The sequence below is a fragment of the Lactuca virosa genome, chromosome 1, assembly GCF_052849685.1.
Source record: "Lactuca virosa cultivar CGN04683 chromosome 1, Lactuca_virosa_CGN04683_v6, whole genome shotgun sequence".
Taxonomy (NCBI): domain Eukaryota; kingdom Viridiplantae; phylum Streptophyta; class Magnoliopsida; order Asterales; family Asteraceae; genus Lactuca; species Lactuca virosa.
This window is the reverse complement of record NC_136426.1, coordinates 317,241,696-317,313,784: the sequence shown is the minus strand read 5'-3', so window position 1 is coordinate 317,313,784 and position 72,089 is coordinate 317,241,696. Positions and strand designations below refer to the sequence as shown.

Genomic DNA, 72,089 nt, shown 5'->3' with positions numbered 1-72,089 from the left:
TTAAATTGAATATCATCACAATGAATATACATGAATCATAACATAAACATCACCATGCATCAATACATTACAACTGATATTGTTCACATCCAGTACATTGTTTTAAACATTACACATTCATAACATAAATTGTTTGAGAGTTTTTAAAACATAACATCCTAACGTACTTGATATTACCCTGCAGCTTACCTGTTACCTGAGAATACAAGTTATTTTGAAAAACGTCAACATATGAAATGTTGGTGAGTTCATAAGCAGGGTTGTGATAAAAATGATTTGTGTAGTTTGTAAAACCCAGAAAATCCGATATTTTCTGAAAAGGACAGTTGTTTATCAAAGTGTGGAGATCCATAAGTTGATGCATGAATGATTTCAAAACGTGTATAAAAAGGGAGTTTTGTATTATAGTTATAGAAGGACACAAGCGAGTGATGTTGATTTCCTCGAAAAACCCGATGTTTTCCGAATACATAAAATACAGTTACTTCTCAAATTGTTATACTGCCACAATGAATGATTTTGATTACTCTTCCTTGATTATTCGGATGGTATTGGATTAATTAATTTTTGTGAGTCGTTATAACCATGCATAATAATGACTAGTTCGTCTGTCTTGGATACCTATCGTGCACCGGGATTGATCTTAAGATTTTGTCACCCTAGACTGGCCGAGTCTAACTGTAGCGAACAGCTGAGGTGTGGGGGAGTCACCCCCGTATAGATCTATACACAAACTCTCGCTCTCCTTCCAGGAGACTTTGATTATAACTATAGACTACGAACGACCCTTGGAGGTATCGCCCGTTATTACTCACTTAACCTAAATAACATTGATTACTATTGATTAACGACCTGAATTTGTTTACTTTGATTACGCATAAGCCTAACAAACAAGGAGAAGAGGAAAACAAAGTCCTGCTACTTTCGTGAGTTATTTCAGGCTGTTGGGTATACGAAGGACACGTTGGTCCATTTTGCATTTGATTACTCGGACCTTACTAGCAGTGCTAGTGGGCCACTAAGGCCCACTAGCACTTAAAAGCCATTAAGGGTCCCTTTAATATGAAATTGGGTCATCGAAGGCCCAATAACATTTATTATTATTATCTCTTGGGCCCTAAAATCTTGTGGATGGATCACAAAGGCCCAACAAGCATGATTGGAACTTTCAAGCCCAGAGTTTTGAATATTTACTTGTTTTAGGTATTGCATAATTGTTGGAAGGTTTGATTGAACGATTGTTATTTTTGTATCGACTCGAGACTGGTCGATTTGTTTATAACGATATTTGGATTTATACGTGTATTCATCTTTTAATTTTTGTAAGTCGTAGTTTAGTATTTTTGACTCAATATTCTAGAAATAAAATAATTGACTTAAGAATATTGGTTTGACCTTTTCAGCCCTTCTTTAATAAAAATGACAATTTTAGTCCCTTATATAAAAAAGACATTTTTGCCCTTAAACTCTTTTCTTGACACTTTTGAATCATAGACTTGTTCAAATGATATTTTTAGCTCAAACTTATTCTTTGGCAGTTTCAGCCCTTCCATAAAAGTGTTTTTCGGTTAAAGCCCAAACTTTTGCAATTTTTACAATTTTGGCCCAAAATCCAAAAACTTTACATTTTTGATCCTTTTTGGAAAAGACAAGCATTTTTAACCCTTGAAATAGTTTTGTTTAACTCTTTATCCCTTGTTTTGAAGAATTTACCATTTCAGCCCTTTAAAAGTCATATTTTTGGCAACTTTGGGCTTAATGGGCCGAAAAGCCCAAAAATTGGCCCATTAAGCTAATATTTACATTTCAAGTCCCTTGAAGAGCATAATATTCATAAAAACATCTGTTGTAACTGTTTTGACTCTTTTGACCCTTAAGAAAACCGTAAATGACAGTTTTTAAACCAACTTTTGTTTATTTGACAATTTAAGCCCAAAAATGGGTTTTATGTTGCAATATGTTTATCATAATCTTAGAAGTTAATATTCTTGACTTGTTTAGTGTAATATAACTTAGATCATGTCTGTTTTCCTTCTTATGGCATAGATCTCGAGATTTCTTCCCTTTTGATTACATATTCATCACAAAAACACATAAAATCACACATACATGCATAAAATCATACATAGCATACACATACACATAGATCTACACATTTTCTTGTATTCTCCCCCATAAAACATATAAAAACAGAAAAGAGAGGGGTATGAACTCACCTTTGTTTGTTGTTTTCGATTTAGGAGGAAGAAATGAAGAAAATTTGGTCCTAGCAAGCCTTCTTGGAAGATCTCGAACTTAGAGGTTTCTAAGATGGTGATCATGAGTTTAAATGAGTTAAGGAGAGATTTTTGATAATACAAAGAATCTAGATCATGGATCCAAGCATGAACTTACCTAAGATGATGATTTTTGTGGAATAACCTCCTTGGAATGCTTCTAACTCTCGAAAATTTGATGAAGAAGAAGGAGTGTTTCTTTGAGAGTGTTTGAGTGAAATGTGTGTGTGTGTCTTTCCCTTTGTGGTTCTCGGCCGAATGAAGAAAAAGAGAGAAGGAGAAGAGAGAGTGATGATAAGATGGTTGCTTGGAAATATGAGTTATTGCATGGAGAACCAAAATATAATAAGGAGGTGGCAAGTGGAAAGTCAACTCTTCCCCCCCCCCCCCCTCATTTGTGTAGTTGGGCCGAGAAGAGGAGAAGAAGAAAAAGAAATTGGGCCTTTTTGTGCTTAAGTCCATTTTATGGCCCAATTAGATGATTTTTCGGCCCATTGGGCTCCCATGATGGTTTATGGCCCAATTTGTCAAAATAATTGTCTTCATAGTCCATTAGAGTTAATTAGGTTAGTTATTGCCCAATGAGGCCCATTAGGGTATTTTATTTCATTCTAGGCCCAATATGGCCCAAAATGTTAAAATAAGTGGAAGTGGGTCCAATTAGAGTCCACATAGGAGTTCTAAGCCCAAAATAGTCAAATTGGAAGCTTATTGGTCCATTAGGCCCAATAAGGAAATCCTAGTCCATAATGGACTTAAACCGGGATTTCTAGGTTTTCCAATTCTTAGTTGACTATTTGCAGTGCTTGTATAAGGTGTTTGATGGAAGTTTTGTTGTTATTGAATAAGCATTATACATGTTTTCTCATTTTGGTTCACAAATGTTATCATTGTTGTTGTTACAAAGCATCAAAATTTCTAGTTGTGACAGTGATATCCGCCAGTTTGTGAGACGCTCCAGCTGCAAGACGCCGGAGGATATGATTGCTAGGGCTCGAGAGAGGGAGCTAGATTTAGAGATGAAGAGGGAGAAAACCCGAGGGGGTTCATACAGGGAGTGCAGGCAAGAAGCCCAAGGTGTCAGATCACAAACTTAGGAGCCAGCAGGGCCGAGGCCATTGTGGCAAATGCGACAGGATGCACGATGGGGTGTGCAAGGCAGGGAGTTCAGACTGTTTTAAGTGCGGCCGAACTGGGCATATGAGCAGAGATTGTACAACTACTACCACCACCACAACAACATCAGATCTAATTTGATTTCAGTGCAATCAGATGGGGACACAAGCGGTCCCAGTGCCTGAGTTTAGCAGCAGCAGGGCAGGTGGCAGCACCCGCCCCTGCTACATTGAGGATTACAGACGACCGTCATGGCCGGGGTGAGGCGCCTGTGGCGAAGAGCAGGGTCTTTCAGTTGACAGCCGAGGAGTCACAAGCAGCTCCCGACGTGGTGACGGGTATGTATCTTTCCCTTATCTCTTTATTGATATTGATTATTGCTTATGTTTATGTGTTTTGTTATAGGATCGTTCTTAGTGAACAGTATATCAGCTTTAGTACTATGTGATTTGGGTGTCACCCGATCTTTTGTGTCGCTCGCGCTCAGAAAGCGATTCTCACGGGCTCCAGGGGAGCTGGATTGCCCACTTGATGTAGAGATAGCAGACGATAGGACCGTCAGGGTTGCGAGGGTTCACCGAGGATGTACACTGCAGTTGTTCAATGAGCAGTTTTCTGTAGATCTAGTCCTTATTCCCCTGCGAGGGAATAAGGTTATAGTTGGTATGGACTGGTTAAGCACCAATGGGGTAGTGATCGACTGCGAGTAGCAGCTAGTGAGGGTTCAGACTCCTAGTAGGGGAGGGTTAGTGATTCAAGGCGAGAGGCCGCAGGGTGGACCAAATTTGTGTTCAGCAACGAGAGCGAGGCGCTACCTTCAGCAGGGTTGCGCGGGTTATGTCACGTATGTTATGGATACCCGGGACAAGGGTAAGACGACAGTGGATGATGTACTGGTGGTGCGAGAGTACCCGGATGTATTTCCAGAGGATTTGCCTGGGATACCTCCAGAGAGACAAGTCGAGTTTAGGATTGACCTAGTCCCTGGTGCGGCTCCGATAGCCAAGGCACCATATTGGTTGGCTGCTCCCGAGATGCAGGAGTTGTCTACGCAGCTGCAAGAGCTACTAGACAATGGATTTATCAGGCCTGATAGTTCGCCATGGGGAGCCCCGATCCTGTTTGTGAAGAAGAAGGACGGGTCACATCGCATGTGTATAGACTACCGGGAGTTGAATAAGGTAATGGTGAAGAACTGTTACCCCCTCCCGAGGATTGATGATTTGTTTGACCAGCTACAGGGTGCATCTAGGTTCTCCAAGATTGATCTATGATCGGGTTATCACCAGATGCGATTCAGGGATGAAGATGTGCAGAAGACGGCTTTTAGGACTCGCTATGGTCACTATGAGTTCATGGAGATGCCGTTTGTGCTCACCAATGCTCCATCCACGTTTATGGACCTCATGAACCGTGTTTGCAGACCGATGCTGGATCGGTTTGTGATAGTCTTCATCGATGATATCTTGGTCTATTCCAAGACTCAGGAGCAGCGTGAGGAGCACCTGAGGGAGGTGCTGGAGACACTGAGGAGGGAGAGACTTTTTGCAAAGTTCTCCAAGTGTGAGTTCTGGTTGCATGAGGTGTAGTTTCTTGGGCACCTTGTCAACCACAAGGGTATTCTGGTCGATCCGGCCAAGATAGAGGTCGTGATGCAGTGGGAGATTCCGAGGTCTCCAACTGAGATTCGGAGTTTCCTTGGTCTAGCGGGTTATTACCAGAGATTTATTCAGGACTTCTCCATGATTGTAGTTCCTTTTACCCGACTGACCAAAAAGTCGGTGACCTTTCGCTGGGGGCCTGAGCAGCAGGCAGCCTTCGAGACTCTCAGACAACGGTTATGCGAGGCACCGATCCTGACTTTGCCAGAGGGAGTCGACGACTTCGTGGTATATTGTGACGCTTCTATCACAGGCATGGGTGTCGTGTTGATGCAACGGGGTCATGTGATAGCTTATGCTTCAAGGTAGTTGAAGCCTCATGAGGCTAACTATCCAACGCATGATTTGGAGCTGGGGGCTGTGGTTTTCGCCCTCAAGATTTGGCGGCATTACTTCTATGGGGTCCATTGTACCATTTACACGGACCACAAGAGTTTGAGGTACCTCATGGATCAGCTGAACCTAAACATGAGGCAGCGTCGGTGGTTAGATGTGGTGAAGGACTACGATTGTGAGATCCTTTACCACCCGGGCAAGGCCAACGTGGTGGCCGACGCCCTGAGCCGCCAGGCGGTAGCGGCCCCGATTCAAGACATATGTCTGAGGATAACAGTGATTACTCCATTGTTGGAGCAGATCAGAGATGCGCAAGTAGAGAGCATGAAGGAAGAGCGCCAAAAGTGCGAGCGGATCATAGGCCAGGTGGCCTCCTTTGATTACGATAGTCGGGGGTTGCTGACCCTGCATGGGAGGGACTGGGTGATGGGTTTTAGTATACTACAACATCCTATGGTGCACATACAACCCTAATAGCTTTAGATCTATGTTTTCTCTAATTATACATGCAATATTGTTTCCAAAGCATTAAGCCTACAACTAGCATGCAATTGACATAAACAACATAGAAATTAGTTATATAATTACCTCTTTATTGTAGCTTGTAGTTTTGGCCTTTAAGAACTTAGCACCAATAGTGTGAATGCCTTAAATGGAATCACAACACACCTAGGACAAAGGAAGACTCTTGAGAGAGAATATCTTGTACACAAAATGGCTCATGAACTCATAGAACATGTAGTGGCCGATTTTGGATGCTAAGCGCTCTTTTTATAGTGTGGCAAGGATTAGGGTTAGCAACATGTAATCCCTAATACCCATGACTCTTCATATTACCTAGGACCCATGGGTTAAACCTCCATGGACTATCCATGGACTACCATATTGGTTTATCCCATCCTAAATAACATAATCCCACACCATAAGAATGATTGATTTACCAAATCAATCCCCTTACATTTAATTAGTCTCTTTTGATCACTAAATTAATTCCAAATCAATTCTTGATCAATACTAATTAAATAATATGATTTCATATTAATATATTAGAACTTATAATATATTAATAAATCATAAATTACCTCTTCTCAAAAGTCTATCCTATCAAATTGTCCTGGTGATATGCAGCCCAAATGGACCATGCTACTCTGGGGTCGAGTACATACCAATTATAGTTATGGGCTTAGACACCTAATCCAACAGTCTCCCACTTGGATAAGTCTAATAACTATTATTGCAAGTACGACTCCACAACCCGACTAGCAATCGTAGCTCTTAAAAGCCGTTGTCAAACTCTGACCTAGTCAATGACGTGTCCATTAGATAAGGGATCATATATTCCTCCATTATAGATATCTTATGGACTGAGACATGGATTATAATCATTCTCTCTGTCCATCTGTTATTTCCCGATTTCCGATTTATGACGACTGACTAATTGAACAAATCAAATCAGTCCAGGCTTGGCCAAGCACTTCGGGTTTGTCATCACTAAATCATCGAGGGGCCCACATATATCGCTTTTAACCACATGGGGTAAAAGGAATGGATAAACTTCGACTCAAATGCTTGGTTGTACTTACTCATCAAATCACACACAACAATATGTTTTATAACACCAAGTTACTGGTGCGTTTACATACGTCAATATGTAACCGACTTGCAACTACAACTCACACGTATTGTTTTCAAGAATATAAGATATTATCATCTCACAATCATTCGTGATAAAATCCATGAAGTGATTCAGATGAGCGTAGGTTGAATCCAATACTCGAATCTTATTCCAGGAGTACTCATGAACACTGCAGTTATGTCTAAAACACCTAGACAAACTACAGACCCATTCACGACAGTCTTGCCTCAATACCTACTTCTAAAGTATGATCGACTGTGGATGGTTTGAATAACCTAGTTATTCAGGAAGTCAAAACATGCAAAGCGAAACACAAGAATAATACTAATCCTATATGGCCCCAAAACTTTGAGTGCCATATTGATTACTCATTATTCATTGTATAATGTTTTGATTTATCAACTTAATAATTGAATTAAAACAATAGCTATGCCATGCTCCAAGCATGCACACTATGTTTGTCTATGGTCCCGACTTTGTGAAATAGATCAATTGAAAACATTTCAATGATGCTCATTTCACAATTCCAAATCTTTATTGCAAGTGTAAGAATTTCAAATTCTTGTCACTGCTAGGAAGTGTTAGATTCAAAACTATCATGCAATGATTCTTCTGTAATGTCTAGGTACCAAAAGTCACAGAGACTTGACCAACGATATTACAAAATATTCCTTTGGAGATTGTTACAAGACAATTCCATGGAAATGAAGTCTCAGATTCAAAGTACATTCCTTTGAACATCCTTCTTGCATAAAAGTTTCTAACTTTCTCATTTATTCTTAACATCCAACTCCCAATATGGAAACATTCCATATTTGCCACACGACAACTCATTATCAATAAAATCTTGTCTATTGATAATAATGTCAATATGGTCCATCCATTACTATACTTCCAACTGTCCTTAAGCGACCAATCTTTGGCGAACCTTAGATTGTCCTTAACAGTTGTTTAACCACTTTAGTCATATCTGGTTCTATTCCTTTTTCCCTCTTAATGCCATAGGCATTTGGAAAATTAGAACACAAGAATATTATAGCATATGCAATCGATCCTATACCCGAAGCATATGAGATGCGATTCAAAATGTCTAACATAAAGACATGATACTTGACCAGACTTTTGCTATAATATTTCTATTTGCCATGTTCTCACAATTCGAATTATAAAGAAGGATGTCGTATCATAATCGAGTTTTGAGGACGCAATTAACATTTCCATATAGAATTTCCTTATGCCGAATCTTTTCAACATAACATTCATATATGTCCTTGACTAAATTTGATTAAAAACTCAATCTAAGCTTTTAGATTTGAAATGAAGTATAATATCCTCTCCCTTAATTATAGCAAAACAACTTTTCAAACCCTGCAACTTTGCGAATTGAAACCTTTGTTTTCTATAGTTAACATTGCTAACTTGCAACACTTACCATAATAATTATGCTCCCACTAGCATCATAATTATTATCTTACTTGCATAACACTTATGCTCCCACTAGAATTGACATGTATTCAGAAATCAGTTGGACTTCTAGAAATCAATACTTGTTAACTTTCTTACCAAAGTTCAGATTTCTGATACGAGATGCTTCGATAAGACTTTATCTAGGCTTCTCAAAATTATACACATTTCCTTAGATAGCTCACATGTGTGTCTAAACAATTTTAGAACTTACATCAATAAGTCTCAAATATTTAGACCTTTTTCATTTCTCACAATTCGAACTATGAAGGGGATGTCGTAATCATAATCGAATTTGAGAATGCAAATATCACAACTGCTATCTCCTTAAAATCTACTTAGTGAAAGCGTTTCCTTACAATCATTTTCATGAATTGGAGAGAAACCTTATGACACTTAGATTTTATGGTGTATGTGTTCCTATCCATGTGAATTTGTCATAACCATAATCACAAGACATGGTTAGTGACAAATCCAAAACCATATGGACTGAACTTGTTCAATCTTAATTCATTGCCACTTGGCAGCACAAGGGTCTACCATTGCTTCCTAGGTTGTTATGCAAACAATTGAGAACTCATAGAACTCACATGCATAGTCAACTTTAACTAGAATGGGCACAGAAACAAGAATATGTCAACACGATAGGTTACAAACCTCAAGTTGTGTGCTAGTGATGAACAATAAGTTTTATTCTTGATTAGTTCTTGAAACTTGTCAAGATCCTTAAGACTCCCACTTACCTCTTGACCAAGGTTGTAAAAATCGCTCGACGTAGGCTAATCGGTGGACTGGGGTCAAGGGATTAATCGGTTAGGCGGGGATTAATCGGGTACCATTAATTATTAAAAAAATTATTGTAAATTAATAAATATAACATTAATCCTAAGAATATAACATTAAATATAACAGTAATAAATATATCATTGTAAATGATAAATCGTTTTGAATCCTTTTTTCTTTGACTTTGAAGACTCTTGTGATGTTGACGGTGACCTCACTTTCACAGCCCTTCTACACATGATTGCTCTCCTGTTAACAATTAATTAAGCCAACAATCTTGATGAATGAATGAATCAACAATGTAAGAAATGTAATTTGTATAATATATATTAATATATGAGAAAGGGGGTTTGATTACCTAATGCCTCTAATGACAGCTAAATAAGCATCACAGATAACTCCAACTAGTTTTATCCTGTATGGTGTTCTTCTCTTTCCATCTACTGGTTTAGTCTCTTGTTCAAGCTGTTGCTAATAGTTTTCTATAACACTTCCATCAGCATTCACCTTGTATCCAACCCCCATTCGGTACCTTGTATCATAGGCTGCAACTAAAAAAGCAAATCCAAGCATTATATGACCAAAATCACTAAAAATTCTGCTCATATGAATGTTGTTGGACCATCACAGCATTGTATGACCAAAATCATTGATATTTCTCTTAGGCATTTACACAAACACTTGGTATGCTAGTTATCAAACAACCATATCAAACATATCACTAAAATTTCTCTTAAGCATTGTATGACCAATTTGAGTCAAGAGAGAATCGATTTTAACAATAAAACACACCCTAGAAACTAATCTGAGTAAAGATTGAAGAACAAACCTTCATAGACCAAAAACGAATTCAGACCAGTTTTGTGTCAACGAGATTTCCACCACCTGCTCTAACCGCCACCTGCAACCTCGTCAATCTGAGTCGCCGAGGTTCGTTTACATGACGTCGGATTTAGCGAGGTTTGTTTATATATCGTCGGAGGTAGTGTCTCCCCGACCAGCTTTACACCTCATTAAAATCAACTGAATCAGAATCCTTTAACGATCGATCAAAGAAAGAAAAGGGAAATTGAAGATGGTGGTAGCGTCTCCTTTGCTAGTATCCTTTAACTCCTTTGTACAGTCGAGTCGTGATACCTTCCAACTTCGAGAAGAAGGGTGGTTCGGTGATGGAACTCAAATTCTCCTTCCGAAGAACGAGATACAAAGTGGAGATAAGAAACAATTATAAGTTTATCCCACATCGCTGGTGGGAGCATTCTTTAGAGGCAAACTTATTCTATAAAAGGAGCTTTTATCTCTGAGAAAACTAAACTAAGTTGTGTTAGCGAGCTGGCTCCTTTGAGCTGGCGGGTTTCATAAATTTATTTGGCCCGATTTGGTCCGATTTAGTCCGAATTGGACTGGTTTTGACCGATATTGACCGGGGCCGATTAATTAACCCTCTAACACCTATTCGTAGGCGGTTGGAGACCGCCAAGCGCCTAGGCGCCGATTAATCGGCCGCCTAGACCGATTTTTACAACACTGCTCTTGACATATAAGATTCTCTGTCAAGAACCATTCCTTGACAAACAAATATTCAAGAGTTAGTGCGGATTCTCATCAAGAAAGACACTTCACACAATTGGTCTTAGTTGGTTTATGTTTTATCCAAAACATCACAACTTACCAATTTCAAATGTACAAGAGTAGAAAACATTTTACTCTACATTTGATAAGTGTTATAAACCTTCTTAATTTAGTGTCACTCAAGGCACAAGTTTGGAGTATGATTCTAAGACTTGGTTTTGGAACGAAGTATGACTCATCTTTTAGATTTAACCATTTCAACAATTCACGATTCCTCTTCTTAGCCATACAAATGCACTAAGATATCCTTAGAGGATCAATTGTGACATGGTTTTCATAATCATTAAGATGATCATAAAACACGATACTCAAGTACTCTCCCATCTTTTTAGATTGGAGAAACTTCTATCTTTCTGTCTAATTTGATTCTTCTCATTCATTCCGCCATACATTGAACTTTTCCAATGATTCAGAATTATAATTAAACTTGTAAGCATAACCATAGTTACTAAACTTTAGTAAATCATGACGAATAGTCTTATTGTTCTTTGTGGTGGACCTGACCAACGCACACCCAGTGTACCCGATCTCCTAGTCCTTCACTTGACTCACATATACATGTGAACAAGGAATTGATCTTAATTTCCCAAAGACGAAAATTCTCATCATACAATACAAGTTGCATGATTCCAAGTTTCTATCCAACTGAAACTTAGGTGATGAGAATCTTCCCTTATTTGGCAAATTCTCAACACTACACCAAACGAAGGAATCAAATTCATATTGCTAACATAGAAACATACAAACATCAATTTTCACAAATGCCATTGCAAGGAGATATAATAAAATAAAACAAAATTTTTATTTATTTATTAAATTGCGGAAAAACTTTTCCTTACAATGAAATTACAAATGAAAACTATGTTACTACATATTTCTAAGCAATCTATCATAACTCTTCAAGCAGCAGCTCAAAAATCCGATCATCGAACCATGCGATTGAAATCCATCTTCGTGACCAGATTCAACATACTCTTCCTTTAATCTTCCTTCCTTTTGCATGATCCTACAAAACATCAAAATGTAACCTTGTCACATCATGTATTAAGAATCAACAATTAGGAACTTAATAGAGTTAGATAGTGGACTTACCTGAAGCAGAACCATACAATCTGACTAAAGTTCTCAGGTAGTCAGGGCAGCTTCGACTCCAATGTCCCTTTCCTTGGAAATAGAAACAAATAGGCTCATTGGGAATGTCACATGGAACAATCTCAGATTTGGCCTTTCCCTTATGATCAAAACTTTTGACCATGGCCAATTCCTTTCCTTCAGGAGAAGGAATCCTTTATGGGATATCCATGTCATTGCCCATGTCAGCTTGAGAGGTAGATCTTCCAGTCAAATTTGCTTGACCATTGCGCCAAATCATTATTGATTCAGCAACAATTAGCAAATAGGTAAGATCAATAAGGGTCATGTCCTGATCTGTCACATAGTAGTCTCTAACAAACTCACTATATGACTCGGGAAGTGATTGAAGAACCCAGTCAATAGCCAATTTCCTTGGGAACACGACACCCATCATTCTCAGCCTGTCAATGTGTGACTTCATATCCAAGACATGTGCACACACAGACTTTCCATCCTTGTGTTTGCTATCCAATAGGGCTTGAGTGATTATGAACTTTTCAAGCCTTCGAACTTGTGGGTCAGGGAGAATAATTGGAGGAGGTGGAGGAAATGAAGTATGATTTTCACGATCCAACCGTGGAACATCATCTTCAAGAGGAGAGTTTGTTCCAAAAGATTTGGGAAGACCATAGTTGTCTGAACTAGACATCTACATGGGAGAAATTAAAGTTTAGTTGATTTAAGTCCTTAATATAACACCCAAATGAAATATTAAGGCTAGGACCCAACACAATATTCTACAATTAGGAAAAGGGATGTCATAATCCAATTGCAGAATATTTGAAGGTAGGTAAATGACGATTTAACAATTTCCACCATGAAAAACAAAATTGATAATTAAGTTTTAAATTGATTGAAATTCCTAGATCCTTTGAGATTCATTGAACTTTTCAATGGCATGTTTAAATCTCGATTGTGCCCTTCAAGTTTGTGATTGGGATGCTAAGGATCACAAACAAGGTGTGAATAACCATGAAAATTAGCTTGGTACTCCTAATGTTACATCACCTAATCAATGTGCCGGTTAACCACACGCGCTCCATTGATCTATGATTAACATCAAGCTACCCTTTTCCACGCACTGTCAGTCCCAGATTAGTGTGCCGGTTAACCACACGTGCTCCACTAACGACTTAACAAGGTGCAAAGTGCAATTTCATGGGTTAGCACCAAATTCACATTTTCCTAAAGTAACTAAGATTGGGAATTTAATAAAAGTTTAGTTACTTTATAATTATCATTATACTTTTAATGAAAATTAATGTCCTGTCAAAACCGTTCGGCTAACGACCCTCTACCAGTCAAGGAAGTGGTGGGTGAGAGTGGACACCCATTAAACTGCCATTTTATAGGCAATAACCTTATACCCCCCTTATAGACTAGCTTCGTGAATGAGGCTTACTAACGGTAAGACTGACTTGTCTTATACATTTATAAATATTGAATCTACAATATTATAATAGTATAAGGGTAGAATTTTAACTTTTAAAACTCTAGGGTCTGGAACTAAAGTATTTAAAAAGTGAAACTTTACAAATTCCAAAACTTGAGGGCAAATTTTGAACTATTCAAAAAACTTTTGGTATCCATAACTTATGAGTTTAATAAAGGTTTTATGAAAATACTTTTGATATTCCATAACTTGAGGACAAGTTATGGAGTTCATAAAAATATTTATGTAAAAGACTCTTCAAGTTCCATAACTTGAGGACAAGTTATGAAGACTTAAAACCATTTTATGATGACATTTAAAAATGAGACTTTTCACTTTCCATAACTTGAGGACAAGTTATGGATTTCACCAAAACAATTAGATCAAAAATTTCAACTAACAAAATCAAACAATTTGCCTATGATCTAATTAACCTCATAAGTTAAGATAATTCATATCAAACAAATTTCATGAAATTAGCCTAATCATATAAACTAATACAAAACATGAAACTTTGACAATTATCTTTAATTTGGATGAGAATTATCATTACCATATCAACAAAATCAGATTTTATGAACTAAAACATTTTGTGGTAATGATTCTAATCCAAATCAGGCCAAAAAAAACTCGAAAATCTGCATTCTAGAGCACCAACTCATCGAGTGCATGAACTGACTCGGCGAGTTGGTCAGTTTTTAGGGTGGACTCGACGAGTCTGTCAGGGGACTCGGCGAGTTCAATGTCCAGAAAGCAGAATATCGATTTTCCAAGCTTTGAAAACAAGTAGCATCAAGTATAATGGAAAACAATCATAGGCTTTGATACCACTGATGGGTTTTAGTATACTACAACATCCTATGGTGCACATACAACCCTAAATGATTTGGATCTATGTTTTCTCTAATTATACATGCAATATTGTTTCCAAAGCATTAAGCCTACAACTAGCATGCAATTGACATAAACAACATAGAAATGAGTTATAAAATTACCTCTTTGTTGTAGCTTGTAGTTTTGGCCTTTAAGAACTTAGCACCAATAGTGTGAATGCCTCAAATGGAATCACAACACACCTAGGACAAACGATGACTCTTGAGAGAGAATATCTTGTACACAAAATGGCTCATGAACTCATAAAACATGTAGTGGCCGATTTTGGATGCTAAGGGCTCCTTTTATAGTGTGGCAAGGATTAGGGTTAGCACCATGTAAACCCTAATACCCATGACTCTTCATATTACCTAGGATCCATGGGTTAAACCTCCATGGACTATCCATCGACTACCATATTGGTTTAGCTCATCCTAAATAACATAAGCCCACACCATAAGAATGATTGATTTACCAAATCAATCCCCTTACATTTAATTAGTCTCTTTTGATCACTAAATTAATTCTAAATTAATTCTTCATCAATACTAATTAAATAATATGATTTCATATTAATATATTAGAACTTATAATATATTAATAAATCATAAATTACCTCTTCTCAAAAGTCCATCCTATCAAATTGTCCTTGTGATATGCAACCCAAATGGACCATGCTACTCTCGAGTCGAGTATATACCAATTATAGTTATGGGCTTAGACACCTAATCCAACACTGGGTACCGTACAGGGGCGGAGTACGGCAGATTCTGATGGATGAGGCCCACAAGTCCAGGTTCTCCATCCATCCCGGGACGACGAAGATGTATAGAGACCTTCGTCCTGATTACTGGTGGCCCTGCATGAAACGGGATGTAGCCTGGTACGTGGAGAGATGCTTGACCTGCAGGAAGGTCAAGGCAGAGCACCAGAGGCCCCACGGCAAGATGCAGCCGCTAGACATTCCCGTATGGAAGTGGGAAGATATCACCATGGGTTTCATCACTAAGCTTTCCAGGATCGCACGTGGAGTTGATTCGATATGGGTCATCGTGGATCAATTGACCAAGAGTGCTCACTTTATCCCGATCCAGGAGAGCATATCGGCCGAGAAGTTGGCAGAGATTTATGTGCGAGAGGTAGTGGCACGTCATGGAGTGCCTGTCTCAGTGGTGTCAGACCGAGATGTTCGTTTCACTTCCAGATTTTGGAAGCTGATTCACGACGAGATGGGTACTCGTCTTCACTTCAGCACCGCTTTCCACCCCCAGACGGACGGACAGAGCGAGAGGATGATTCAGACTCTCGAGGACATGCTACGCTCATGTGTCTTGGATTTCGGTGGCAGTTGGGATACGTATCTTCCGTTAGCGGAATTTCGTTTAACAACAGTTACCACGCCAACATAGACCGGCCTCCCTTCGATATGCTCTACGGTAGGAAGTGTAGGACCCCAATCTGTTGGGGCGAGGTCGGTTAGAGAGTCATGGGGAGTACTGAGGTAGTACTCAAGACTATAGAGCGGATTCAGCAGGTCCAGAGCAGGCTCTAGACTGCTCAGAGTCGGCAGAAGAGCTACGCCGACAAGCGGCGTTCAGACTTGGAGTTTCAGGTGAGCGATATGGTCCTCCTGAAGTTGTCACCTTGGAAAGGTGTCATCCGGTTCTGGAAGCGGGGTAAGCTGGGCCCCAGATACATTGGTCCTTTCAGGGTTATAGCCCGGGTGGGCGAAGTGGTGTATCGATTGGATCTTCCAGCAGAGCTCAGCCAGATCCACAACACTTTCCATGCTTCTCAGTTACAGAAGTGCCTAGTGGATGATTCGGCGATTGTACCTTTAGAAGATATTCAGGTTGATGACAGCATGAACTATATTGAGAGACTGGTGGCGATTCTGGATCGCAAGATGAAAACCTTGAGGAACAAGGTTGTTCAGCTTGTGAAGGTGCAGTGGCAGCACCGCAAGGGTTCTGAGTGGACTTGGGAGCCGAAGAGGAGACGAGGGAGCACTACCCAGATTTGTTTCCAGATGCAGCAGACTTCGAGGACTAATTCTAAGTCGAGTGGGGGAGAATTGTAATGACTCATTCCTGGTACGCATTTAAATTGTATTTTGTTTATTTTGTAGAGCTACTCGACGAGTTGGGAACCCCAGACTCGTCGAGTAGAAGCGGGATTGGACGCGGGTTTAAAGCCATCTACTCGACGAGTTGAGAGCCCTCAACTCGGCGAGTAGGCCTGCCAGAATGAAACCCTAATTTCGGGGTTTTGCACCATATTTAAGCACTTTAATCCCCACCTTATGGCCTCATTTCCAGCCACCAAGTCCCAAACCCTAATCCACGAAACCCTAGAGCATTTTGTGAGTGTGTGAGCCATTTGTAAGCAATCTTGTGTGTTCTTGAAGCTTGAAGAAGAAGAAAGAGTTAGAAGGCTCAAGAGGAAGAGAGTAGATCCAAAAACTACACTTATTTGGCTACATTTTCTGGTAATCAAGTTTCTATCTTGACCTCTAGTTCATTAGATCTCTTCCTTCCTCTTTTATGAAGTTTTTGGCCCAAGAATGATAACCTTTGGAGAAAGGACGACTCAAGTGGGTAATCTTCCAGATCTAAGACCTTGAAGGGCTGGTATGGCATAAAGGTGCAAACTTTATGCCATTAGAGCCCCCATGCAAGCCAAAGAGTGTCATCTTGGCCTTTTTAGCCCAAAAAGGCCATGCATGAAGAGAAAGATGGGAGCTTTACGTGTCCAAGTAGTGTTAGGGGTTTAGATATGTGGTTGTAAGTCTTAGTTTGGTGTATGGATGGCTTAAGGACCAAGTTTTGGGTCCCAAGGAGCCAGGGTTTGAGCTAAACCCATTAAGAAGAGGTAGTAATGGGTAAAGTTGGAAAATTTACCCTTAAAATGACATTTTCGGGGTGTATGTGACGTATGAAGCTTGGATCTGAAGTGTAGGGGCTTAATCCATCAAGATAGCCCAAACAGACAAAGGAGTCCAGAGGAGGACTCGACGAGTTGAGTCAATTTGTCTCGATTCCGTACCAGGTGGAACTCGACGAGTCTGTGAAGGGACTTGACGAGTTGACTCAGTTTATCACGAGTCTGAATAGCATAGGAACTCGATAAGTTAGGAGGTAACTCGACGAGTTAAGTCAACTGGAAGTTGACCTTGACTTTGACTTTGACCAGAGCGTTGACTTTGATCAGGGGTAACATGTTCATTTTACCCTTAGAAGGATTTTCAGTTTTTGACTAAGTGTTCCTTGTGAATTTATAGTCGGGGAGTCGTTGCAGCAGCCATCGGAGATTCCTCACTTGAGATATCAACAGCCAACTTGAGAGGTGAGTCCTCTTCCAGTAGGAACGGGTCTAAGGCACCAAGGCCGACCCATTTATGTATGTTAGCGTATGTCAGACTTAGGTCTAATGTCGGGGTTAGCCCAATGTAGTTTATATCTTTATGTGCTCCGGACTTCGGTCCGATGCCGGGCGAGGCCCGATGAAGGTCTCTATGCTTGATGTCTTTGTGATTCTTGCATGTATTGTTATGTGTTCCGGAATTCCGTCCGATGCCGGGGCAAGCCCGATGAATGTTTAGTTATATGTTATGTGTTATATGTTCCGGATCTCGGTCCGATGTCGGGGCAAGCCCAAGGAAGGTTTAGTTTATATGTTTATGTTATGTGTTATATTACATGTTTATTGATATGTTATATGTATACCGGACTTCGGTCCGATGCCAGGCGGGGCCTGATTCCGGGCGGGGCCTGATGCCGAACTTCGGTCCGATGCCGGGCGGGGCCCGATGCTAGATTCGTCTGATGCCGGGTGGGGCCCGATGTAGTGGGCAAGGCCCAATGTATATTATTATGTGTATGGTATGTGGTAGTTTGGGGAGACTCACTAAGCTTCGTGCTTACAATTTTCAGTTCTGGTTTCAGGTACTTCCGGTAGCAAGGGGAAGAGCTCGGGATGACTGCATGGCACACACCACAGTTTTCAGCCTGGGATATTTTAGACTCTGATATTTTGATACATGGTTCTGATACAGTATTTTGATAGTATGCTTGAGATACACGATTTGGGATTTTATTATGTTGTTTTATGAATGATGGGTTTTCTTAAATGGTTTAAAACGAAAATTTTTGACTATATTTTTGGGATGTTACACAACAAAATAGGTAATTATACATATCTACCGACTATCCAGTCTCTATAGAATACCATATTATATATACCAAGATACATACAAAGTCCAGAGGGGCGACATTGGTGCCTTCGACCCCCGAGTATAGTGAGGAAGAACTCACATCAATCAGTTGTCAAAGAAACATGAACTAGAGTTGCTGACACCCGAAATCCTCACACTCCTGGAGAATGTTTATGAGATGCAAGTTCCTGATCCACAAGTCTTGAAGTTTCCCAAGTGCTCTCCAATGGGATCCTTCATTCAAGGATGAACACAAAACATTCAAAAAGCGCAAAACTCACAAATTGAGATTAAGATTTGCAAGGGGGTTGTTTGGGAGGATGGAGGTTGAGGATGGAAGGGTCTCAAGAGAGTTAGATCCCGAGCTCAATACACCGAAATTAGGGTTTGGGCTCTGGGCCAGTACGCGCTGCGTACACAGACCTACGTCCTGCGTAGGTCATTAAAACCCTGTCTCCAAGTTATCCTTTTACGCAACGCGTAGAAGGCTATCTAAGCCCTGCGTAGATCAAAATCCAATACTTAGACTTAACAAATAAATAAAGGAATTTACCTACAAGGGCCGGGTGTTACATCACTTTTCTCATTTTTTCTTGTTTCAAGGTTGAAATTACCACCACCACCATCACCATTAGGGTAGTGATAGCCATCGTCGACCACCATTTCCTTGATGGCAGTGGGTGGTGATGTTTCCAAACATATTTTTAGGTCTTTAGTATTGGTTGTGTGTCGTACGACTGAAAGCTAAAACCCTAAGTCCATGAATTCACTTATAGCATTGTACTTTGGATTCTCCACTTTTGACAATGTACTTTGGGTTGTGTCTTGCAACTCCAATTGTCATTTTTTGATTCCACATATATATCCACTATAATGTACTCTTTTCCAGGAAAGAAAGTCTTTTTCATAAGTGCTTAATGGGTTAAGATGTCATTAACCCTTAAAAGACAAATTTGTGATTTTATGAAATTTCCCATTCTATCCCTGCAGTGTAAAAATTCTAGAAAAATCATGGATGCTTGGATTTAGGATCCGTAAGTGCCCAAAGTTCAAGATTTGAGTCTAGTGTGTCCATGATTTTTTCCTTGTAGATGTTGGCTCTAATTAGGGTGAAAATCATCATTTTTCACTGACTATTCCAAAATTAGTTGCATTGATATCTCATCTTGTAAAATCCATAGTAAATTGTAGAAAAATCGTATGGACTTGTACAAGTAGTCCCCAAAAAGGTATTGAGCTCAACTTTATGAATATGACTTTAAAATTTGTATTGAATGGGTTTAGGGGGGGGGGGGCAAAACAGGTCCTGAACAGACTGTTGTTTTGGTTAAAAAGCTGAAAATAACCTTAGGGATTTATGAGTGGAATCAAGGGTTAAGGATCGTGCATTAATACTTTAAAAAACTTATATAGGGAAAAAAAATAAGTAATCTTATTTCCTTGGATCTCAGGTGCTTGCTCGTTGTGATTCATGTTGATTTGAGGTGAGTTCCTCACTACATGATATTGATACTATATATCATTTGTTTTAGCTTGTGTGTGATTATAGGATATATGTGTATAGTACTAGGTTGTGTGGCATATGTTGATAGTATGTGGTATATTGAGCTGAAGGAAATAATGTCGAGCCGATTTACTAAAGGCAGAAATGTGGAGTAAATGGAATAAAGGCATAAATGTCAAGTTAATAGACTGTATGATATATTGGGCTGAAGGCAACAATGTCGAGCTGATTGACTGAAGGCATATATGCCAAGTCAATGGACTGAAGGCATATACGTCGAGTTAATGGACTAAAGGCAGATATGTTGAGTCAACAGACTGAAGGCATATATTCCGAGTCAATGGACTAACAACATATATGTCGAGTCAAGGGAGTGAAGGCAAATATGTTGAGTCAATAAACTGAAGGCAGTAATGACAAGTCAATAGATTGAAGGCAGAAATGTCGAGTCTTTAGTAGATGCTCGTCTAGTGATGTGTTCATAGACTTGCATGTGTAATATTGTACTGGATGTTTACTTGTGTGGCATGTTTGAATTACAAATCGTTGGCATGTACATTTTATCTGTGTTATAGGTGTAAAGTATGTATACTGATGTATGATTTTTATAAATGATGAACTCATAGTTTCTTTTATTTCTGCTGCTTGATTGTTAGTTTGTGAACATAACATATTTATTAATATGATAATTTGAGGTTAAAATTAACGGAATTGGTTAAGTAACAAATGATTGGGGTTTTATATTAAATAAATGAGTTTGTTAAAAGTTAAAATTTATTGAAATTTTTGGGACGTTACATTTCTGCTTTTGCCATGCATTAGTATATGTAGTATGATTTGATGGCTTGATGATGATGGAGACTTTTGGGTAGTTACATTTAGTGTTACTTAGTGATGATACCACTTTCGACTTGTCGTTGGGATTTCATTTACATTTGGTTTTGAAAACTTGATTTGGTGCTGGTTTTGCGAACTTCAGTTTTGAAGGAGGTTATTTTTGATAATGAAGTAAGTTTGGTAATGTTTTGTAATAATTAAAATAAGACTTCCACTAACGTATTTTGGTTAAAAATGTCTTAAATAAAAAAAAATTTGGGTGAAAAATTACGATGTTACAACAAAGGTCCACGTAGTGGCAAGACAAAACCCTAAGCCCCAAATTAAATTAAATGAAATTAACGAAGAAAGACTTATACCTGAATGATGGATGTTACATGTGAATCATGAATTTTTTTATATATGCTACAATGCTTAGACTGTTGCAATCATCTTTGAAATCAAGAAAACAGGCAAGCTAACTATCACGAAGACTCAATTTGCCATATTACTAAAGCTTTCCTGTTGAAGGTGACTTTCAATCTCCATCTTCTGATGATCTGATTACTATGTTCAATATTGTGGGAAAGAATTTTGAAACGGGGGGTATTCATAAGACTTGGTGTATGAAAACAATTCAAGAAATTGCCTTTGGAGAAATCGAGTCCTTTTTGAAAAAGTTCAATAAGTCAGTTTTTATGTTGAAGCCTCGATTGAGAATTAGATGTGAATGACTCCGAAGACATTCATATATAAACAATTTCTCATAAAAGAAGACAAAGCAAGTCCTAAGAATTTTAAAGATATGAATATAAGAATTCCTGGTGTTTTAGGTAAACCTGATGGTGAAGTGTGGAGTTTAAAGAAATTTACAAAAGTTTTGAATGTGTCTAGAAATGTGTTTTTTTGAAGACACTTTTAAAAACTTTAGATATAGAGTTATGAAAGTGAAAAGTAAAGAATTAGATTCCAAAATTACTGACTTGCCTTGCATAAATCCAAATGATTTTGTAACTCTGCTTAAACTAATCAACCACATGGATATGAAGTCTGTTTCTGTCGTGAATAATAACATTTATAAAGTTCCATACAAACATTTGAGATCCTTCATACAATTCTATTATTCTCAAGTTGCTTTGTCGGATATTGATATAGACAAAGAATTCAAGAAGACACTTGCAACCCCCAAATACTAAATTGGAGAATATCTCAAAATACAAAGATGGTGAAATAATTCTTAAACCTTAGGGGATTTTGTACTTGGTTGAAAAGAACAACGGACCAACAAAAAGGTATTTTTTAGAGGTATGCCAAAGAAGGACTTTCACAAGCAACTATCTAGATTCTTATTCTTGGTGTTACACCATGTGACATAAATTCAAAAAAAAATGGAAAAGGAGATAATCAAGCATTTGGCATGGTGGGTGGCTATCAGAAAATCATTGTTGAGTAGAGTTTAATATTAGTAATGAATGATATGAAAAACGTTTGTATTTATACAATATATAAGCTGATAGATTATGCTATGGGGGTGTTTGGGATTGCTTTTCAAAACAACTTATTGGCTTATTGGATTTTTAAAAAGCTAATAAGTCAAAAAAAGTGTTTGACAAACTCAAAAGTACTTTTCAGAATAGCTTTTCTATAAGCTTCAAAAAAACACTTTTTAAAAAGCATGTAAAACTTGGCCTTTTGAAATTGTTTTCGGCTTTTTGTAACACCCCGAATCCTGGATGAGAATTTAAGAGTTATAATGCACTTTTGGGAACCTACTCGACGAGTTTGTTGGTCCCGACTAGTCGTGTAGGGGCTGAGCTGGCCACACATGTTTTGAAGCCTACTCGTCGAGTCGGGGGGCTGGACTCGACGAGTTGAGTCTGTATTGAGAAAACTCTAATTTTAGGGTTTTCACCCTATTTAAAGGCCCTTAAGCCCTCATTTATGCCTCCCTGGCCATTTAGACACACTGAGAGAAACCCTAGACGAGGTGTAGTCGTTTTGAAAGAGAAAAAGGCTAAAAATCTTGTGTTCAAGTGCATTTTTAGAAGAGGAATGAAGAGCAATAAGGTTTGGAATGAGAATAAGCTTTGGGTCCAGTGTCCTTTCGGTGCTAGCTGTCAATTGGAGGTAAAAAGCTATCTCCTTGATCATTCCTTTTGTTAGATCTCTTTCTAGAGAGTTTTAGGGCTTTATTCCATCCATCTTTTGGTTTGGAGTTGTTGAGCTGGTCATGGGAGTTGAGATTACAGATCTGAGCTATATGAGTCCCTATGAGCCCAAAGATTCGAGCTTTATTAAGCTTTGGGCAAGTCTTCAAGCATAAAGACCTTTATGGAGCATGTTTTGGCATTTTGAGCCCTATATGCCTTGTATTAACGTAAAGCTTGCAGCTTTACGTGATGATTCATCCTTGGGAGGCTAGATCCAGAGTATGAGACCTTATTTCTGTCTAAAATCATCTGAATGAGAAATTAGACTTAAGGGACTCGACGAGTTGATGAGACAACTCAACGAGTCGGTTAGGGTTTACCCCGATGGTTTGGACGCGTTGCAGACTCAGCGAGTTGATGAGACAACTTGACGAGTTGAAAGGGTTTTACTCGTCTTTGGATTCAGAGTAAACTCGACGAGTTGATGGGACAACTTGACGAGTAGGTGGGGTTTTCCTGGTCTTCTGGACACTGCATGGACTCGACGAGTTAGCTAGCAACTCGGCGAGTTGACTAGGGTTTTCGTGATGTACTGAGTTATGGGATACACGACGAGTTCATGAGCTGTACTCGGCGAGTCGGGTCAACATGGGCTGTTGACTCGAGTGTTGACTTTTGTTGACTTTAGGGTTTGGTCAAGACAGGGATTATGAGGACCATGGAGGGGTAAAATGGTCTTTTACCCATCCCAAGAGTTATAGAGAGGAAATAGCTCAGTTTATTTAGAGTTGTGATTTAAGTGCTAATTGGAGATAATCATCGTATGTGTTAGGCGGAGGCTAGATTGGTGATTCGTGTATGAGGTTTATTGGCTTGCTTACGAGGTGAATCTTCTCACCATACTTACCTAGAGTGGTAACCTTTGTGTGACCGGAGGGTCTTATGTGCTTATATTGTGTATTGTGAAATCCTGCATTATATCTTTGTGATTTATGCTGAGTATTATACTGAGTTACTGAGTTAGGACCGAAGGGTCCACCCGAGTTGTGGGACCGGAGGGTCCTACTGAGACACATTGACCGGAGGGTCTTATTCAAGCATAGCCATGAGAGGCTAATGAGTTATGTGTGGTATTTTGGGGAACTCACTAAGCTTCGTGCTTACCGTGTTATGTGATGTGTTTCAGGTATTTCTTAGGATCGCGGGAAGGCGCCGACTTGATTGTACACACGAGATGGAATTATATTTTCGGAGGATCCTGGATTTTATTCAACAATTATGAAAATGTGTTTTCGATAATTTGACAATTGGGGATTTTTGTGAAATGTGTTGATGAGATTTATGTGATTTAAAAATGAAAATTTTGTCTGAAAATTTACGGTGTTACACTTTTTAACCAAAATAACTTCAAAAAACACTTTTTAAGCCAAACACTTTTTAACTTATTGACTTATTGACTTTTTCACCATAAAAGCTAATCCAAACACTGTTAAAAAAACTCCTTTTACTACCGCTATAAGTCAATAAACACTTTTATCTAAAAGTACTCCCAAACACCCCCTATATAAGTATATATATTAAACGCAAGGTATTTTGAACAAAATCTCGCATTAGCTTAGTGGAAAAGGCACCGGACAGATAAGCCAAAAGTCTACATTTCGATCATTCATAATTATGCTCCCTTGCTTTCAATTTATTGATGAAGATAACATGCTAACATGACCTGCCATGCCAAGAAAAGTCCCACTCAACGTCTACATGACCATCGGTTTTACATACAAAATGTCACAAATGAAAAGAATCTAAAAATTTCAAACTTTAATGAACCAAAAACTCGTTTTAAAGTAAACTGAAAATTATTGCCAAATTTAAAGCCTTTTATGACATTATCTTTTATTTTTAAAACTCGACATATGGTGCAAATTCTGTTGTTTACATAAAAAAATATGATTTAATGCGTGAATGTGTTAACTGTTTATTAAAAAAAAGACAAAACTGCAAAAAATGGTCCATGTGGTATGCATTTTTTTATGAGGTTTAGTCGACTTTTTTGGTTTCGTGGTCATTTTGAGATAGTTTCGTTGCGGATTTGGTCCCTCAGTAAACTGAAATGACTGTAATACCCTTGAGGTATTTATTTTCTATTTTTCTTTCATTTTTAATATCTAACAATTATTTATGTATTTAACCAATTAAAAAAATAAGTAGGGTTATCTCTCTCTCTCTCTCTCTCTCTCTCTCTCTCTCAAGAAAGCCTGACTTTCTCTCTCTACATTCCCCAACTTAAATGATGGAAACTAATCAGTTATTGATAATCTTCTAAATGGCTAAGTCAACATCATCTTCCATTTCCTATACAATCAAGAAACCTTGTAGTTATAACCGATTTATTGTATTTCTTGCCTTGCTTTGTTGTCTTGCCTATGTTAATGGTGATGTGGGTGAAACTGAAAAGATATTGTTCTTCCAATCTTCTATTCAAAACTAAATTGTTTACCTAACTAACTCAAAGAAAACAACCCATGTAGTTTCACCGATGTAATGTTTCTTGTAAAAACTCGACTATTTCATCTATAGATCTGAGCAATATTGATTTAAGCGCTAATTATTGTCTGGTTTCTTCCAGCTTTTGACTCGTCCGAGTCTTGAGTCATTTGTAGCTAAGAACTATGTAACCTCACTGGTACACTTTTATGGGGGTCGAGATCTCATTGTAGTAAACTTCGTAGTTCTAAAGATCTGGGTGTAAAGCGAATCGCCTGTTCTGTTTCAGATGTTTAATCGTTGTTGGGTTATCCGAACACAAAATTCATTGCTCTGTTGGATAAGCGACTCACAATTCCGACTCTCCTATCCCAGCCAATTCCGGAGAAGCATTTCATTTGTTGCTATTTAAAGGAGACCAGAGACGATTTTTGGGGGTTTATGAGATTCTTTTGGTTTTGAGTAACCATTTTGTGAACCAGAGGGATAAGAGGAAGAGAAGATTTGGAGGATGAATCGGAAGCCTACTTATGGAGAGAGAGAGAGAGAGAGAGAGAGAGAGAGGCCCACTTATTTTTTGATTGTTTAAATTCATAAATAATCGTTAGATTTTAAAAAATGAAAGAAATGAAAATAAATATCCCAAGGGTATTACAACCATTTCAGTTTACTGAGGGACCAAATCCGCAACGAAACTAGCTTAAAAGGACCACGAAACCTAAAATGTCAAGGTTTAAACTAAACCTCAGAAAAAAGTACATACCACAAACACCATTTTTGCAGTTTTTTCTATAATAATAATAATAATAATAATAATAATAATAATAATAATAATAATAATAATAATGCAGGCCAGTGGGAAGGAGAAAAAATGCTAGTAATATGGGCTGGAAAGTAGGGATGAGCATTTGGACCGGCGAACCGGCCGGAACCGGTATCGAAACCGGAATCGGACAGAACCGATGAGCCCGAGACTGAGACGATATTCTTGTGGATTTTTGGAACTGGGAACCGATCATTGGAACCGGCCTAAAACCGGGAACCGAACCAGACCGACTTAAATATAACCCATGTCTGTTGAACTTCCAATAGTTCTTGGAGACCTCAAAAAAACGATCGGGCCATAATACAAGACAGAAAAAAAACATGGACTGCATAAACTAAACATATCTCACAAATGTGTTCTTCAAGCATTGATTGAAAAAGATACATACTAAAGATGTTAGGATGTTAGAAGACAAATAAAGAGACTTGAGTAACATTTTGCTTTATTTTATGTAGCAATCTTAACAATTGTTAAATAAGAAACTATAATAAATTGCTAAATTGTACAATCAACCAAAAACATATTGTTTCCTAATGATGGTACAAAAATGAAACACACTAAATAACTAAAAATCAAATGACCACTAAGTGGCATTGGTAACATAAAGAAGTTATTTTTTATTTATTTTACTTAATCGCCAATTTGTCACATAAAGATTAATATGTAATACTGCAGACCTTGAATTTCTCTTCTGCAATGGCCTGTTCATGCACACCATTTTATTAAAAAAAAACTAATTAAAGCGGATGTTATAATTATATATGTAATAAAAGCAACTATGTAAAATTGTAAATGTATTAAACTAATAATTTCAGAAATGATGAATGTAATGATATGTTGCTATTTCTCGAGGACCGGTTTCAACATTGAAGACCCGATAAGAACCGAAACCGGTAGAACCGGCAGTCTGGTTCGGTTCCTCCTATCCCAGCCGATTTCGGAGAAGCATTTCATTTGCTTCCATTTAAAGGAGATCGTGGACGATTTTTTGGGGGTTTATTGAGATTCTTTTGGTTTTGAGTAACCATTTTGTGAACCAGAGGGAGGGATAGGAGGAAGAGAAGATTTGGAGGATGAATAGGAAGCCTCCTTATGTGTGTGTGTGTGTGAGAGATAGAGAGAGCCACTTATTTTTTGATTGTTTAAATACATAAATAATTGTTAGATTTTAAAAAATGAAAGAAAAATAGAAAATAAATACCCCAAAGATATTACAGTCATTTCAGTTTACTGAGGGACCAAATCCGCAACGAAACTAACCGGAAAAGGACTACAAAACCAAAAATATGGACTAAACCTCAGAAAAAATACATATCACAATCAACAATTTTACGGTTTTTTCTTAAAAAATAAAAAATAAAAATAATAATAATGGTGCAGGCCGGTCAGGGGGAAGGAGAAAAAATGCTAGTAATATGGGTTGGAAAGGGCGGACTCTACCATCATCAATATGGATTTCCCCTCTATGTATATATATCTCTCTCAATAAATACAAAGATTACGACGAGAGAATTGGTTCTCTCTCTCTCTCTCCATGTGAGTTTCGTTTTTCATTTTTGACCTAACGCCTACCCCTTTTCCCAACAATCCCCTCTTCCAGACATCCGATCGCACAATTGTTTCTTCTATTGATGATTTTCCTTTTTTCGTGATTTCGATCGCTCAATACTACTGGATTTTACGAATTCGGTGAGTGAATTTCATGGTTATTGTTTTAAGATTCGTCTAGCTAGAATTTGGTTTTCCTTTTTGTTATGTTTTCCAGATTATACTTAAATAAACGCGAGGAATTTTGTTCACGCATTCGGTTAGACAACACGTATAGGTGAAGAATCTGGAATTAATTGGACGGAGAAGGTGAGTGCAGGCTGAATTAGTATTGAAATTTTAGTGATTGAACGTACGAGTTGGGAGATCGTGTGTGAATTTATGTACATTGGAGCTAATGGATTTGTTGACTCGGGAAGTTGACTCGGGTCAACCATCATATTTTTAGGTTTAAAGCTCCTTCTCTGCGATTGCGTTTTCTATCATTCTTTGGAATGTGCTCTTTTTGTTCTTCTTTAGTTTGTAGTTGACCATTTTTTCTTGAGGCATTTCTTTCTGAAAGAAATCAAGAATCGAGAAACCACACCTAGAGTGATAATTTTGCTGGGCTTTCTCTTGAGAAGTTCATGATCCAGCTGACATTGATCAGAAACTAACTCGAAGACAATATTACCCGAAGCTTACACAAATTCATTACTGTTCATTCATAAACACACACACACACACATTGACTTTTGTATCCATATCAAATGAGATCACGAATCATGGCTCTTAGTCTTATGTGCTAAAGTAGTATTATACATCACATTGTTAATGAAGTTTTCTATAAAATATCAATTCATGGCTCTAGCAGAGCTCAAAACAGCCACAAGGTGTCTGTCCCTGCTCAGATTTAGCGTGAAGGGTCAGTCAATATATTGTATCTCTAGGCCCAAAGATATATTTTCTTGTTTTCTTATTCCCATGGGGTCCCTTTGTCTGATGATGCATGCGTTCAAAATTGATAGGGTTTTTCATTCATATGTTGGGTTAACCAGTGCTAAAGGTCCTGTTTTTCTAAATGGATCTCTATTATTTATTTGTTGGCAGTGAAGATGGAGACACAGACACTGATTCAAAAGGAAAATCAAGCAAGTAGATTTTCTGGTAAAGAAATGAATACAGGACAAAAAGCCTCAACCAGTGTTCTTAGGCGTGGAACAAAGAGAAAGGATCCACAGTTTGCGAGTTATAAGAGAAGGGGTGACCGGAAATTATTTTTAAAGAAAATGGCAGAAAATCCTAACCAGAAAGAAATGTTCACTACAGAAACTAACTACTCTAGTTATGAGATGATCAGGGCAAAGCACAACAGTTGTGGCAACATACGTTTTTCTAGTGATCCTGAAGAGAAAGACCCAAATTTGCAAACCAAGGAGGTCTTAACACCAAAAAGTAATAATCCAGTCAAGACAATGGAAATTCCTGGAGTTGAAGGCTTGTATGAGATACCAAAACGCTCAATAAGCAAGAAAATGGAGGTGGATGTTGAAAATGATGTCAGTGACTCTGATGAGGATTATAATGAGGAAGAAGAAGAAGATGATGACGATGATGACTCCACTCTGATTTCATCACTAAGGAGATCAAACCCTTCAAAATGTAAAAGAAATCAGACTAAAGATTGCAGAGCTTCAAATGAGAAACCAACCTTCAAGAAAATCAAAGATGATTCAAACTATCTGATTTCATCACTAAGGAGATCAAACCCTTCAAAATGTAAAAGAAATCAGGCTAACGATTGCAGAGCTTCAACTGAAAAACCAACCTCCAAGAAAATCAAAGATGATTCAAACAAGAAAGAAAGGTCCAATGAAAAGCAGGAGGAAAAGGAAGAGGAAATCATGGACACCAAACAAAATGATGTTAACAATACCCCACATCATGAACGAGTAATGAGAAATCGTCGTGCTGCTTCTTCTAGAAACAAAATTTTTGAAAATGGTTTTTTCTTTGGGGTGTGGGAAGATGAAGAAGATGATATAGTAGTAAAAGAAGAAGAAGAAGATGATGATTTTGGTGATGACGATGATGATGATTATGTTGTTGATGATGAGGGTAATGAAGATGAAAATGTAATGTTGACACCAACACAGCATCATGAACTGAAAGATGTCAAGACAAAAGAAACTTTAAAAAAAGTGAAATTAGAAAATGATATTGATTTCATTGAAGACAAAAAACAGATGTCTTTTGTGAAATCTACTCCTAGTAAAAGCAGTAGTTCTAGTGATACAATAACAAAAAGAAGAATGAGGGACACTGAAGATTGTAGTTCTGCTTCATCAGATCGCATTACAACCACTGCTGACAACATCAAGGTATAAATACTCTCTTTGATTCTTGCTATAAACACATTTGGTATGTTTTTTTTTCCTTATATTCATCTATAATCTACCAAACAGGAGCAGAGAAAAGGAAAGGAACAGTTGAAATGTCATCAATGTAAGAGAAATGATAGAAAGTATGTTGTTCCATGCACCAAATGTTGTGAAACATTATACTGTATTCAGTGCATCAAACAATGGTAACTCCCCTTTTTTAAGTGTTAATCATTATTTTTGTGGTCCTAATGTTGAATAGAGTTTTTCAATGGGTTTATTTTTCTTGACAGGTATCCTGATTTGTCAGAAGAAGAGGTTGCAGAATTATGCCCTTTTTGTCGTGGAAACTGCAACTGCAACTTGTGCTTACACTCAAATATTAAGGTTTGATCTGTCTTCTGCAAATGGAAAAATGTCATTAGAAGATCATCTTTTAACCATCTTTTTTATTACACTTCCCAAAACAACAGATGCCAAACATGGATCTCACAGATGATGAGAAGATTGAGCATCTTCACTATCTAATTAACTCACTCCTCCCATTTCTGAAACAAATTCGTGAAGAGCAAATGGAGGAGATAACCATGGAAGCTTTTGTTCAAGGTTTTTTATTTGAAAGCAAATGGAGGAAATAACCTGTGCTCATTTCCATTTCACTAAAAGCTTATATAATTAAGTTAAGATGATTCTTTTGATTTGCAGGGGTATCAGAGTCTTCAATTTCAGTAGAGCAGACAAGCTGTCTAAATGAAGAACGTGTCTATTGGTAATCATCTGTTAAATATTCTTTTTATGATGGAATAGGATGACTATGAAATGGATTTTATTATATATATGACATGTGAATATAATATACTTTATGCATTGTTAACTCATATAACTAATTAAACTTTTATTTCAATGGAACAGCAACCACTGTTCAACATCAATCACTGATTTTCATCGAAGCTGTCCAAAATGCTTATACGAGCTATGTCTTAACTGCTGTCACGAGATACGAAACAACAATCTTGTTGGTCAAAGAAAAGTTGACTTTGGGTACACTGATAAGGGTTTTGATTATATTCACGGGGGTGAACCTCTACAGGTTTCCTTCCATGAAAATTTACCAACTACCGAATCTAATTCCATGATTAAATGGGCAGCAGAAGATAATGGGAATATAATTTGTCCTCCAAAAGAATTGGGTGGATGCAATGAGAGTATGTTACAGCTCAAACGGATCTTACCAAAGGATTGGATTTCAAATTTAGAAGCAAAAGCAAAGCTTATATTGAACAAATTCAGAAACAACCAACAAAATATCGTATCAAATACAAATTCTCTTATGTTTCGTGCTGATTTATATATGAAAGCAGCCAACAGAAGAGAATCAGATGATAACTACTTATATTGTCCTGCTTTTCAACAAGGCCTTAAGGGTGAAGAGCTGATTCGATTTCGTTACCATTGGGGTAAAGGTGAACCAATAATTGTGAAGAAAGTGTTGGAACAGACACCTGGTTTAAGCTGGGAGCCATTGGTGATGTGGCGTGCATTATGTGAACATGTGGATCCAAATGTCAGTTCCAAGATGTCACAAGTGAAGGCTATAGATTGCTTAGCTGGTTGTGAGGTAATTTTGGCTTATTATAATGTTTGAAGAAAATTGCATGATGAGAGTCCTAAGTTGTTGTAATTTAAATTAACATAACAGGTTGAAATCAGTACTAGGAGATTTTTCAAGGGTTATACAGAAGGAAGGCAATATGTGAATTCATGGCCAGAAATGCTAAAGCTGAAGGATTGGCCCCCATCTGATAAGTTTGAAGACCTTTTGCCACGTCATTGTGATGAATTCATAAGCATGTTGCCTTTCCAAGTATATACTGATCCAAGAGCAGGTTTTCTGAATCTTGCTGTGAAATTACCACCAGGGGTATTAAAACCTGATTTGGGTCCAAAGACATATATTGCATATGGAATGCTTCAAGAACTTGGAAGAGGGGATTCTGTTACTAAGCTTCATTGTGATATGTCAGATGCTGTATGTATCATCCATCTCTTTTCTTACTTCTTACTTCTTACTTCTTACTTTCTCTTTCATTTTTTATTTATTTTTATAACTAAAGAATTCTTTATTCTATTCCTACATTGTATGGCAAGCAAAGTGTAATAAATGATTCCGTTATTACATTGTAGGTGAATATTTTGACACACACAGCTGAAGTATCAATAAGTGATGCTCAAAAGCTTGCAATTAAAGAGTTAAAGAAAAGACACTGGTACCAGAATATAAGAGAGAACACCATGACAGTTTCTGAACATTCTTCAAATGAGGAAGAAGACTCTAATGAAATTCTCATAAGCACAAATGAAGTGAATCAACCTAGTGGAGTTCCACTGGATAAAACCTCTCCAAAAGAAGATGATGAGAAAGAAGAAGAAGAAGAAGAAGAAACAGGTAGTGCTCTCTGGGACATCTTTCGAAGACAAGACGTCCCAAAGTTACATGAATATTTATTGAAGTACTCAAAAGAATTTCGGCATACATATTGTTGTCCTGTTGATCAGGTACATCTACTTTCAATTTTCTATTTGTTATTTATTATTTTTTTTTTTCTGTAATTCTTCAATTGTTTGACAACTAACATTTGTAGGTTTATCACCCGATTCATGATCAAACATTTTACTTGACAATGGAGCATAAAAGGAGGCTAAAACAGGAATATGGTTGGTATTTTGCCTATTTTAATTCTCATATATACATGCCCATAAACTGCAACTCATAAATGAAATGATTGTCACTTTTTAGGCATAGAGCCCTGGACGTTTGAACAAAGGCTAGGAGAGGCAGTTTTTATTCCTGCCGGGTGTCCACACCAAGTGCGAAATCTCAAGGTAAATCCACTCCCTTCCCCTCTCTCTCTCTCTCACACACACACACACACATTAGAATCTTTTGTCATTGTTTGTGCCGAATGTGAATGCTTTTTAGCATAAGGGATGTAGTGCCGCTATGAAAGTATGTGTAAAACCCTAAGCCCATTAGTTATAGGCTAGCCCAATAACCTTTTGATCAACCTAAAACCACGGTGAAAGGTGTTTCTAGCCCACAACATAGGGCCTATTAAGGAGTTCATAATTCTTAAGGTCGGACGGTGGATTGTTACAAACTTAAGGCTAGTAACCTCTTTATGGTTCAACTTGAAACTAATGTGAAAGTTATTAGGAGCCCACAACTTATTAAGACTTATAAGGGCTTACAAGTCTTACTTATGGTTCATGTGAGACGAGTAATGACAAACTCCTCTACTTAAACTATGTCAAGCCCATACTTATAATCAACACTTACAAGTCTTACTTATGGTTCATGTGATACCATTTTCTAATACGATACCATTTTGTAAGGCTTTGTGCTTTGATACCATTTTCTAACACACACAACATGTAAAGATTTTCTAACACACACAACATGTAAAGTAGCAGATGACCCAATAGCCTTTGGATCAACTTTAAACCATGGTGAAAGTTATAGATAGCCCACAACTTAAAGCTTATAAGGGACTTATAGTTCTTACTTTCTACCCATGTGGGACAAGTTATTACAATTAATACATCATGATCCACAAAAACTATAGACATGTCGAAACAACAAATTCAATGCCAAGAGTATGTAGGTAAGTAGACATAACGCTATTAAGTCCTCAGAATACGACATACAATTAGGCATTTAGTTGGTTGTTTTTGCAAGTATCCAAAGTCCTCCTTAATGTACATTTAGTGTACAAGTTCATGAAAAAACAAAATCTCTATCCTCTTACAAAGTACTTGATTTTCTCTTGCGAGTTTGCATCGACAATAGAACATTTGCCATTAATGACAAAGTTTAGGTTTGAAAATTGCCATTAATGACAAGGTTTAGGTTTGACACATATCTTGGATATGAAATTACAATGGGTGGAGCATCCACATGAAAGTATTATTTGGTTATCATGAAATTGTAAATGCTATGGAAAGGTAATACTTAATGGGAGGAACCGACTTTCTCTATTAAGTTTTTCTTTCTATTTTAAGGTCGTATTTGGCACGAAAAAGCTAACTTGTTTATTGAGCTTATTGCATTGAAGTGTTTAGTGAAACAACTAAAATAGCTTATAAGCTAGTTTTAGAAAAATAATATTTGAGATAGTTTATTTATAAACTTATGGGTCTTTTCCATAACTTTTCTACCCTTAATTAAATAAATTTAACATTTGTAACATTGTGCTAGTTTTTAATTCAAAAAAAAAAAAATCATAAACGACTTTGAACAATATTTTTGAGAATTCAAATTCAATACCATTAAAAAATGCAGAAACAAAAGACAATTCTGTCATTTTTATCATTTACTAAAAGTGTATATTGAATACATATCGATATAAACTACTCTTAATGGCGTTTATTTTTTACTTTTACGACTATCTTTTTCAAAAAGTTAATTAAAAGTGCCAAACTTTATCATATTTTATGCTCTTCAAGTTTTTTTGAAAAACATTATGTGTTTGCACAATATGCATTCATGTATGATGTTGATTTTTTTCGGGCTTTATTTAAAAAAGAACAAAAAATGTCAAAGTTTATCATTATTTTATGCTCTAAAGTGTGGTATATTGATATATAAAAAAATATATAAAAAATAAGTAAAATTTTTCTTTGAAAATATTGTCTTTTTAACTTTGATTACTAATGAAATAGTGCTTTATTTTTTTTAAACCTCTCTCTCTCTCTCTCTCTATATATATATATATATATATATATATATATATATATATATATATATATATATACACACACACAAACCAATAATGTACTAATTTTTATACACCAAACATAAAAACCATTGTTTAAAAAACTTAAATCTACACATCAAAGTGATGTAATTTAGCTTAATTTTTTTGCCCTATTCTTGATATTGTTTCATAAAGTATAACATTAGTTTTTAATTGTATATTTAAATGTCTTTTTGTCATTTTATGTTTGCGATATATATATATATATATATATATATATATATATATATATATATATATATATATATATATATATCCGTTAGTGTTTACCAAAATGTGTCTCCGGTAAAAATTTGTTTTTCAGCTAGTCTGCCAAATATAGCCAAAGTCAAAGAAAACATCTATATAACTTGTTTGATTAAGTCTTGTTCTCATTAAGTCCATTAAGTAAAAAAGAAACATTGCCTTAGACATCATGAATGTCATTCAAAGAAACAAAGGTGATAAAGAAAGCAAGAGTTTGAATGTTATGACATCCATATAGACTATTTTATGGACTCTTTTGAAACTCCTCACTAGTTAACTTCTTGCTCCCACAAATCAAATGAAAATGTATGGAGATTAACGTAGAAAATGGAAACATATAGAGAAGAATATACAAAGAAAAAGCCATGTTTGTTTATGATATTGATAACACATCCTAAGTGTATATGGAGAAGAATATACAAAGAAAAAGCCATGTTTGTTTATGATATTGATAACACATCCCAAGTGTATCATGGTGACATAAAAGAAGCTCATGAGTGCTATCATGAGTAATGAGTTATCCAAGATAAGGTTTGACATAAGCTCATGAAGAGCGAGTGTACGATGAAACCGCCATTAATGGTGAACAAGGTGGTGTACCGACCGAAGAGTGGTTATTATAATAAAGGATGAGGACGAGGGCATCGATGGGTTCCATGGCAATATGTTGTGGTTATAACATTTAACATCGAAGAAGAAGCAATATGATGTAGAACAAGTTAACAAGTTCATGGACCATGCACACTTTAAATGGGCCTAACTATCAACCCATTAGTTATAGATCCCCCGAGTTTTTCATGGAAACGTGTTGATGGGATGAACATCATGTCATCATCATAGGCAACTAGTTGCCTACATTTAGGGCTTCATAATTTAGCATTTTTGGTTTTTATTAAGGTTTATGATTTTTATTTGTTTTTTTACGGAACACATAATTTCTTCGATTATTGTCGATCACATGATATTTTAAATAATAATATGAATTTTTTCTTTGAATTTTCAAATTTTGCTTATTATCATGTGATAACGCGTGCACACAAAGTGTGCTTTGACTTCCATGTCATGTTCAAAATGATTACTTTGAGACATCATATTCAAATCGCCAAATAACAAGATTGTGGATGCGGCGGAGGAAGTTTGATGAATCTCTAACAACATTACCTCAATCCCATCCATAAAATGGGCTAAATGGAAGGCAACGAAGCCCCTATCCCCTCTTCGAGGGTACTACTTTTGTAAATGACCTCCGACATAGAAAAACTAAAATAAATAAATAAATGAAAAATAGTATTTTGAGCACCGAATGATCTTCGACATATGAAACGTCAAACAATGAAAGCAGATACTAGAAGTTAAATAGGAAGCAAAATCTAGAGACATGCTGATAATAAGAAGAGGTCGAGTAAAATTATAAAACTACGGTGCTGTTTGTTTTTTTGAAGCAAAAATTCATGAAGTCTGCGGACCACCTCTGCAACTCTCTGCAGGAGAACATGTGGACTAAACGGCTGCAGACTATAATAAGAAGCGTGTTTGTTTTTTTAACATCTGCATGCAGTATGCATGCTGATGCAGACGTTAAAAAATTAAAATAAACTGATTTTATTAACCTAAAATAGTTTTTTAATATCGAAAATTTAATAATGTATGACATTTCAACAAGAACTTATGATATTACAGCAAAAAAAATTATATTTAAGCAAAAAATAAAGATATTTTAGCAAAAAATAATGATATTTCATCAAGAAATTATCATTATTCAATATAAAAAAACAAAAAAAAAAATTCAACAAGAATAAACAAAAAAAAAAACAAAAAAAAAATGAAATAAGATTTCTGCAAAATATAATCAAAATTTCAGCAATAAAAAAAAGAAGAGGTTGGAAGAGACAATACAAGTGTTGCGCCAAACAGAACACGCGCAGAAGTTTTTTACTCCGAAGACTTCTAAAAAAACAAATAGTTTGAGCTGTGAGATGAAAAATGTTGCGTGTGTGCTGCGCCGCACAACAATAAAAGGTCTGAAGATGTTTTTTTTACAAAAAACCAAACAACACCTAAGTGATACACGCAACATAAGAAAGCTAATCTCTAAACAAGGAGCCACCTTGATAAATTCCACTCATATGGATCTTATGATAGCAAGAATAGAAATAAGGAGTATGTATATCGTGTATAGCGGTGCAAAATAAGGAGATGGAAAAGGGACTTGTGTATAAGAAGTGAATATGCCACCTTGATAAATTCCACTCATATGGATCTTATGATAGCAAGAATAGAAACAAGGAGTATGTATATCGTGTATAGCGGTGCAAAATAAGGAGATGGAAAAGGGACTTGTGTATAAGAAGTGAATATGGAGACCATACACCTTAATACACTGACATTCGTATGTTAACCACTCCATATTATTATGAGAGATGTAAATCGAAGAAAATCAATGGTAAATGGATGTATGCTTGAGGAGGATATCTGCTTATGAAGCCGATCCACTGCTCTTTTTTTTTTTTTTTTTGAGAATTGTAAAATCTATTTATCACAATTAGACCCGACACTTTGATACATAACATGAACACGACATACGTTTTTTGTGTACGAGTTTTAGAAATTCATGTTTTGTGTCTTCGTGTCGACACAAATTTTGAATTTGTGTTTAGTGTCTTACGAGCGTCAAGGATGAATTTACCTGTTTAAAACGTAGACGCGAATTAAATTCGTGTTGACACGCGACACGTATAGACACAAATTTAATTCGTGTAAATCCGTGTTTGCATGTAACATAGTTAAAACATGTCTATTCGTGTCATGTCACGTGTCATGTGACATAATACAGATTAATTACATACCATGTTCGTATTCGTATTTGCCAAATTTATGTTGTGTAAATTCGTGTCTAACACATGTGTTACACGATTGCAAGTTTAATCACCAATATAACCACTAAATTAAAATAATTTCAACATTTATCACAAAATAATTAACTATTTAATTTCGTGAATTCGAGAAATTGTTTTTTTTTTTCAAAAGAAAATTTATTTTTTCCGCAATAAAAAGTTTCATAAAGTTTTATTTTTTTTAGAAATTGTTCTCTTTATTGATTTTCGTGTCATGTAACATCACGTGAGCTAACTATAGCTACCTAGATCTACATTAGTAAAACTTATTTTTTCTATGTGAAATTAATAAAAATAGAGTAAATTGCAAAATTAGTCCTTGTGGTTTACCAAAAAGTGCGTTTTTTTACACATGGTTAGTCCAAAAATGAAAATATCGTGCAGATCTGGTCTTTCGGAAATTTGAGTGCATTGAAAAGACTATTTTGTCCTAATTTTCTTTTTCATTTTCTTTTATTTATTTAAATATTTTTATAATTAAAAAAAGAAAATAAAACCCCTAATAACCTACCCCGCCCACCTATTTATGTTTTAAAATATAAACCTCTCTCTCTCTCTCTCTCGACCACGTCCGCCGTCGGTCACCTGCTAACCACCGTCAACCATCGCCTCTGTTCAGATCCACCTCAGTCTATATCTATTTTCGTCCACCTCCCTCCAGTTTCATCACCACCTACCTCCATATAAATCCGTCAAGATCCATCGTCGTCTACCACTTCCTTCAAACAAATCTACAAAATCGGTGAACAAACTCTCTTTAGTAAATGACGACGTTAAGTTAGCCCTTCGATCTAAGATCTCGAATAGAGGTGGAGAGGTTCAGATCATAGCGTGTTTCTTTTCCGACAAAGTCGGCGCCAAATAATGCTAGGGTTCTGACATTCGTCAAGTTATAATGCCACTGTCTTCCTCATGTTACAGCCTCAGAGTTCCATATCCAGATCTGGCGACGAATTGGAGTTCTAGATCCGGCGAAGAATCGCTAACGTTCCAGCGGTGGCGGTATTTGTAGATTCGCCGACACCCATCCTTGATGGCGCCGGTGAAGGTGGTTGGAGTAGGTGACGTCTTCGGTAGTTTCCGTCGTTGAGAGTGGTTCCCGACGAGTATGGAGGTAGTTTCCGACAAGAGAGTGTTGGCTGTCGATAGTTGATGACGGTGATACTCTAGCAGGGAAGAGAAGATATAGAGAGAAGGAGTTGGTATCTTAAAAGAGAAAGGGTTGGTGGGGGTTATCAGGAGATTTATTTTTATTTTATTTTAATTATAAAAATATTTAGAGTAAATAAAAGAAAATGAAAAAGGAAATTAGAATGACAAAATAATCTTTTCAAGTGCATTCAAATTTTCGAGGGACCAAATCTGCACGATCTTTTATCTTTTTATTTTTGGAATAATCATGCATAAAAAAATGGTCTCGAACTGTATTTTTTGGTAAAATGTAGTGACTAATTTTGCCATTTACTCATAAAAATATCTTTAAAACTCTTTTCATATGCATAAGTTATTTTTTAGTTAAATAATTAAACATTTATCATCTATTTGAAATGCTTATTAAAAAATTTATGTATGTTTTTTCAAAGTACACATCATATTTCTTCTTTGTGTTTATTTATAAACTATGTAGTTAAACAAATGAAAAGCAATAAGAATGTTATCATTTTAATTTGCATATTTAATAAATTGTGTTAATTACTTAATTCTAAGAAAGAAAATTATGGGTAATTAATTGGAGTCTATTTTCATAATAGTTTTTTTTAATAAAACTTATATAATAACATTTAAAAGATAATGTAAATATAATATTTAATTAAATTTTTTTTCGTATATAGTTATGTTTTTTCTGCATGAATACGTATAATATTAAAAAGAGAATTTTAAATGTAAAAAACTTGTAAATTTAAGTGTTTTGTGTGTGTGAATTTAATTTCATGATAACTTGGAAAACCTGTTATCATAGCTAAAAATATATAATCGAATATTTTTGGCAAATATCGTCGTATTAATTTACTTAAAAGCAGATTTAAGGTAAAACCAAACATTTTTACAAAATATAAGGGCTTTTATGAATAATATTACAAATACGTCTAATCCTTTTGATTCTTCTCTTTTTGGTTCCTATTAAAAAGATGAGTTGCACCTAGAAAATTCTCCAATCTCATAGCGCCAAACAATCAAATTCAATAAAATGGCAAAGATCATATTAGGGGGTAAATAGTACAAAAGACATTAAGTTTATACTAGAATTCTAATTTGATATTTGTGTTTTGTTTGTCTCAAATTTGAAACTGTGTTTTTTTATTTTTTACAATTCTGACATCTTGATCGGTCAACCCGGTTACCTGCTGATGTGGCATGATGACGTGTCAGTTTTGATGACATGGCGTGTTGACGTGTCAAAATTGAATTTTTTCCCCACAAAAGACATTAAGTTTTCACTTTTTTCGATTTTGACACTAAGTTTAATTTTTTCTTTCAGTTTTGACACTGTTTTTTTTTGTTCCAAATCGAACATCATTTTTTCCAATTTTGTTCAATGTTGATCATTTTTCATTTGAAAATGCATAAATATTTTTTTAATACATTTTAAACCGTATAAATATATTTGTTTAATTTAAAAACCATATTTTTGTATAAATACAAGGTTTTTTTTACATTCAAACCATAATTTTATGTATAAATATGTATTAGTTATATAAAAACTGTATTTTATATTAAATACACAACTTTAAAATGAGTTTGGAGGTTTGGATGTGTGTAGTCGATTAAGGCCCAGATATCAAACTTACAACCTGTGAAATTTTTACATCTTATTCGAAGCTTATGGTTAGCTTGGTCCTCATGATATAACTAAAGCATATTTATGCACAACATTATGCTTTGGATGTAAAACAAAAAAAAATAATAAATAAAAAATAAAACCTTGTATTTAAATAAAAATCTGGTTTAAAACAAAAAAGATGTTTTATTTGGAACAAAAAAACAAAGTGTCGAAATTGAAAGATAAAATTAAACTTAGTGTCAAAATGGAAAAAATTGAAAACTTAGTGTCTTTTGTAAAAACAAATTCAATTTTGACATGTTAGCATGTCATATCATCAAAACTGACACGTCATTATGCACGTCAGCAAGGTTGACCGGTCAAGTGGTCAGAATTGTAAAAAATTGGAAAACGCAGTGTCAAATTTAAGACAAAAAAATACAGTATCAAATTAGAATTTTGGTGTAAACTTAGTGTCTTTTGTGCTATTACCCATCATATTATTTCACCCTTAATAATTGGTCTAATAACAACTATATATTTTGTCTGGTAATACATGGTTAAATGACACATGTAATGGGTAACCTCGTACAATAATTATGTTGAAGTAATTTATCCCTATCTAAAACGTTATAGATACCATGATTATTAAAATTGCGATCTTGATCGTAGGATCCTACGATCCTAAGTATGAAAAACGAGTCAGATCGTATTTGGGGTAGGATCGCAGGCAGGATCGTAAGATCGTAGGTAGGATCATAGGATCGAGATCCGATCCTACATTTTCTTGTTTTTTTATTATTTTTATTTTTGCAATGAATTTTTTTACCACTTTTTTCTTTCACCCTTACCAATTTTACCGTTTATCATTTTGTGTTGTGATTTATCACTAATATTTTGAAGTTTTTAAAACTTTTGAACGATGTTTTAAAAGTATAAATTAAAGTTATCTTTTATTTTGTGCAATCTTAGGATCTCGATCCCAATTTTACGATCTCGATCTTGACAACTTTGCTATATACGATATTAGTAAATAAAAATAGGCATTTTCGGTGATATTAAGTATTTCAAAATGAACATGAACAATAGTTCGTTAATTTGAGTCAAAATGAAATAATCGGGACTTTTATGTTAAAAAAAACTTGGGACTAAAGTGTAACTTTTCCGAAAATATTGAAAATATCCTGACAATTTCCCTTATTTATATCCATAATTTTTTTTTAATTTTTATTATTAACTTTACAAAAATATTGGGAATTTAATTTCTAAATTTTTATCTAAATATTTTGTATGATCAAAAATAAAAATCGGTTTTTTAGTTCATGGTTTATTTGCTTCAACCGTCAGTTCAATTGTCGGTCTACATCTACATCTAGTAGTTATGTGCATCGGCTTGCGGGTTGTGTACAATCCAGATAAGTGAAATCCAACTATCAAAGTTCAATAAACTGGTTCAAATAGTTTTTTTTTTTTATCATTTTTATCATATTAGTTCGACCTGATTTTTGAATAAATTGACTGGTTCAATTCGGTTTAGAACTTAGCATAAAACCGATTGTTGTTTAACCGTTCTCGTCCCCACCGGTTCAACCAGACAGTTCAAACCAGTTTTTAAAACATTGCTTCCATCATCGTCTCACACCGCCACCTGCGTTGCAAAATAATCAACCAATTTTGATTTGTTATAAATCATCCAAACAAACAAATATTTATATAAAAAAAAAGAATAAATATAGCCAACCCAAAAAAAATAAACAAAACTGCAAAAATGGTCCCCGTGGTATATCGAAAATTGCCACTTTGGTCCAAAAAAAGTTTGGACTAGCACCAGTGGTCCAAAAGTTTGATTTTGTTGTCACTTTGGTCTAATTTGATTTGAATTTTTTTATAATGACCATTTTGCCCTTTGTATATTCTTTTTTCATTTTTTTCTTACAGAAATAAAAAAACAAAATGAGAACTACCCTCTCTCTCTCTCTACATTTCCGTTTCACAATAATATAATTGCCGAAAATCAAATCGTAATATATCACATCGCCGGAGCTACCATTTTCTTGCTGGAAAATCAAATCATACAACGCCATTCAGACGTCTTTACCCCTTTTCCACTTCAGTTCATTATTCACTACCCACAACAGCCCCAAGCAACCCTCCAACATACTGCCTTACCTCTTCCCTCTTCCCCTCCGATGACCACTGCCGACATAAGCAAAAAGGAAGCAACCGCTAGGCTGCCGGGCAGGGCAGCCTCCTGCCACCGTATACACAAGCACTCTCCTTCCATCGAGTCACCTCCTTCAATATTTTCACCCTCCATTAATCACCTAATCAACAACATCATCACACCCAACAGCCTCAATCGGAAAACTCACATATGAGCTCTTTAAACACCGACTACAGGACCTCGAACCACCACCATTACCACCCATTTATACCTCCACCCTCTAAAAACAAAAAAACAAAGTACAACCCAATTTGGGAAATGGATCATTTGGAAAGAAAACACACTCGAAAATGGAGCACTACGCCTACGTTAATCTGGAGAACATTTCCGAATTCAGTTAGTGTTGAAGAACCCGATCCGACTATGGTTTATAGAGGAAAAGTGGTGGAGCGGAAATAAGGAAGACCATTGGAGTTGAGAATACACTGAATTTGTCTTCTCTCGGTTTTTAATAGTTGCATTCTAGAAACAGACCTCAGACTATCATCGTCGTCGGTGCTAGGGTTAGGTTGTGCGAATGCCACCTCTTCGACATCATCGTCTGTAGCAATCTCTCTCTGTAGTGAATAAACACTCGACAGATCCAAATCGATCTCTGCCTCTATCGACCATTGACACCACCATTGAGATGTTAAAGACAGTGACTTGTGAGCTAATTCGATCTGACTTCGTTTCCAGGGTGGACAGAAGGAAAATGGGAAGGGGAAGGAGGAAGCCGGAGGTGTCTTGGAGTGGTTGAAGTTGTCTTGGAGTCGTCGGAGTAATAGATCCGCCGGTGATACTAGTGGAGATGAGGGAGGCGGCGGTAATACTAGTAGAGAGGAGTTGTGCTGAAGAAGAAATAAGGGTTAGAGAGATATTCTTTTTTATTTTTCTTTTAATCATAAAAAACATTTAAATAAATAAAAAAAATAGAAAAACAAAGTACCAAGGGTAAATCCATCATTTTAAATATTTTTAAAACAAATTGGACCAAAATCGCAACAAAATGAAAACTTTGGACCTGTGGTGCTAGTCAAAACTTTTTTGGACCAAAGTGACAATTTTGAGCAAACCACAGGGACCATTTGTACAGTTTAGTCAAAAAAATATATTATAATCCGATTTCAAATTTCAATTTAAATCATCTAAAAGATAACGTATAGAATCCCTAAAAACCCGTTAGGTGGCGTCCTACCAGTTTCTCAAGATTGACACCTACAATAACTGTACTAGTAGCTTCACACAAACGACAGGTTGTAAACAGAGGCCAGGCACACAAAACTAGGCACCAATTTAGTTTTTCTTTTTTTTATATTTTATAATCCTTCAATTAATTTTTTGTGTGGGTAAAATATTTTATTGTTTTTAAATCGTAATATAACATTTTTGTTACAGTCATGTACGAAAGTCGCCGTGGACTTCGTTTCTCCGGAGAACATACAAGAGTGCATCCGACTAACACAGGAGTTCCGTAAGCTGCCCATTAATCACAAAGCTAGAGAAGACAAACTAGAGGTATACAATATTATTATTATTACTTATGTTATATAAAAGTTTTAATTCTTTTTTATGTGACGTGAAGTCGTGAAACTTTGACAAAGTTTTATTTTTAGTTATAGCATTTTAAAGTATATTTGTTTGTGTTAAAGGTAAAGAAAATGATCCTGCACGCTATGCGTCAAGCCATTGCTGATTTTGAGGAATTAATGACTAGCCAGAAGTCGGAAGTCTTAGTAGGGTAATAAGCCTTTTTAGTAGTAGAAGTAGAACAAATACAGTAAATGTTCTAACAACATACATACTTGGCTTTCTAGACTTTATGCTTCTGATTGTGGTGTTATTGATATCTCGAAATGGCTAGAGCTCGAGGTTATGAATAGAAACTGTAGTTAATAGTAATACAAGTAAATAATAAAGGGTTGCTTTGGATGTATTCAAAATTAATTGCTTTGTGTTTTTTCGAAGTAACATGTTTGTTATCAGACCAAAGAAAATGAAAACAACTCTCCAACTCTAAAAAACACTCACATAGCTACAATTTCATTGTCCAAATGCCATTTTCAATTCCTAACTGTTAATAAACTCGACTTTCGCTTCTAGCAAATCAACTTTCACTTCGTGTTGGACCATTCAATATATTTATTATTTAAACGGGTTGGCTATGTTATAAATAACAATAACTAATATATTTAATTAGACGTATTGAAAATCTCAACGTAATCCATAAATTTCGAGTTGGATTCATGTGCCATCAATTTTTGCTAGCGATAATCCCTATTGCTTCCAAATAACAACAATTTATTTGATAATCTTGTCAAAAATTCTAAATACGTGCGAATACTAACTCTGGCGTATGGCTACAACTTTTTGTTATGCTATTCATAATTTGTTTGAACCCGTTTGTATTAAGCATTGATCATAATTTTAATTAATTAAAAAAAATGATAAAGTGCATCAAATAAATGGTCCACACAAATCTGGTCCATAGCCCATTACGTGGAAGGTTAAATAAAAAAGTACTATCAATATTTTTTACTACGTCCAAGAGAAAATTACAAAAATGGTCCATGTGGTATAGTGTAATAGTGTAATAGGTACATAAAGTCTGACTTCAACAAAATGGTCAAAGTTGGTGCTTGTGTTATTTTGATATTTACATGGATCGTTCCTAAGTTGCTAAATCTAACCACAGAGCTGGTTAAACACAGTGAAATTATATTTTTACCCTTACCTTTTTATTTTTCATATATTTGTTTTTTATTAAAATATCTTATAATTACATAAATGACCCCTCTCGCCCACATCCACCCCACCATCACTTCCGGCTAACATAAAAACATATACACTCTAAATCATACTCTTAAACTATATCTTTGTCTATTACGAAACTTAAACCTTAATCATTCAGAAGAAATGACACATTTGTAAACACTTGATATCTTTTATGATCACATCATCTAGTTATATCTTCAAATCTTCTACTCTAATAAATGAAGGTTTTTATGTCACATGTCACATTCTAATTCAATTTGCCAAATGCCATTTTTTGATTATTTTGAATTAATTTTTTTACATCATTTTAGAAGATTTTTTATTTTATTAAATTACACATAATATTTTAATGTAATAATTACAATAAATATACTAATAATTAGATATCGGTTTCATTAATGGACTTACCTTCTAATTTCAAAATTCATAAATTAAAGCATATTAATTTCTTTTGTTTATTTATTTAAATTTATAATATAAAAAAACATTTCAATTTTAATAATTCATTATTTTTCTTATTTTCTTATAAATTTAAAGTTCTCAAATATTTACATTTTTATATCTAACTTTTTTTTTTAAATTAACTCATGTAATACATGAGTCTTACAACTAGTAAATTAAATATAGTTTAAGATTTCATATTATTTTTAACTACTGTTATAATTAATTTATATAAACTAAATTATTTGAAATTTTTTTAAATTTGATCATAACTATTAATTATCAATAATTATTTTAAAGTTAACCTAGTATATTTTTTAAGTTTATAATTTTTTTTAACTATCATTATTTTTAATTAATTAAAAGCCATTTGTTTTTAAAAACTTATTGTTATAAAAAATAATGTTTGGTCAACGCTTTGCTAATTTGACATTATAATTTAGGTTTTACATTTAACATTATGACGGTTAAATCTCAATATCTAATTTTAATAAATCATTATTTCAAATACCAGTTATTATATTTCAATTATTATATTTCAAGGTAATGAAATATATTTTTTAGTTTTATGTTATTTACAACTATTATTTTTTTATGGTTAATTAAAAACACAAAACTTTTAAAGTTCATTGACATTTTGATTTGTATTTTAAATTTAGTATCATATTTAAATTACAAATTACGTCTTGTATTAATGGTTTCAAATGGATATGATTGAAGTATATATTGATCTCTATTATAGAAGATAGATAAATATTTAATTGATGTTCGAAGTTCACGATCTTTTATTTTTGTTGAAAAAATTAACAAAACAAATAGGTTTACAATTATTGAACATAAACGATGTTCACTTACTCATTGGAACCTAAAACCCAAAATAAAACCTTAAAGAAAATCAAACATGTAAAACAAAAAAAAGCTTGGAACAAACGTTTTTAGTTTGATTTTTGTTTTAAACAAAAAGCAAACCGATCAAACCTTATTCAAGTCTACAACACAACAATGAAAACTTTTACAGAAAAACCTATTTTCAGGTAATCAAACCATTGAATAGGTCAATCTCCCCAAGTGGTGTAGCACGAGTACCATTAAACGAGCCATATCACCTAGGTGGTGTAGAACGAGTTGTGTGATTTAAATCAAGTAAACAACGGTTTGCAAAGTGGCCTAGTATCCTCACAGATTAATGGCCTAAGAGGTTAAACCATACCAGTAAAAACATGTGTCATGTGAGAATTTAGGATGCCAATCGATGGAACAACAAGACCACGAAATGAAATTGAGAAGAAACTGAATTTTGAATTCATGTTCATGTTTGTGTCTAGTAAAAAAAAAACAATGTCATGTCGTGTTTAAAATTCATCACGAAATTTACACAATATAGCATGTCTTTGTTGTGTTTTTGGTATTATGTATGATTAAATATGAATTATATAAATAATGGTTATTTTGTTGCGTTTTTTGTGTTTTAATTGATGCGTTTTCATGTTACTGAAAAAATTGTCATGTTCGTGTTACATAAAACTTTGTCATGTGGTACCGTATCAGACAAAAACACATCACAATTACCTGATTTGACAGACCACACGTTGATGTAAATCAAGTTATAATCATCTTGCGAGAATGCCCAAAAAGCTTAACAAGCTAAAAGGATAAATCATACCTATGACAACCGACATCACACCAAGGCCTAAGCTTGTTCAAATATAGGTAAATTCCAAAACACTAACAATTTAGTGATTATGCCAAAGTCACATCCCCTTAAGTATTCTAGTTTCTACCGGACAAATGATCTTAGACTTGTTAATAATAATAATAAATTATGCAACAAACATTATATGTATTAAAAACTATATAAAGTACATCTTTTAGACCATTTCTAACATGTAACATCATTTTTTGCACAAGGATGGTGCATTGCAAACTTAATTATCTCCAACCTATTTTATATATATATATATATATATATATATATATATATATATATATATATATATATATTAACTTTAACAAAACTTGTGATATATCTTTTTATTACTATAATTCATAAATAATATCATAAGTTTGAAATATAATTAAACTTAAGATACTAATTAGTTTTAGATTAATATACAATGTATTATTATTAAGCAAAAAAAATTACTATTAAAATATAAATATTTAAAATACTAATATATATAAAATATAAATATATGTATATAAACACAATATCAAAATACAAATAATACACATTAAAACATTAAATATGTAAATGAATTATATACTATAAATTTGTATCATTTGGGTAGACAAATAGTGTTAGGGTTCATTTTAAGTGATTAAGATGTAAAATTTTATAATGAATTCAATGATGTTAGGGTTAGTTTTAAGTGGTCGAGATGCGAAATTTCATAACTGCATAACTTGACTTTTTAGGGTTATTTATAATTTTATAATGAATTCAATAGTGTTAAGGTTAGTTTTAAGTGGTTGAGATGCGAAATTTCATAGCGGCTCAACTTGACATTTTTAGGGTTATCTATAATTCTGTAATGAATTCAATAGTGTTAGGGTTAGTTTTAATTGGTTGAGATGCAAAATTTCATAGCCACTTAACTTGACTTTTTTAGGGTTATTTATTATGATGAATATAACAAATAACCCAAAACAAAGATAGAATGAATATGAAAAATTCATATTATTCATGATCTAACTTATTTAAAAATTAAATTCATATTATTCATGATCTAATTTATTTAAAAATTACAACAAGCTAAATCTATTAGATCCAACTATTTCATAGATCTAGTTTTCAAAACCAATACTAACCCAATAACTTTCAATATTAATCTTATAATTCAATATTATCAAAAAGACAATAACTAAACCTCAATAGAAATCAATTGGTCATCAAAAATATAATAACTAACCTTTTTATAGACCCCAAAATAAGAATATTTGGTGCTAATTCTTCCTCCTTTGTTTCAAACGTCAATCCTCAAAAATTCTTGATGACAAACTTCTAGATCTCACGCAGCTCTTCTTTTTCTTCGTTTCCTCTCTCATCTTTTTGGCTATTTTCAAACGTCGACGGTGGTGGGATTGGGATTATTTATAAAGGGAATAGGGGATGAATTTAGGGCTTCCATGATGGATGTTAAGTTTACAGAAATACCCTTTGTTGATTGTGGGCCACGTATCAATGTAGTTCCAGGAAAAGGTGATTCGGTGAAATCCTTTGATTTCGGATTGGATAAGACAACATATTATATAAATTACTATAGTTACATATCTTTGTATTTTAAAAAAAATTTAAAATTTTAATATATATATATATATATATATATATATATATATATATATATATATATAGTAGCTGTCTACCCGCACAATGCGACGGACGACAATAACTTTGTTTTAGTAATTAGTGTTATTTCAATGAATAATTTCTAGACGAAAGTTAAAATTTTCAATAAATAGATTTCTTGCGGTGATTTGTTTCATGAGTAAATTACACGAATGGTCCTTATGGTTTGGGGTAATTTGCACGTTTGATCCATAACTTATTTTTTTAACTCGGAAGGTCCCTACTGTTTGTTTTTGTTACGCGTTTGGTCCCTACTATTTGTTTTGTTACACATTTGGTCACTATCTTACCTAAAAATACTAGTATTTAAATAAGAAAAAATTATACGGTAGGTAACGTAAGGTGAGAGGGGTGAGATTGGGGTGTGTTTATTTAAATAAATCAACAAATCAATGATAAAATAGTATTTTTAGGTAAGACAATGACCAAACGCGTAACAAAAATAAATAGTAGAGACCTTCCGAGTTAAAAAAATAAGTTAGGGACCAAACACGTAAATTATCCTAAACATAGGGACTATTCGTGTAATTTACTCTTGTTTCATTGTGGAAACATGTAAAAATCAACAAGTAACACAATGAAGTGGACGATATTGTGCATGGTTGGATTAAAAATAAAAGTTTATTGTTATCTTTTGTAAAAAATAAAGGTACGTTTTTTGTTTCAAAATATTTTGTATGTTCTTTTCGTTTAACATAGAAGTTGTATTATAATTTTGTGTTAAAAATAAAATTATATTATTGTTTTGAGTAAAAAGTATGTTGGTACTTTCTTATTAAAAATCAAAATATGTCCTTATTTTCGAGTTTTATAAAAAAAGTAGAGCAAATTACACATCTAGTCCTTTTATAGGATTTTTGATATTATCTATATTTTTCTATTTTCTTTTTATAACCGTATACATATTAAGTTATAATATGTAGCCTTTGTATTTAATAATTTATTGGGTATCAATCAATATATTAAAATAGTTGGTTTCCGGTCAATTTGAATTAGACATGTTTGATTTTTATTGTCAAGAACTATTAATCATTTAGTTTGTTTTTATTTAAGACTTTTTTTCTTGTTTTGTCAAATATTTTCACATATAAAAATAATAATAAATTTCATGTAAAATGCATAGTCTTATTTTCTTCATATTGAAATTATTTTTGATAATTCTTATTTTCAGATTTGATATAAATGACGTGTAACATTCGAAAAATTCTTGAAAAATATTTAAACTTTTAAAACAAACCACAAACCATCATTGTTTACAAATTGTTTTCAAAATAAGTTCTACATTAGAGAAATCACAAAATCGTAAAACAAAATATGAGGAGGTGCACGATCACACTTTCGCCTTCCCGCGATCCTCTGAAGTACCTAAACATAATCCAAAACTGTAAGCCCAAAGCTTAGTGAGTTTCCCCCAAAACACTAATACATAACAAATAGCATAAATATATAATAACAGCATGCTATGAGTCCAATCAACCGTTAGGTTGGAATACCCCAGGCCCTCAACCATCGGGTTGGAATGTCAACATACTATGGGTCCAATCATCCTCAGGATGGAATACCCTAGACCCTCAACCATCAGGTTGGAATGCCTCGACCTGTTGGCTTATGCACAAAGCAGTGAAGCCTCAGCCACCAACCAATCATGTGCACATAATACATATAACCATACTATTAACCAGTTAGCAAACACAGATCTTACAGATCACAAAGCATAACATCATCCTAACTACCACGATACTGATCTACCAGATCACAATAGCATAACATGCACAACAGGATATCAATCCAAGGGTCAGCATTGGTGCCTTCGACCCGCACGTACAGTGAGAAAAACTCACCTCACAAGTAGTGTTGAACTGATAAGATCCAACTCCAAATCTCAACTCCGGAATCAAATGCCTACAACCACTATATCAAAACTCTGGATTACCCAAAATGCCCTCAATAGTCAAACTTGGTCAACCATGGTCAAAGTCAAAGTCAACGGTCAATGTCAACAGTCCATGTTGACCTAACTCGTCGAGTGCACCCACAGACTCGTCGAGCTCCCACAGTACTTAGAAGATCGGGAAAACCCTAGCCAACTCGTCAAGTTGGCAGGACAACTTGCCGAGTTTTTCCCAGTCTTAACACATTTAGCTCTTTTTATCGAATCTAATGCTTCAAGATACAAATCTGGTTCTATGGGGCTGGAATACCACATAAAGTTGCCAACTTTACGTTCATGCATGCCAAAAGAAGCTCTAAAACTCATACAAGGCTTAATAGAGAACTTAATGCATGGATGAGACCTTAAACCTAATAAAGTTTGCAACTTTAAGCCAAAAGAGGCCACAAAATGGCCAGATCTAAGGTGACAATCCATGAAAAGCTCAACCCCATGAACAATCCATAAATGATCCAAAAATCCCAATAATCTATCCAAGGAAGAGTTCTAAGAAGTAAGGAAGCAAGGTGTCGACTTTATACCTCAAAATGACTGCAACAATGTAACACCGTAAATTTTCAAACAAAATTTTTTCATTTTAAAATCACATAAATCTCATCAACACATTTCACAAAATCCCCAATTGTCAAATTATCGAAAACACATATTCATAATTGTTTGAATAAAATCCAGGATCCTCAAAAACATAACTCCATCTCGTGTGTACAATCAAGCCGACGCCTTCCCGCGATCCTGAGAAGTACGTGAAACACATATCACACAACACGGTAAGCACAAAGCTTAGTGAGTTTCCCAAAATATCACGCACAACAATTAGCCTCTCATAGCTATATCTCGGTAAGGACCCTCTGGTCATGTGTCTTAGTGAGGCCCTCCGGCCTCACAGCTCGGTTCGGACCCTCCGGTCCTAACTCAGTAAAGCATAACATAATCACAAAGGCAGAATGCATAGCATATCACATAGCTCAGTATAAGCACATATAATCAACATATACACTGAATAGTATAGCAGCATAAGTCACAAAGACAGTATGCACGATAACGCATATCACAATATAGCAAATAAGACCCTCCGGTCAATAATGTAATAAGACACTCTGGTCAATAGTGAAGACCCTCCAGTCTCACAGCTCAGGTTGGACCCTCCGGTCCTGTATCTCAATGAAGACCCTTCGGTTACACAATAATTACCACTCAGGTAAGTATAGTGGGAAGATTCACCTCGCAGAGTAAAGCAATGCATCCCTCACTCGAGCCGCCGGCCAAATCTCCGCCCCTCCATGGCCTCCAAGAATCCACAGTTGACCACAACCCTAAAGTCAACGGAAGTCAACAGTCAACATTGCCCCAACTCTAAAAGTCAACAAAGGTTAACACTCAAGTCATCAGTCCATGTTGATTCAACTCACCGAGTACAGCTCATGAACTCGTCAAGTCCCTCAGAACTTAGTAAATCGCAAAAGCCCGAGTCTACTCGCCGAGTTGCTAGCCAACTCATCGAGTTCATGCAGCGTCCAAAGGATCATGAAAACCCTACCTACTCGTCGAGTTGTCTCATCAACTCGCCGAGTCCACTCTAAGTACAAAGACGGATAAAACCCTCTCAACTCGTCGAGTTTTCTCACCAACTCGCCAAGTCTGCACGTGTCAAAAACCCTCGGGGTAAACCCTAACTGACTCATCGAGTCAGCTCACCGACTCGTCGAGTCCCTTCAGTCCCTTTTCTCATTCAGACGATTTTGGGCATAAATAAGGTCTCATACTCTGGATCTAGCCTCCTAAGGCTGAATCAACACGTAAAGCTGCAAGCTTTACGTTCATGCATGGCATATAGGCTCAAAATGCCAAGATAAGCTCCATAAAGGGTCCAATGCATAAAAGCTTTCCTCTATCTTGATAAAGCTTGGATCTTTGGGATCATAGGGACTCATATAGCTCAGATCTGGAGTCTCAACCTCCATTATCAGCTTAATAACTCAAAAACCAAAAGATGGATGGAAATAAGCCCTAAAACTCACTAGGAAGAGATCTATCACAAGAAATGCTCAAGATAGAAGCTTTTTACCTCCAACTGACAGCTACCACCGAAAGAACACTGGATCCAAAGCTTCTTCTCGTTCCAAACCTCCTTGCTCTTCAATCCTCTTCTAAAAATGCACTTGAACACAAGATCTTTAGCCTTTCTCTCTCTCACAACGACTACAACTCATCTAGGGCTTCTCTCAGTTTGTCTAAATGGTCAGGGAGGTGGAAATGAGGCCTTAAGGGCCTTTAATTAGGGTGGAAGACCTAAAATTAGGGTTTTCTCAATACAGACTCAACTCGTCGAGTCCAGCCCCTCGACTCGACGAGTAGGCTTCAAAATACGCATGACTAGCTCAGCCCCTACACGACGAGTCGGGACCAACCAACTCGTCGAGTAGGTTCCCCAAAGTGAATTATAACTCTTAAATTTCTCATCCGAGATTCGGGGTGTTACAATTAACCCCCACTTGAATTAGATTTCACCCTCGAAATCGCTTCTTGACAACACATAGATCAAACCCATTAACCCAAGAAGCACCAAAAATCTCATATCATACAACAACCTCCCTTCCAAGACACCCGAACCTAATCAGGAACTCCCAATCCCGAAGCAGGACGGACCCCTCTGCCACTGCGGTACCAGTTCTGACTCTTTAGAACCTGGAAATTCTAGTGGTCTGTCTCCCTGCTAGACCGCCCATGCAGGATATCATCATGTTACTCACTCATCGAATAACAGACCACGATAACACACTGTTACTCTGATTTCTTGTTGCGACTGATGGAAACAGGTCGTTGACCAATAATTGGCTACCGATCACTCATGTCAGATATACCAACCAATCCAGATCGTAGCTCAAAAGGAACGGAAGGGTCACATCTAACTAGGGACCCACCACCTATACTGCTATCAGAACCCATCTGAAAAATGTGCCTCAATACTCTGTCCTCAGACACAATAAAATGATCATACCCGCTCAGAACTATCCTCTGAAATCTATACTCATAAGCCCATCTTCCTCTCAAATACCCCCTCCAACACTAAGCACAAGGTCAGCTCCCGACCCAACAGTGGAACCTCCAAAGGCTACCCATTGCACACCCAATAGATCGACTTTACAGACTTCCTTCTCACAATACCTATCTCTGCCCATCATTTGACACACTAGTCACAAAGTTCACCTTACCTCGAGCGAATACTATAACCCCATCTGAAGTCGCTTTACCTCTGAACTCTGTCGTCTATCACTCACTAGTTCCATGCGTTTCGTGGTCCTTCTCCAACCAACGAACTGACCCATATAGGTCTAAAACATCAAATGGAAACCATTACCTCTCAAAATGGAACCCATCCGAAAATCCGGAATCTCATCCTGCCTACTCATTACACCAATATGGCCAAACTCAAGCTCGGGAGTCTGATTCAATAGAAAAATTAGAACTACTCATCTCCAATCCGATACTTAACTCACACCCCGTGATCCACAGATCTATACGTACACCATTTCTCCAATCGGGATGTAACGATTCCCGACCCTCACGAAGACCCCAGTCTCGCCCCTGGTCCAATCTCCAGTTTCCCAAAGACTCAATTGGTAAGGCTACCCAAGCCTAAGAAATCCTATGCGTCATGCTCTGACTAGTGAATACTACGGCGCCCCGTAGTTACAACATCCTTTCTTATTGACTAATGAGTGCTACGACTCCCCGTAGTCTTAAGACACTACCTCGCTGACTCGTGAATGCTACGGCCCCCCGCAGGCTTACGACACTCTCTCACTGACTCATGGAAGCTATGATTCCCCGCAGGCTTACGACACACTCTCTCACTGACTCGTGAATGCTACGGCTTCCCGCAGGCTTACAACACACTCTCTCACTTACTCGTGAATCCTACAGCTCCCCGCATGATTACGACACACTCTCTCACTGACTCGTGAATGCTACGGCTCCCCACAGGCTTACGACACACTCTCACACTGACTCGTGAATGCTACGGCTCCCCGCAGGCTTACGACACACTCTCTCACTGACTCGTGAATGCTACGGCTCCCCACAGGTTTACGACACACTCTCTTACTCGGATCCACTCGCTCTCTTATCACCCCACAATCTCATCCACGAGTCATCACCCCAATGAATTCACTAACTCATGCTCTGCGGTCCAATCATAGATAGGTACACACACCCATCCAGATTAAGCATCATTACTCTTGACGACAATGGCCGCAACAAAACACTTTCTCCTGTTACAATTCACATTCTTGGATAATCCCGTCCGATGACAATTAGCTGAAGGGCTCCTACTCGTACAATGGTTACTCGGTACTCCACTTGCCATCTCCCAAACTCAAGTCTCAAAATAATCCAAAAAATTACGACGTCATACTCGGATACCCCGGTACACCATCACAGAACTTCACGATGTCTCGCCTCCACCACTGATCTTCCACTCATGGTATCGTACTCGGTTACCTCAATACACCCTCTCAGAATCTCATAGTGTCTTGTCTCGACCACTGATCTTCCACTTACACAACTCGTAACCTCGAAATACTCCAACTTACAACTTGAAACACGGAATCTCACAGGTGTCTTGTCAAGGACTAAGAACACATTGACGACAATCCGAAACCCCATACTCTACTGCTCAAAACCCATGAAAGAATACTCATACCGACTCTGAAGTTGGTTACCAAATCAACTGCTGCCCTTCCCGAAGTGCATATAACAACCCATACATTGAACTAGAAATTCTCAACAGTCGAACCTGGACCTCAACGAGCCAATCACCTCGAACTCAACCACTACCAATATGCATCATCTCTGACCAACCTCGAACTCGAGGAGTTCCTAACCATAATAAGGTCTCTGACCAACGACTACTTATTATGTATACACTCATCCTTTCCTGAATACGTACAACATGCATCATCTCGCTCTGCACCTCGCCTCATCCACCAATAACCCAAGTATCATGTGTCCGCACCGCAGATCTCCATGACCAGTTCTCTAACCGCCCTTGAACAGATCGCTGATCCTCCCAATAGAATACCCAGTTCTCCCCTACTCAGGGTTCGAACCATCATTAATTGGCATACCAACAGTCTACTCCATAGACTGTTTCACGAGGTACATCACACTTAACTATTGGAATCGTATAACGTAACACTCGATGATCTTCCCGATAGAGACCAAGCAACTCCAAATATCCCGAATCTCAGATGAAATCCTCGGAACCCTCCCAACGTGAATGCCTCTAGTCATCCCGAAATCTCATATCGACACACCATCGGATATCCTAACTGTCCTGAACTAGTCATGACTCTCAATCTGGAAGTAATGTACTATCATACACCTTGTTTCCGATCCCTCAACCAACATTCCATCGCGTAGATCATCATAGAAGTAAGGGATCTCACTCTCACAGTCAGTATACAATGTAGGCATCGAGGGCCGCCGCCCCGACATACTCCTCTTGATCACCTGGAACTGCTGTTAAAAAGTATGCCTTACTCAACTAAGGCATCTCCTTGTCCTCATCCATCTCACTCCCATCTGATGACTTTCTCACGATATAAGAATACCTCGGAGCAGACATACCACACATACTCTAGTGAAAATATCTCAACTATATGTTACCCCACAGGTTTTACCTCCAACTCTAAAACCGGAAGCTCGTCATCTCCTTCGCTCCACACGGGAAATGGAAATAGTGTAATTCTCGTCACAAAAAATGACATCTCAACCATCGGTCCATCACTCAACCGGAACCGCAATCCTCCATAGCGTATCATCTCTACTTTTCCTCAAGTCTTGCGACTCCAACTGGCAGCTCACCAGTCAAACTCCTAAGGATCTAAACTCAATTTCCCTCATAAAGTACACTCTATCGAAGCTCAACCAACATGGCCCTCTGGCCCCACAGTTTACCATATCCATTCTCCATTCTGAACACCTATCGTCGGATAACTGGTAAAGACAGAAACACACTATGCTACAAATCATGGCACCCGAACCATGTTATCTCCTTCTCAACCTGCTATTTAGAACCTTCAGAATTCTCCATGTTTCGAGTATGGGTCCTCTGCTTTCAGTAGTACAAGCCCATACTACCTGCCACATCTACCCATACTTTCCACACGGATCGTCCCAGATTTCCTAAGTACCTGCTCCACCTTCTCGATCACCCATCCTGTTACACATGACGCTACCCCAGTGATTTTTGGGACGGTCAAGGAGGGTATGATGGAGATCATGGAGGAGAGGCTCAAGGCATTCAGAGCCGGGATTGCTACAGGCTAGCTCGGGGCCCGAACTCCCTCATTCCGGGAGTTCAAGGCGTGCGGGGCGCCGAAGTTTTTCGGGGTCAGGGACCCCATTGTTAGACGATGCTGGGTGGCGGACATAGAGAACGCCCAACACACGAGTTCTTGCCCTGATGCGGCAAATATGGGTTTTGCTTCATGTATGCTGAGAGATAGAGCCTAAGAATGGTGGGGAAAGGTGACTAGCCAAGTGGGAGCAGCCGGTGTGGCTGAGATTGCTATCAGTGAGAGCTCTTCTGCGGAGAGGCTGGCAGAGTTGTATGTGAGGGCGGTGGTATCACGACATGGGGTGCCGCTCTCGATTATGTCAGATCGAGATGTACGTTTCACTTCCAGGTTCTGGAAGAAGTTTCACGAGGAGTTGGGCACGAGGTTGCATTTCAGTACCGCTTACCACCCCCAGACCGACGGACAGAGTGAGCGGACGATTCAGACGCTCGAGGACATGCTTCGAGCATGTGTGTTGGACTTCGGAGGAAGTTGGGACACGTACTTGCCGTTGGCTGAATTTTCCTACAACAACAGCCACCATTCTAGCATTGGTATGCCTCCCTTCGAGTTGTTGTACGGAAGGAGGTGTCGGACTCCCATCTGCTGGGGAGAGGTAGGACAGCGTATGATGGGTAGTACTGAGATAGTATTGCAGACGACAGAGCAGATACAACAGGTTAGACAGAGGTTACTGACGGCTCGGAGTCGTCAGAAGAGTTATGCGGATAGACGACGATCCGAGCTTGAGTTCCAGGTGGGAGATTTCGTACTCCTGAAGGTATCTCCTTGGAAAGGAGTGATCCAGTTCAGGAAGAGGGGCAAGTTGGGGCCCCGGTACATCGGTCCGTTCAGGGTGACCGCAAGGGTGGGCAAGGTAGCATATTGGTTAGAGCTACCTGCGGAGTTGAGTCAGATTCATGATACCTTCCACGTGTCTCAGTTAAGGAAGTGTATAGCCGACGAGTCGGTGGTGGTACCACTGGAGGATATTCAGGTGGATGCGAGCCTGAATTATGCTGAGAGGCCAATCGCGATTGTGGATCGAAAGATCAAGGTTTTGAGGAATAAGGAGGTGCCCCTGGTTCAGGTTTAGTGGCAACATCGGAGGGGGTCTGAGCTGACTTGGGAGACAGAGTCAGAGATGCGGGAGCAGCATCCGGAGATGTTTACAGCATGAGACTTCGAGGGCGAAGTCTGGTTCTAGTGGGGGAGAATTGTAACATCCCGAAATTCAGGTACATCTATTTAACCCTTCTCTTTTGTCAAATTGGCAAAGTTAGCCCTTGAGTGAAAAGTTGTAGCAAATGAGTACGTTGGGCGTACTCAAGAGTGCGCTGCGCATACTCATGCGCTTGAAATGGATGCGGACCCTTAGAGGTACGCTGGGCGTAACCGGCCCAGATACAAAACCCTAATTTAGACTTGAGCCCTATATAAAGAAGGTTATGGCCTTATCCTCAGCCACCATTTGAGTGGGTGAAACCCTAAAAGAGAGCCAACCTTCGTTCTAAGCTTGTGTGAGTGTTTTTGGAACTAAAGTGCCTTTGTGTGTTAGTAAGGAAGAAGAGGAGATTCTTGTGAAGGCTAGAAGTTGGAGTACAAGCCTTGGATCTGAGTTCTTCAGAGGGAAGAGCTTCACTTGGAGGTATAAAGCTCAAAGCTTTCCTTGTTATTTTGATTTGTGCTTCATGGACCATTTCTAGGGTTAAAGTCCCAAAGGTGGAGACTTTATGAGCATAAAGGACTCCATAGACCTAGATCTATCCCTTTTCAGTGAAATATGAGTTATAGATCCATAAAGGTTCCATCTTGGTCGTTGTTATGAAGTCATGCTTGAGTTATGAGCTTTCTAGAGTTGGGAAATGGAATGTTTGATGGGATTTGAGCATTCTAACACTCCTATGGTGTACATGCAACCCTAGAAACCTTGGATCTATGTTTGACTAAGATACATGCAAATAATTATTTTTCCAAGGTTCTTATCCTAACTAGCATGACATGGGATACTTGAATCAAATAAAACTAGTAGAATTACTTACCTTGTAGTAGTAGTTGATTGCTTGGAGTTTGAGAGCCTAGCACCAATAATGTGGATGCCTCAAATGGAAGTCACAAATCACCACAAACTTTGAAACTTGAGAGAATAGTCACAAACTTCTTGAAATCGGCCCTCTTGGTTTACACACATCAACTAGTGCAATTTCAAGAACCAAAGCCTCCTTTATATAGTGTGGTGGATTAGGGTTACATTCATGTAAACCCTAATACCCATGTCTTTTCATTTCCATGAGATCCATAGGTTAAAGCTCCATGGAGTATCCATGGACTTTCCATGTAAGCCTAGCCCATTCCAAATAAGCATTAGCCCACACTATATAAATACAAGAGCCCATATTTAATTAGTCATACTTTTGATCTCTAAATTAATTCTAGATTAATTATAGATCAATACTAATTAAATAATATGATTTTATATTAATATATTAGGACTTATAATATATTAATAAATCATAACTTATACTATTCTCAAACGATTATCCATAAATTGTTCGGGTGAAGTGCAACCCAAATGGACCATGCCGGGTCGGGTCAAGTACATACCAAATATAGTTATGGACTTAGACACTATATCCAATAGTCTCCCACTTGGATAAGTCTAATAACTATACTTGCAAGTATGACTTCAGGAACCGATCAGCAATCGTAGCTCTTTAAACTCTGTTGAACTATGAAGCTCCAGTTTAGATAAGTGATCATATAATCCTCTGTTCTAGATATCAGCCGGACAAATACATGGAACATGGTCTTGCTTATTGTCCAGCATTTGTTTCCCGATTTCCGATTTGTTTGACATAGAACTTAACTGAACACATCAATTTAGTTCTGACCGGGCCCGGTACATAGGTCAAAACAAAATCATCGAGGGGCCCAGATATCGCTTCTAATCCTAGAAGGAACAGATAAACTTCGACTCATATGTTTGCTCTACTACTTGTTGAACTACACACAAAGGCACGATTTATAGCATCGAGTTACCAATGCGTTTTCGTGCAATCAATGCATAACCAACTCATAGGCAACATATCATATCTCTAGGTTTGAAGACTTATATGATATTACCGTCTCACGATCACTCGAGATAAATTCCATGAAGTGATACAAGTGAGCGTGGTTTGAATCCAATACTCAGAACTTATGAGCACTCATGAGTGTTGTAGCCCCGCTTTGTCTAACATCTTTGACCTCTACAAGCCAACCCATGACAGTCTTGATTCATATCTACTTCCAACATATGATCGACTGTGGAGAGTTTGAATAATATGATATAAACCATAACATAATTATTCTGGAAGTCAAAACATGCAAAAAGAAATAATAGTAAACGATTGACAAGAGATAGCAACACTTTACTCATAAATAACAGCTTTTATTTATCATCAAATGTCAATTACATTTTACAAATTTCAAGATTATCTAACTACTAAAACTAATATCATCCTTCAGCTCTATGCTCCGAGCATGCTGGAGATGCTTATCCCGAGTCAGTCCCTTCGTGAGGGGATCTGCTGGGTTCTCATCCGATGATACCCTCTTTGCCACGAGGATTCCTTCTTCTATTCGATGTCTGATGAAGTGATATTTTCTGTCAATGTGTCTGGATCTCCCATGATCTCTTGGTTCCTTAGCTAAGGCAACCGCACTATTGCTGTCACAGAAAATCTCCATTGGCTCCTTTATAGCTGGTACAACTCCAAGGTCTCCGATGAAGTTCTTTAGCCATATAGCCTCCTTTGCTGCCTCGCTTGCTGCTATATACTCTGATTCACAAGTGGAATCAGCCACTGTCTCCTGCTTGGAACTTTTCCAAGTAATTGCCCCTCCGTTTAGAGTTAAGACCCAGCCCGACTGAGAGCGGAAATTATCCCTGTCAGTCTGAAAGCTAGCATCACTGTACCCTACAACTCTCAAGTCCTCACTGCCACCGAGGGTAAGGACCCAGTCCTTACTCCTTCGTAGGTACTTGAGGATATTCTTTACCGCAGTCCAGTGTGCCTTGCCAGGGTTCCCCTGATACCTGCTAACCATGCTCAATGCAAAGGCTACATCAGGTCGAGTACACGTCATAGCATACATGATCGATCCTACAGCTGAAGCATAAGGTATTCGACTCATTTATGCTATCTCAGCCTCAGTACTAGGGCTTTGTGTCTTACTCAATCTGGCGTTACTCTGGATGGGTAACTCTCCTTTCTTGGAGTTATGCATGTTGAACCTTTTCAACACTTTGTCCACATAGGTGCTTTGACTAAGTCCAATTAGTCTTTTACTCCTGTTTCTCAAAATCCTTATCCCTAGGATATAGGCAGCTTCTCCAAGGTCCTTCATAGTGAAACACTTCCCAAGCCAGGACTTTTGTAACATCCCAAAAATACCAACTAAAAATTTCATTTTTAAATTAGGTTAATACATAAAACATCGTTATAAAACGTTCATAACAAAATATTCAGAGTACATCCCAGAAAATCCACAGTGCGGAAAACATGAGAGTGTGTGATATGCCGCTACCGCGCCGGCTCCTTTCCCCTAGCTGAAGAGGTACGTGAAAACAAAACTATAAAACGTAAGCACGAAGCTTAGTGAGTTCCCCCATAATGCCACATACCATGCAATCGTATAATGAACAGCTAAGAGATACGGGCCTCGCCCACACCCATTAGAGATACGGGCCTCGCCCACACTCTACTATCTAGGAGATACGGGCCTCGCCCACACTCTGCTATCCATGGAGATACGGGCCTCGCCCACACTCCGCTACTAAACCATAACATACAAGTATCACACAGACAACAAGTATAAGCAATTCTATCATTCTGGCATATATCACAATCAAACTCAGCTATGAGATACGGGCTCCGCCCACACTCCGATACTAACATATCGTCTATACGGGCCGGCCTTGGTGCCTTAGACCCGTCCCTACTGGAAGGAAACTCACCTCGAGAGTAGCTGCCGAAAACCTGCTCAGACTACGCCTGGCTGCCGCACCGGTAATCCCTCCGGCTATAAATCCGTAAACATGGATTAGGTACTCATAAATACCCCTAAGGTCAAATGACCGGTCAAAGTCAACCTTCTGATTGACTGGACTCGCCGAGTCCATATGGCGACTCGCCGAGTCCTTCTATGTCTAGCCCGACTCTGACTCATCGGGTCCTTGTTCCCACTCAATGAATCAGCCTAACTCGCTAGACGGGGACAACTAACAAACCCGCGACTGGACTCGCCGAGTCCAAGGGGGTGACTCGCCGAGTCCGATGAACAGATCTCACAAATCGCTCCAATCAGAACATAAACCTTGGAGATTTGGAGATTCTGGGACCATAGCTACACGTTAAATTGCTAATTCCACGTGCGACTACGGAGGGTTGGACCTCCTACACTTAAACCCTTCTTATCCTAGTGACTGATCATATGACTCGCCGAGTTGGAAGAACAACTCGTCGAGTTTAAGGCTATATTCAAGGGACTCGCCGAGTTTGAAGGACGACACGCCGAGTACCAGGGAATCTTCATAGGACTCGCCGAGTTGTTTATCCAACTCGCCGAGTCTAAGGCCATCTTCTTGGAACTCGCCGAGTGCACTTTGGCACTCGCCGAGTACCCTTCGACTCTTCACACATTCTGGCCAAAACTGAGACATGCAATGGTTCCAAACCATAAATCTAAGCTCCTAGGGTATAAACACACGGAGTTTGGGAGGTTTAAGGTCTTGAAATCCACATATAAGGGACAACAAGGGAATCTATTATACTAAAGATTAAGAAGGAGCTTTCTTACCAGGTTAGGAGCTTCTCCCAGGGTAGATTTCGGATCTACCACACTTCCTTGCACCCTCCAACTTCCTCCTTCTTCTTCTAAGCTTCAAACTTCCTTCACCAAGCCAAAATCACTCACAAGGATCAAAATGGGCTAGGGTTTCGCTCTACAGTTCTTCTGGAAGAGAATGAGACGAAATGGGTGTTTTAGAATAGGTAAAATAGGGTGCAATGTCTGAAATAGAGTTTCATTAGACAGGTGGACTCGCCGAGTCCATGCATCGACTCGCCGAGTTCACCGCTAAATCCCGTGTCCACCCTGCTGCTACTCGGCGAGTCGGGACGCAGACTCGCCGAGTTTGTGGCAAAATTAGGATAAAAACTTAAATAAAATCATACCATGAACCCGGTGTTACAAATCTCCCCCACTTATTTTAGACTTCGTCCTCGAAGTCTACCGCTCCCTTCCGGAACAGCTCCGGATAATGCTCCATCATCTCATCCGCGGGCTCCCAAGTCCATTCCGAGCGCTTCCGATGCTGCCATTGCACCTTCACCAGCTCCACCCTTTTGTTCCTCAGTTCCTTCGACTTCCGGTCTAGGATAGCCACAGGCCTCTCGATATAATTCAGGCTGTCATCAACCTGGATGTCCTCCAAAGGTACCACTGCTGAATCGTCCACCAGGCACTTCCGCAGCTGGGAGACGTGGAAAGTGCTGTGGATCTGACTGAGTTCAGCTGGCAGGTCCAGCTGATATGCCACCTTGCCCACCAGGGCTGCAACCCTAAACGGTCCAATATACCTGGGACCCAACTTGCCCCGTTTCCTGAATCGGATGACGCCCTTCCACGGCGACACTTTCAGGAGAACCATATCCCCGACCTGGAACTCCAGGTCTGATCGGCGCTTATCGGCATAACTCTTCTGCCGACTCTGAGCAGTCTGAAGCCTGCTCCGGACCTGCTGAATCTTCTCTGTCGTCTTGAGCACTACTTCGGTGCTCCCCATGACTCTCTGTCCAACCTCGCCCCAACATATCGGGGTCCTACACTTCCTCCCGTACAACATCTCGAAGGGAGGACAGTCAATACTCGCGTGATAGCTGTTATTGTATGAAAACTCGGCTAAAGGAAGATAGGTATCCCAGCTACCACCGAAGTCTAAAACACACGCCCGCAGCATGTCCTCCAGAGTCTGGATGGTCCGCTCGCTCTGGCCATCCGTCTGCGGGTGAAAGGCTGTACTAAAATGCAGACGAGTACCCAGCTCGTCATGAAACTTCTTCCAGAACCTGGAAGTGAACCGCACATCCCTATCCGAAATCACTGAAACTGGCACCCCGTGCCGTGCCACCACTTCTCTGATGTAGATATCGGCCAATTTCTCGGCCGAGATGCTCTCCTGAATCGGGATAAAGTGGGCGCTCTTGGTCAATCGATCGACGATGACCCATATCGAATCCACTCCCCGCGCGGTCCTAGGAAGCTTGGTGATGAAATCCATCGTGATGTCTTCCCATTTCCATAGTGGGATATCCAACGGCTGCATCTTGCCATGTGGTCTCTGGTGTTCGGCCTTGACCTTCCTGCAGGTCAGGCACCGCTCAACGTACCATGCTACATCCCTCTTCATGCAGGGCCACCAATAGTCCATACGAAGATCCCTATACATCTTGGTTGCCCCTGGATGAATGGAGAATCGGGATTTGTGCGCCTCCTCCATCAGAACCTGGCGCACGCCTTCGAGGTATGGAACCCACACCCTGCGGTGTAATGTCAATAATCCCCTGCTGTCATGGTCGAAGGAGGAAACCTGTCCCACAATTCGCTCACTCTTCCGATGTTCCTCCTTTATAGCCTCCTGCCGAGCCTCCCGGATTTGCTCCAAAAGCGGAGTCACCACTGTCATCCGCATGCAAATATCCCTGATCGGCGCCGCCTTGCGGCTAAGCGCATCGGCCACCACGTTGGCCTTCCCCGGGTGATAAAGGATTTCACAATCATAATCCTTTACCACATCAAGCCACCGACGCTGCCTCATATTCATATTTGGCTGGTCCAAGAGGTACCTCAAACTCTTGTGGTCCGTGTAAATCATACAGCGAACCCCATAGAGGTAATGACACCAAATCTTGAGGGCGAACACAACAGCCCCCAACTCCAAATCATGCGTCGGGTAGTTCACCTCGTGAGGCTTCAGCTGCCTTGACGCGTAGGCGATGACATGCCCTCTCTGCATCAATACCGCGCCCAAACCTAAGATGGACGCATCGCAGTATACAACAAAATCCTCTATACCCTCTGGCAAGGCTAAGATTGGCGCCTCACACCATCTCTGTCTCAGTGTCTCGAATGCTGCCTGCTGCTCAGGCCCCCAACGAAAGACCACAACCTTCCTCGTTAACCTGGTCAGGGGTAATGCTATCTTAGAGAAATCATGAATGAATCTCCGATAGTAGCCAGCTAATCCTAGGAAACTCCGAATCTCAGATGGAGACTTCGGAACCTCCCATCTCATCACGGCCTCCACCTTGGCCGGATCCACCGAAATCCCGTGCTGGTTGACAAGGTGCCCAAGAAACTGCACCTCGCGCAACCAGAACTCACACTTGGAGAACTTAGCATATAAGTTCTCCCTTCTCAAGGTCTCCAAAACCTCCCGCAAATGCTCCTCATGCTGCTTTCGCGTCTTGGAGTAAACCAAGATATCATCGATAAATACTATCACCGACCGGTCTAACATCGGTCTACACACGCGGTTCATGAGGTCCATGAACGCGGCAGGAGCATTGGTGAGCCCGAAAGGCATCACCACGAACTCATAGTGGCCATAACGTGTCCGAAATGCCGTCTTCTGCACATCCTCCTCTCTGACCCTCACCTGGTGATACCCTGAACGCAAGTCTATCTTGGAGAACCAAGATGCTCCCTGAAGCTGGTCAAAGAGGTCGTCAATCCTCGGGAGTGGGTAGCGGTTCTTCACCGTTACCTTATTCAGCTCCCTATAATCGATACACATCCGATGCGACCCGTCCTTCTTCTTCACAAACAGAATCGGGGCTCCCCAGGGTGAACTGCTCGGTCTAATGAAACCCTTGTCTAACAGCTCCTGAAGCTGTGTAGACAACTCCTGCATCTCAGGAGGAGCCAACCGATACGGTGCCTTGGCTATCGGAGCCGCACCAGGGACTAGGTCGATCCTGAACTCCACCTGTCGCTCTGGAGGTATCCCATGCAGCTCCTCGGGGAATACTTCCGCGAACTCTCGTACTACGGGCACATCGCCCACCGTCGCCTTACCCGCCTCCCGGGTGTCCATGACATATGCGACATATCCTGCACAACCCTGCTGAAGGTAACGCCTTGCCCTCGCTGCCGAACAGAAGGCTGGCCCTCGCTGTGATCTCTCACCCTGAATTACTAACTCTCCCCCACTTGGGGCTCTGACTCGTACTAACTGTTGCGCGCAATCTATCACTGCCCCATTGGGACTCAGCCAATCCATACCAATAATGACCTTGTTTCCCCGCAATGGAATGGGAACTAGGTCAACCAAATACCGCTCTTCGAACAACCTTAACACACAATCTCGGAAGACCTCTGATGCTCGCACCGACCGGTCGTCCGCAATCTCGACCTCTAAAGGGCAATCCAACATGCCCGAGGACTCAGGAAACTTCTTGCTAAGTGCAAGAGAAACAAAGGATTGGGTAGCCCCCGAATCAAACAACACCTGGACTGGAATACCGTTCACATGGAACGATCCTGTCACCACATCGGGTGCAGCGCGTGCCTCCTCGGCTGTCAGCTGAAATGCCCGGCTCTTCACCACCGGAGCCTCTGCCTTGCCCTGCCGGCCATTTGTAATCCGCAGGGTCGTTGGAGCTGGCGCCCGTACTGGCGCTGTTGCTGTCAACTGAGGGCAATTGGCCCTCTTGTGGCCCCTCTGGTTGCAGTGGAAACACAGCAACTCGGACGTCTGAAATACCGGAGTAGGAGCAGTACAATCCCTGCTAAAGTGCCCCGTCTTGCCGCACTTGTAGCAGCCTGGCGATCCTAACCTGCATGGTCCCTCATGCGACTTGCCGCATTTCCTGCATCGGCTACGACTCGGTGGGCCTCTTGGGCCCGGATCTGATCCCTTGGGCTTCTTCCCTGAAGCCCCCGTCATCTGTCCCTCCTCAGCCTTTCTCTTCAGAATGTGCCCCAGATCAATCTCCCTCTCCCTTGCCCTGGCAATCATGGACTCCAGGGTAGGGCAAGCTGAAAAACTGACATGCTCCCGGATGTCGGCTCGGAACATGTCGTGGTAGCGGGTCCTCCTCATGTCCTCATCACCCGCGTACTGAGGTACCAGTAACGCCCTCTCCCGGAACTTGGCGGTGATCTTCGCCACTGTCTCTGTCGTCTGCCTCATATCGAAGAACTCCCGTGCCAACTGCTGGAGCTCCACCGCAGGCGCGAACTCCGCCCTGAATCGTGTCACAAAGTCCGGCCATGTCATAGCCTCAATGGTCGCGGCTCCCAAAGAGTCACAAACCGACTCCCACCAATCTCTAGCTCTGTCACGTAGACACCCTGCTGCAATTCGTACCTTCGACCCCTCGGGGCAGAAGCTGATCAGCTGTGCAGACTCAAGGTCTGCAATCCATCGCTTGGCAGCAATGGGGTCCTTCGCCCCATGGAAATCTGATGCACCACTGCCCCTGAAGTCCTTAAAGGACAGTGTGCGTGGTCCTGACTGGGTAGCCTCCATATCACTCCTGAACGCCCTGAGACGATCCTCCATCAATTCTACAATACCCTCCTTGATCGACCCGAAGATGATGGGAGTCGACTCAAGGATGCCCCTGGTAATCTCTGACGCGATGAACTCGCGTAGATCCTCATCAACTGGTTCGGACCCTGAACCCGAACCCGATCCTGATCCTAAGCCTCCCGCTCCCTGTCGTGTGGTCACCATACTGCAAAACATAGCATAACCACCATCATACCATATTCCACTAACGAGGCTCACATACATACCACTAGTCCCTGGTCTCGCCTCGGCCCTTTTTGAATCGAGTACGGATCCTCCGCTTTCAGTAGTACGGGCCCATACTACCTTCCACGTCTATCCGTACTTTCCTCAAGAATTGCCTCAACTCAACCAAGTCCTTTCTACTAATACTGCGGTTCTCGTGCTACTCTCGCCCTAGGCTTACCCTAAGTAATCGCCATTCCACTCTCTGCCATCAGCTGCACAAGAAGTCCCTGCTTTCTTTCCCCAACTAGCTTGCGAATACTATTACATATTACTCAGACTAGATAATTATTCGAATGAGAGGTCCTACCCTACAACGGTTGGACTCAAACAAGAGCTGCGAAATAGGGCTAGACCCAACCTTCTGAAATTATTTAATCCTTGCAATATGTAACTTAGCATATTCGTTCACTAGTTAGTGAAAGACGACTAGAACTCCTAATAGCACAAAGCAAGCAACATTCGGGCATTGAGTACACATAATCAAGTATATACTACTCTGGCTATCATACTGACTGATCTGTACTAGCATGCAATCCTCAAAAAGCCGGAACACATAAAGCAGGCACATAAGGCATCATTCCTAGATCCTTAGTCCTATTCTAGCATGCTGTTCTACTGAAACTGAACTGATAATCATAACGTAAACTTGTATGGGCACTTTGGGGAAAACTTACTTGAGCTCGGCCGGTCGCGCACATCACACACTTTTTTCTTTTTAGAAACCCCTTTTACTTAGTCTTTAGAAAATCATTTCTTTATAAAAATCTTTTAATCCCTCGATTTGAGTCCAGACACCCCCGAAGGTGTGTCCGAATCCCTCAAACCAGGGCTGTGATACCAACTTGTAACATCCCAAAAATACCAACTAAAAATTTCATTTTTAAATTAGGTTAATACATAAAACATCGTTATAAAACGTTCATAACAAAATATTCAGAGTACATCCCAGAAAATCCACAGTGCGGAAAACAAGAGAGTGTGTGATATGCCGCTACCGCGCCGGCTCCTTTCCCCTAGCTGAAGAGGTACGTGAAAACAAAACTATAAAACGTAAGCACGAAGCTTAGTGAGTTCCCCCATAATGCCACATACCATGCAATCGTATAATGAACAGCTAAGAGATACGGGCCTCGCCCACACCCATTAGAGATACGGGCCTCGCCCACACTCTACTAGCTAGGAGATACGGGCCTCGCCCACACTCTGCTATCCATGGAGATACGGGCCTCGCCCACACTCCGCTACTAAACCATAACATACAAGTATCACACAGACAACAAGTATAAGCAATTCTATCATTCTGGCATATATCACAATCAAACTCAGCTATGAGATACGGGCTCCGCCCACACTCCGATACTAACATATCGTCTATACGGGCCGGCCTTGGTGCCTTAGACCGTCCCTACTGGAAGGAAACTCACCTCGAGAGTAGCTGCCGAAAACCTGCTCAGACTACGCCTGGCTGCCGCACCGGTAATCCCTCCGGCTATAAATCCGTAAACATGGATTAGGTACTCATAAATACCCCTAAGGTCAAATGACCGGTCAAAGTCAACTCCTTGGTCAAAGTCAACCTTCTGATTGACTGGACTCGCCGAGTCCATATGGCGACTCGCCGAGTCCTTCTATGTCTAGCCCGACTCTGACTCATCGGGTCCCTGTTCCCACTCACTGAGTCAGCCTGACTCGCTAGACGGGGACAACTAACAAACCCGCGACTGGACTCGCCGAGTCCAAGGGGGTGACTCGCCGAGTCCGACGAACAGATCTCACAAATCGCTCCAATCAGAATATCAACCTTGGAGATTTGGAGATTCTGGGACCATAGCTACACGTTTAATTGCTAATTCCACGTGCGACTACGGAGGGTTGGACCTCCTACACTTAAACCCTTCTTATCCTAGTGACTGATCATATGACTCGCCGAGTTGGAAGAACAACTCGTCGAGTTCAAGGCTATATTCAAGGGACTCGCCGAGTTTGAAGGACGACACGCCGAGTACCAGGCAATCTTCATAGGACTCGCCGAGTTGTTTATCCAACTCGCCGAGTCTAAGGCCATCTTCTTGGAACCCGCCGAGTGCACTTTGGCACTCGCCGAGTACCCTTCGACTCTTCACCCATTCTGGCCAAAACTGAGACATGCAATGGTTCCAAACCATAAATCTAAGCTCCTAGGGTATAAACACATAGAGTTTGGGAGGTTTAAGGTCTTGAAATCCACATATAAGGGACAAAAAGGGAATCTATTATACTAAAGATTAAGAAGGATCTTTCTTACCTGGTTAGGAGCTTCTCCCAGGGTAGATTTCGGATCTACCACACTTCCTTGCACCCTCCAACTTCCTCCTTCTTCTTCTAAGCTTCAAACTTCCTTCACCAAGCCAAAATCACTCACAAGGATCAAAATGGGCTAGGGTTTCGCTCTACAGTTCTTCTGGAAGAGAATGGGACGAAATGGGTGTTTTAGAATCGGTAAAATAGGGTGCAATGTCTGAAATAGAGTTTCATTAGACAGGTGGACTCGCCGAGTCCATGCATCGACTCGCCGAGTTCACCGCTCAAATCCCGTGTCCACCTTGCTTCTACTCGGCGAGTCGGGACGCAGACTCGCCGAGTTCGTGGCAAAATTACGATAAAAACTTAAATAAAATCATACCATGAACCCGGTGTTACAACTTTGCTTCCTGCAGGGTTGGGATGTCATTTCCTATGAGTAGTATGTCATCCACATACAGTACCAAAAAGCTGACTATACTCCCACTAGCCTTGATATAGACACAAGATTCATCTTCACTCCTTGAAAATCCAAATTCTTTGACTTTCTCATCAAAGCAAAGATTCCATCTGCGAGGTGCCTATTTTAATCCATAAATGGATTTCTCGAGCTTACACACTCTACTGGGGTACTCTGTACTGACAAAGCCCTCTGGCTGAACCATGTAAACATCTTCAGCCAAGTTTCCATTAAGGAAAGCGGTTTTGACATCCACTTGCCATATTTCATAATCATGAAATGCAGCAATGGCTAACAGAACCCTAATAGACTTAATCTTGGCCACTGGTGAAAAGGTCTCATCATAATCAACTCCCGGAGTTTGAGAATAACCCTTTGCAACCAGTCGTGCCTTATAAGTGTGTACATTACCATCCATGTCGGTCTTCTTCTTGAAGATCCATTTGCACCCAACTATCTTACGATCAGGTACATTGTCAACGAAGTT

General features: G+C 38.5%; 1 protein-coding gene and 1 long non-coding RNA gene across 6 annotated transcripts; one reads left to right on the top strand and one right to left on the bottom strand.

Moving 5' to 3' along the window:
* Positions 1 to 27,803: 27,803 nt before the first annotated feature.
* LOC145168106 (lysine-specific demethylase JMJ26-like) lies at positions 27,804 to 45,109 on the top strand. Of its 5 annotated transcripts, none has more exons than XM_079087205.1 (14): positions 27,807 to 28,025; positions 28,102 to 28,193; positions 28,979 to 30,244; positions 30,329 to 30,450; positions 30,538 to 30,631; positions 30,718 to 30,850; positions 30,950 to 31,013; positions 31,157 to 31,862; positions 31,944 to 32,273; positions 32,429 to 32,800; positions 32,887 to 32,959; positions 33,042 to 33,127; positions 44,561 to 44,680; positions 44,815 to 45,109. In XM_079087205.1, the coding sequence occupies exons 3-14, from the start codon at positions 28,979 to 28,981 to the stop codon at positions 44,905 to 44,907; spliced, it is 3,459 nt and encodes a 1,152-aa protein (XP_078943331.1). In that variant the 5' UTR covers positions 27,807 to 28,025; positions 28,102 to 28,193; the 3' UTR covers positions 44,908 to 45,109. The 5 variants fall into 5 exon arrangements, with proteins under 5 accessions (XP_078943332.1, XP_078943331.1, XP_078943330.1 ...); XM_079087204.1 differs by having other exon boundaries at positions 28,974 to 30,244; XM_079087201.1 differs by lacking the exon at positions 28,102 to 28,193.
* On the bottom strand, positions 42,380 to 49,499 carry LOC145168162 (uncharacterized). Its single transcript, XR_013741740.1, has 2 exons — positions 49,288 to 49,499; positions 42,380 to 42,607 (listed from the first exon to the last, which is right to left on the bottom strand). It is a non-coding gene; the product is annotated as an uncharacterized LOC145168162 (long non-coding RNA).
* Between the last annotated feature and the right edge of the window lie 22,590 nt (positions 49,500 to 72,089).

Coding starts and splice junctions, on each gene's coding strand:
- LOC145168106 (XM_079087201.1), top strand. CDS start 28,979: ATGGAGACACAGACACTGATTCAAAAGGAAAATCAAGCAAGTAGATTT. Junction 30,851..30,949: donor CATGGAAGCTTTTGTTCAAG/GTTTTTTATTTG, acceptor TTTGATTTGCAG/GGGTATCAGAGTCTTCAATT. Junction 31,014..31,156: donor AATGAAGAACGTGTCTATTG/GTAATCATCTGT, acceptor TCAATGGAACAG/CAACCACTGTTCAACATCAA.